This window comes from Armigeres subalbatus, chromosome 3 (genome assembly GCF_024139115.2).
Source record: "Armigeres subalbatus isolate Guangzhou_Male chromosome 3, GZ_Asu_2, whole genome shotgun sequence".
In the NCBI taxonomy this organism is placed as follows: domain Eukaryota; kingdom Metazoa; phylum Arthropoda; class Insecta; order Diptera; family Culicidae; genus Armigeres; species Armigeres subalbatus.
In genome coordinates, this window is record NC_085141.1 from 46369699 (window position 1) to 46441787 (window position 72089).

General features: G+C 39.3%; 1 protein-coding gene across 1 annotated transcript; it reads right to left on the bottom strand.

Annotated features, from left to right (window-relative positions):
* Positions 1-12953: 12953 nt before the first annotated feature.
* On the bottom strand, positions 12954-42786 carry LOC134227212 (cryptochrome-1-like). The gene is made up of 6 exons (XM_062708560.1): positions 42632-42786; positions 41751-42497; positions 33057-33339; positions 30147-30398; positions 29188-30085; positions 12954-14396 (listed from the first exon to the last, which is right to left on the bottom strand). Coding segments are annotated over exons 2-6 (2496 nt in total). The 5' UTR covers positions 41752-42497; positions 42632-42786; the 3' UTR covers positions 12954-13334.
* Positions 42787-72089: the final 29303 nt, after the last annotated feature.

Genomic DNA, 72089 nt, shown 5'->3' on the forward strand with positions numbered 1-72089 from the left:
ATCCACTCTTTTAGCAACGGTCAGCACATTGAGCTTACGCTTCTCCATTTTTTCAACTTGGTTTTCCATTCGTCTCGACGAGTTTTCAGTCGCTTTCAACGGAACACGATTCACACTTCTGATAATTCAAAAACATGAACATCGAGTCATAGAAACCAAACAACATCATAGTTACCTGGAGGGACCATCGAGCGAAGGAAAGAAAATTTCGCGTCGTTCAGGTATCGTGCTAAGCATTCTTTTCTTGTAAACAAACTAACTTATGGAAACATCTTCCCTAGGGACATATTTTATGGTGAATTGTCATCCCAATATGTTCAACACGAAGTAAAACTTTACCAAAAAAAAAACTGCGATTCTTTCTTTAAACAGATTTACCATACACAATAGGATTAATATTAATCCAGCTTTCCATTCTCACCATAATGGTGGATGTTATAAAAAGTGTAACAAGAACTGTTTCCAAACACTGAACTGAAATTTTCGTTTAAGCAGACGATCATTTTCACCGTTAACAACGATATTTATTGATTTTATTTATTTCTCTGTCAACAAATCTATTTACGCAAGAGTTCAAGTTTTCTTATTTGTTTTATACTATGCTTATTAACTTAACTTGGTGTCGTTGAATAATGAAATATGTATGTATCTGAGAACCAATTCAACTACAAATTAGTGCTTAGCATGGCCTTGCAACTCCCGGAACATATGATCCAAGACTAGGACCAAGAGAATGTGCTCATTCAGGAATTTTGAACACTCTTGACTAATCGCCTACTTTGCATGACAACGTCTATATGGTCGGGGTTCAGCCAAACCGCACCAAGCGGCTTCTGGACTGACTTTTAATATTTTGTTCACGGAGACGAGCCAGCCTAGGGCTGAAAGTCTCCTTAATAAAGACAAAAAAAAAAAAAAAACATTTTGTTCATACAAGGACAACGGAAATATAGTTTCATATAAATATAAGCGTACATTTGCAATAGGATATCCGCAGTTATGGCTTTGAGAGATATAATATATGATTTGCGATCAATTAAATCTGCTAAACGAAAGTTTGAGCAAAAAAATGGGTAATTTTTCGTTGGCGCTTGGTGCGATTTGGCTGAACCACGACCATATATCAAAATGAGTTTGCATTTGCTTTTAGGCAATATAATTCTCGCTTAACTTTTCAAAAGGACCTAAGTAACATTTTTTTCATGATTTAATTTGAATACTGCAATCAATAGCTTTCATGTTGTTCTGTTGATTGCGCTATTCAAATTAATTCATGAAAAAATGTTACTTAGGACCTTTTGAAAAGTTAAGCGAGAATTCACGGACGGCAATATATTTCGTCTTGGCAGTGTTCATATATATGAAGAACCGGAAAATTTTACTGGGAATGCCGGATAATCAAGAAATTGCAACGATTTGGTGTTATTTGTAAGTAAGAAGAGAGTTGAGGTTTCTGTTGTCTCGATTTAAGGTGGTTATACAACAAAGCCACAAATCGGACATCTTGGAAATCATGTGCTTTTTCTAGTTAGTTTTCAAGTGCACGAATTGAGAGAACTGCAACGCCCATGGGGATGAAACAATCGTAGATCTTTTGCTTACTCATGCTAAACAATCGACTTTAATTTCAGCATTTAACGAAATTTATTACGCTAGGTTTGAACCTATGATAATAGGAGTAGAAAACCGTGTGATGAGTTTTTAGTTCACCACATGGCTTAATTGTATAATCACCTAGCAGAAGGATATTCTCCAAATTGCAAACTTTTTTCATGGATTAATTCTTCCAGGGATCAGCAGTGTTTATATATCCATATGAAAACATGGAACGTTGCACTGCGAAATTCCAAAGTTGTTGCTAGCAACCTAATGATTTATTTAGTGAGAAAAACTAACCTGAGCAAGGTCGGGAACGATTGCCTTGTATTTATATATTTATTTATTTGTTAACAACTGAAAGTATTCAATAAAAGAACGATGAACTGTATTTGTCCTATTTGATCGCCGGTTTGCTATTTTGAATTGTTTTGGTTAACATTTTTGTTATGTTGACTGGTAATTGAACCAAAATAATAACAATTCTAGTTATCAATATAACTGGATAATAAAGTTTATTATTAATAAGTTATTCTGTTTTGCACTCTGTCCAGCCGAAATTTATTTACATATAATGGTCATGGCATCATGATTTGATTATAAATAGTCTTCAGTAAATGCAAGATTGTAGAAAGCGTAGTGCTTTTTTTCTGTTCCTCGAGAAAGCGTAATGAATTATTGGCAGTGGCTGATTTTCTACTCGCCGCTTCCACATCCAAGCGCTATCGTATATGCGCAAATAGCCAGCAAGAGTTAACCCGAGCAACACACATGTGGTAAAGAGGTTTGTGTAACTTATATTCAACTGAATCCCGTCACATTTGAGTTGCAGCAACCAAATCTATCCGAATTTTGCTGCTAGGGAACCGCCAGAAATTTGTATGGCGAAAGACATCTAACGCGGGTTTTCTCAAAATTAGGAACTTTTCATGAAAAACTATTTGGTACCGGTGTAGGAAGGTGTCCGCTACTACGCCTACCAAATATTTTTTCGATGAAGGGGCTTAATTTTAAGAAATCGAACCTTAGATGCCTTTCGCCATACTGATTTCAGAAAGTTAACTCCTAGTGTGCCGCTGTAATTACGCTCAAAGCAGGCGATTCATTAGATGAGTGCCAAGAGACGACGCCATACAATCACTCGATTCGAGTTCGAATCTAAATGAATGTCAATATTTTTTCCAATGCATAATGAAGTCGGCAAAGAAGATTTAACTATCTTGGTCGATAAATCAGTGATGGCTGATAACTAAATGATAACTAAATAAGTCATTTTGAGTAAATAGAATGTATAACAAAATGTGTTATCAACTTAGTATCAGTGATAACTTAATTTGTTTTCATTTAAATATTTCACGCACAAAATTCTGGTATCTTTTTTGTTATGTTGGCTGTTAATTCAGCCAAAATGATAACAAGTTCAGTTATCAAAATGTCCGATAACCGGATAATAGAATCTGTTATCAATTAGTTTTTCATCTTTGCTCGGGAGACTCACCATATTTGCAGCTGTTACGATAGGCCATTCCTCACTTTCGAAGAGTACAATTTTTCAGGACTTAATATGTATGCCGTTCACATCATCAACTCCATAGGAAGATCTCTTTTTTCGATGCGACTTTGTGTTCCTGGGTGAATATTGATCAAAGTACTTATTAAAAATACACCTTACTACTTTAGATACGTCGATCTCTACAACAACGGTTGTTACATTAACATTCCTGTGGGGAATAGAATGAACCTGAAAAAGCATTCGATTTGTTTGGTTACATTGTTTGATAAAGCTAAAAAAATAATGAAATAAATTTAAAAAAATTCAATTGACAATAATAAACAATGATACTTGATACTGACTTGATGGGCTACAGATTTCCGATGAACCTACGCCGAATGGAGTTTCCTTTTCCTTTTCCTGCCCTTCCCCGCAGCCTTATTGTTTTTCAGAACTTTAATAGCTTTTCTAACCTCATCTAGTGTAAACGACTCCACAGCTTGTCCATCGCTAATATTTATTCTGTTCACCGATGCACCGTCACCTCCACGCTATCTTTCTCCGCACACCATTGACAGACTCATAAAACCTCCGCATATCATTCTGCTCCATTTTTTCCTGCGCATCGCTAATCTCTTGTTCTTTATATTCTTTCTTCTTCCTGCGGTGGGTTCGTTTTTCGGCTGCTCTTGCTTCGTTGTACCGATCTCTATTCGATCAAGTACCCAACACCGACATCCAAGCTCTGCTTTTCTGCCGCGGCTGTGATAGATGTTATACTTGAATGCAGTGTTGGTCGTGAGGTCCACGGCTCGGAATTCACATTCACCGGATCTAGGCCCTCGGACTTCTTGAATTGCGGCCACGTTCACACCAACCTTCTGCAGTTTACGAGCCAGAAGGCTCAAGCCCCAAACGCAATACAACGGAACGGCGACGGAAACGGCAAATTTGACAGAAAATATATGGGCTAACTGTCAAATTTTCCGTTTCCGTCGCCGTTCCGTTGTATTGCGTTTGGGGCTTCACTCGTCCAGGTTCATTTAGGGTCCTGACACTCCAGGTACCGAGTTTCCACTCATAGTCCTTATTTTGTTGCCGGGTCGGTTGCCAAAACTAACGTTCTCTGTTTCTTCTATCTCAATTTATCGTGGTATTTGAGAGGCTTCAGTAAGCTACCTCACCGGGGTCGCGTTACCTATATCGCGCTGGTGGGACTGTTATTTACCTTAGGCGTCAGTGATACAGCATTTCATTACTCAACCTCTGGGTACCAGGCATACGCTGTTTGAGCCGTACCTCCTGATGAACAGACGCTCGAGACGTACCTTCTCACTCAAGCTGATGTCAGAAGGACAACAGTGCCCAGGCTGCACTACCAGCTATAAGTACACAACCCTTAATAGCTGGCGATCTTTTGTCATCGGAGATGGGATAGGAACTTGTGCGGACCAGAGCTCTGTTGGGCGCTCCTTCCTTGATGTTGTGGTAACTTCAACTTATACAGGCCGAATCTTTCGCCAGCTGAAACCCACCATACGTTGGTGCGTCCGTCGCTGTCGAAGTTCGTCCAAAGAAGAAAGATCATTGCTTTTTTACTTCCACATCCCACGGAACAAAACTCGTTCGTTCAATCTTCGGAGCTTTTCGCCCGCGGGCGAATAGTGCCACCTTATCAATTACACGTAAAACAAATGTAACTCAAATTTTGACATACATAATCCATCTTGTACTTTTTTTTCAAATTACTTTCTCTCCAACTCATACCTACCACATTCGCTCTCTTCTGTACTCTCCAGATATGATCTCTAAAATATTTTATCTTCATAGCTTCAAACCAAATACCTATTATCAATATTTGAAAAAAAAATGTTATTTAAACATCCAAGGAGAAATCCAAACTTATTCTCCGCTAAAAAAATTAAAACTCTATTAAACTACACTCTAAAATTATTCCAGAACCATTAAATTTCAATTAAAATCCGCGTTTAGATTTCATGCCAAACTAAATTTAAACAAAATTCAATCCGAACACTTCAATATACAATCGAAAGCCAATTTCAAATCAATGGTTATTGAATCTTAACCTAAGTAAAACTTATTTCTAATAAAAAATCGTATCCAAATGAACATCAATGTCAATCCATCAGATACAATCATCTAAAAAATAAAACTGCAGCCTCATTGTGTATCTCCTTTCGACAGCTCTTTAGTATGGCAGTTTGCATGAATTCCTCGAAAGGATCTGATGTTGAAATAATCCAAAAACACTAAGTACTTTTTCGGCTCCTAGACAGTTTCACCTTGATGGAAAAAATGGAGATTTGTTGCTCTAGCAACTATGCAGCAGTGTCATTTCACCTGAACACATGTCAGTCACTGTAAAACAAGACAATTATAAATATGGACCTGGCGCTCCAAAAACAGCCCTGCCGCCCGAGTTTATCTTTAAGAAATCCAAATGAGATGAATAGTCGGAAACCTATCGCTCCGGTAATCAAGAATTTAATCAAAATCCTTACCAAATCCTAATCTAATAAAAAAACAATATGAATTATGACAATATTCAAAAATAATGCTGACGTCATCAATAGTTTTTATCAATTTTCATCATCGGAATTGAACATAAATTAATATTATAATAGTATGGCACTAGTCCAATGCAAATCATATCCGAGTGTAGAAAAAATCCATATCAGTATAAACCCAGTTTCACTCTTTTTTAATAACGTGGGCCGGAAGCTTTCGGAATTATTTGAATCGTCGTATTTGAAAACCCAGTTGTGAAATAATCCAAAAACAAAGATGTTTCTTGGCTGTGCTTAATTTGACTTATTATTTTCACCTTAATTGACAAAAAATCTCGGGTACGTCACTCAAAAATGTGTCATTGATTTTTTTGCTATCATTCTGCCTATAACAAGTCACTACAAACCACAAGATCAGCCCTGTGGCCTGTCAAACAATAAATAAATAAAATCATTCTTTGGTGATGTATCACTCCGGCAATCATTTTTCCCACTCGGAAGACCTGTCGCTTCGGAAACCTGTCGCTCCGAAAATCCAACAAATTTTTCTTCTGGAGACTATTGAAATAATCCAAAAACAAAGATGTTTCTTGACTCTACTCGTTTTGGCTTCTGCACATTTTTTCCGTATTGAAAAGAAAACTCAAATGAGTCACTACAAAATGTTTCAATTCGCTCAAAACAAAAATAATGTCCCAATATCAGCCCTGCCGGGGCCAAACAAAAAACGAACAAAAACATTCCATTCTTCGGAGATCTGTCGCTCCGGCAATCATTTTTTTCCCACTCGGAAGACCTGTCGCTTCGGAGTTGTATTCATCGGAGACCTGCCGCTCACGAAATCTAAAACATTTTTTCTCCCGGAGACCTGTCGCTTCGGGGAAATTTCGTCTGGAGACCTGTCGCTCCAGCAATCTGTTTTTTTTTTCAACCGAAGACCTGTCGCTTCGGAGAAAATTTCTCTGGAGACCTGTCGCTCCAGCAATCTGTTTTTTTTTTCAACCGAAGACCTGTCGCTTCGGAGAAAATTTGTTTGGAGACCTGTCGCTCCACAAAATGTGTAACTAAAGTTATTACTACCAAAAGTTTTCTAAACCTGGTTCTTTATACTCACCGACTGCGTCATTGTGGTAACTTCAACTTATACAGGCCGAATCTTTCGCCAGCTGAAACCCACCATACGTTGGTGCGTCCGTCGCTGTCGAAGTTCGTCCAAAGAAGAAAGATCATTGCTCTTTTACTTCCGCATCCCACGGAACAAAACTCGTTCGTTCAATCTTCGGAGCTTTTCGCCCGCGGGCGAATAGTGCCACCTTATCAATTACACGTAAAACAAATGTAACTCAAATTTTGACATACATAATCCATCTTGTACTTTTTTTTCAAATTACTTTCTCTCCAACTCATACCTACCACAGATGTCAACCCACCATTTTGCAGCCCTAAGTGATACTTATTTAATCAAAAACATTAAATATCGGAAACCAACTTTTTTTCTGAATGCGCGGCATGCAATCATTGTCCTATTCTGTTGCAGTTTGGTACAAACGCTTGTTGCGAGTTGAGTTTGTCCCAACATTTACAAAAGAGGACAATGTTGTTGTCATCTGCAATCTTCTTGTCTTACATTCCCTCATTCATTTCATTTCATTTATTTAGTCTACATCTAAACAGATAACACTGAATTAACAATTTGACGCCACAATACACGGTTCGAGGCCGCATCATCCATCCTCGGATACGCCCCACGCTCGCCAAGTCATTTTTTCGGCTGTTCGGCCACATTGAGAGTTGACGTAACGTCAATGTCAACTTCTCTCCACGAACAGCCTAGATAGCCGTGTGGTGTCGGCAGCTGGTTATCTGGCAAAGAATAACATTACGGATTGCCTGTTCCAGTGGTAAAAGTACACCATACAGGTGACCACTAATTTTCGGTGTGATGCGGCTTTATGCTTACCGTGCCTACGAATGAATGGTTAGGGGGGTCTAATAAGAACCTAACCGCAAACGGAGCCTGTGAAGCATCAGGGCCCCTTTCACAGTATTTTAGCCCTCGCTGCGCTAACCGTAGCTATGGCGTAGTTGACTTTTTACTTCTCCGAGATAATCGGCTACTCTTATTCAACCTCATCGTGAGGTTAAATAAGAGTGGGGTTATGAATATGTGTTTTAATTAGTTTTCAACAAATTGTCACCTATATGGTTTCGCATTATGCGTTTTTTACAATGTGCTTTGTGTATGTTACCTATATGGATTCGCATTATGCATTTTTTTCACAGTGTACTATGTGTCTCGTCCTTGACGTTTGGCTTCGGCTACTCTTGTTCAATCTCAACGTGAGGTTAAATAAGAGTGGGGTTATGAATATGTGTTTTACTTAGTTTTCAACAAATTGTCACCTATATGGATTCGCATTATGCGTTTTTCTCAGTGTACTCTGTGTCTCGTCTTTGACGTTCGGCTTTGGCTACTCTTGTTCAATCTCAACGTGAGTGTGGGGTTATGAATATGTGTTTTACTTAGTTTTTTAACAAAATTCCACCTATATTGATTCGCATTATGCATTTTTTTACCATGTACTTTGTGTTTGTCACCTATATGGATTCGCATTATGCGCTTTTCACAGTGTACTCTGTGTTTCGTCTTTGACGTTCGGCTTCAGCTACTCTTGTTTAATCTCAACTTGAGGTTGAATAAGGGTGGGGTTATGAAAATGTTTTTTTTTACTTAGTTTTTTTTTTTCAACAAATTGTCACCTATATGGATTCGCATTATGCGTTTTTTTACAATGTACTTTGTGTATGTTACCTTTATGGATTCGCATTATGCGTTTTTCACAGTGTACTCTGTGTCTCGTCCTTGACGTTCGGCTTCGGCTACTCTTGTTCAATCTCAACGTGAGGTTAAATAAGAGTGGGGTTATGAATATGTATTTTACTTAGTTTTCAACAAATTGTCACCTATATGGATTCGCATTATGCGTTTTTTTACAATGTACTTTGTGTATGTTACCTATATGGATTCGCATTATGCGTTTTTCACAGTGTACTCTGTGTTTCGTTCTTGACGTTCGGGTTCGGCTACTCTTGTTCAATCTCAACGTGAGGTTCAATAAGAATGGGGAAGGATAAGGAGTGGGGTTATGGATATGTGTTTTACTTAGTTTTCAACAAATTGTCACCTATATGGATTCGCATTATGCGTTTTTTTTACAATGTACTTTGTGTATGTTACCTATATGGATTCGCATTATGCGTTTTTCACAGTGTACTCTGTGTCTCGTCCTTGACGTTCGGCTTCAGCTACTCTTGTTCAATCTCAACGTGAGGTTAAATAAGAGTGGGGTTATGAATATGTGTTTTACTTAGTTTTCAACAAATTGCCACCTATATGGATTCGCATTATGCGATTTTTACAATGTACTTTGTGATTGTCACCTATATGGATTCGCATTATGCGTTTTTCACAGTGCACTCTGTGTTTCGTCTAGCTGAATGCGTGTGAGTCTACATAATTGGCTTTCCTATAAATGGTTCCATTCTCCTTTCCAACTTCACTTCCTCTTCCTTTCCCCTTTTCACTTCCTTTTCCGTCAGGTAAATGATGAGAAAGGCCAGTGAAGGCAATGGCACAAATCTCCCAAATTGAGGGGAACGTGCCTCCTGAGCCGACGTTCTGATACCTGATACGATTGGTACAAACGCTTGTTGCGAGTTGAGTTTGTCCCAACATTTACAAAAGAGGACAATGTTGTTATCATCTGCAATCTTCTTGTTTTACATTCCCTCATTCATTTCATTTCATTTATTTAGTCTAAATCTAAACAGATAACACTGAATCAACAATTTGACGCCACAATACATGGTTCGAGGCCGCATCTCTCCACCCTCGGATATGCCCCACGCTCGCCAAGTCATTTTGCACCTGGTCTGCCCATCTCGCTCGCTGCGCTCCACGCCGTCTCGTACCTGCCGGATCGGAAGCGCAGGGTTGCTATCCGACATTCTTGCAACATGTCCTGCCCATTGTACCCTTCCGGCTTTAGCTACCTTCTGGATGCTGGGTTCGCCGTAGAGCTGGGCGAGCTCGTGGTTCATTCTTCGCCGCCACACACCGTCTTCTTGCACACCGCCAAAGATGGTCCTAATCACCCGTCTCTCGAATACTATGAGTGCTTGCAAGTCCTCCTCGAGCATTGTCCATGTTTCGTGTCCGTAGAGGACTACCGGTCTTATTAGTGTCTTGTACATGACACATTTGGTGTGGTGGCGAATCTTTTTTGACCCTAGTTTCTTCTGGAGCCCGTAGTAGGCCCGACTTCCACTGATGATGCGCCTTCGTATTTCACGACTGACATTGTTATCAGCCGTTAGCAAGGATCCGAGGTAGACGAATTCCTCGACCACCAAGAAGGTATCCCCGTCTATCGTAACACTGCTTCCCAGGCGGGCCCTGTCGCGCTCGATTCCGCCCACAAGCATGTACATTGTCTTTGACGCATTCACCACCAGTTCAACTTTTGTTGCTTCATGTGTCAGGCGGGTGTACAGTTCTGCCACCTTTGCAAATGTTCGGCCGACAATGTCCATGTCACCCGCGAAACAAATAAATTGACTGGATCTGTTGAAAATCGTACCCCGGCTGTTACACCCGGCTCTCCGCATGACATCTTCTAGCGCAATGTTGAACAACAGGCACGAAAGTCCATCCAGTCTTAGTCCCCGGCGCGATTCGAACGAACTGGAGTATTCGCCCGAAATCTTCACACAGTTTTTACCGTTGCACCGCACACCATCCACCGTTGCTTTGATCAGTCTGGTAAGCTTCCCAGGGAAGCTGTTCTCGTCCATAATTTGCCATAGCTCTACGCGGTCTATACTGTCGTATGCCGCCTTGAAATCAATAAACAGATGGTGCGTTGGGACCTGGTATTCACGGCAATTTTGAAGGATTTGACGTACAGTAAAGATCTGGTCCGTTGTCGAGCAGCCGTCAACGAACCCGGCTTGATAACCTCCCACGAGCTCATTCATTAACGGTGAAAGATGACGGAAGATGATCTGGGATATCACTTTGTAGGCGGCATTAAGGATAGTGATCGCTCTAAAGATCTCACACTCCAGCTTGTCGCCTTTCTTGTAGATGGGGCATATAACCCCTTCTTTCCACTCCTCCGGTAGCTGTTCGGTTTCCCAGATTCTGACTATCAATTTGTGCAGGCAAGTGGCTAGCTTTTCCGGGCCCATCTTGATGAGCTCAGCTCCGATACCATCCTTACCAGCTGATTTATTGGTCTTTAGCTGTTGGATGGCATCCTTAACTTCCCTCAAGGTGGGGGCTGGTTGGCTTCCATCGTCCGCTGAACTGACGCAGTCATCTCCTCCGCCGCCTTGACTTACACTGCCGGTACTCTCAGCGCCATTCAAATGTTCCTCGTAGTGCTGCTTCCACCTTTCGATCACCACACGTTCGTCCATCAAGATGCTCCCATCCATATCCCGGTATATTTCGGCTCGCGGCACGAAGCCTTTGCGGGATGCGTTGAGCTTCTGGTAGAACTTGCATTGTTTTACATTCCCTGCTTGTCCCAAATCCTCATGCATGCTAAATTGTTTTCTGCTTCGAAATTTCGATATTGAATAAAATCCTTATAGAAAAAGAAAAGAAGAAGTGCCGGAAAATGGACTCTCTAGTTGCAAGTCGCCCCGAATATCCACCACTTTGATATTATTTCCATATTTTTAATGTTGTTGTATATGTTTATATGACTGATCCCTAATATAAGGGCACATTAAAAATATCATATACTAGTAGGGTAAGTGTTATGGCCTCCTTAGTGCCTAATTTGGCCAATCCTGAAAAATGTATATTTTCCAAAAAATATCGATCAGTTTCAACAGAGAAGAAGGATAAGGGATATATCTCTTGTTAGAGCTAATAAAACCCTCAAAAAAGGTTATTTTTGGACTTATGCAAAAAACTGGCCAAATTGAGAAAATGGCGAAAACTGGTATAGTGAATAAATACTTTTATTTTATAATTAAGGACAGAGAAACCTGAAAAGTGGGATGTTTGACGGTACTGTACATGTCACTCCAAAATTAGTTTAAAAAACTTCTCTTCTCAGTAATTAGTTAGAAGTAAACGATCAGGTTTAGAATTATTGGCCTCAAGACCATTCTCCTCAGTTCATAACTGTTTACCAATCTACATTTTCGGAATAGCAGTTTGTGCAACAAGTTGCAAAAAGATGATTTTTTCAGCACGAGTTGTACGTTTATCCAACGAGGCTTGCCGAGAATACACTATTTGACCACTTACCCAAGCTATTGATATGAAATTTGTCCTTTTCGAAACATGGGCTGTGCATATGCCCAGCCAAGATATTTAGCAAAAAATGGTTCTCCTACGGCCGAGTTGCCGAATAATATGCAATTAATTATAAACCAGATATTATGACCAGAAATTGCAAAAAACGTATTTTAAGCTCTTTTTAGTGGAATGTATTCAACCATCTAAGGCGAGTTAAGAACTTTCCATTTAATTCCACTACGCTTTCCACTCGTACTTGACTCGACGTGTCTAGTGGGCACCGCTGTTTTCTGTTCCCAATTCGTTCGTGATAAATTTTCTTCTTCTTCTTCTTGGCATTACATCCCCACACTGGGACAGAGCCGCCTCGCAGCTTAGTGTTCATTAAGCACTGTGGAGTTATTAAGTGCGAGGTTTCTAAGCCAGGTTACCATTTTTGCATTCGTGAATCATGAGGCTAACACGATGATACTTTTATGCCCAATGAAGTCCAGACAATTTCCAAAGCGAAAATTGTCTAGATCGGCACCGGGAATCGAACCCAGACACCCTCAGCATGGTCTTGCTTTGTAGCCGCGCGTCTCACCGCACGGCTAAGGAGAACCCCACAAAATCGTGATAAATTACGTTCATCAATATTCAGTCTTCAAACCGGTCATAAAATTGATATCCAGCCAAGCGTTGAACTCCTCAATAATTATGAAAAGAATGATAGATGTTTCGAATCCTTCTTCGGGAGACACCACATAATTGCACTAAAGAAATACGTTATAAAAATTATTTAGAATACAACCCACTGTTTAGACTTTCGAGATGGAACCATTTATTAGGATGTCCGGATGAATAAAAGATGTTTCTGATATTCCAAGAACCTTCCCATGTATTAAAACAATGGTTTAACTCTCAAACTACTATTAGACGCCCGATTCTGTCCATTAAGTTTAAGATTCTTTTCGTTTCCAGCTTCCCGGAGGAAAATTTCGGATAAGAAATATATATATGCTTATCTAAAAATAGCGAACCAACTATATTTATTCTACGAAGTTTACGCCCTGCCGTTATCAAGACAACTTCCGCCCTTCTCTTAGCCTTCTACGCTTGAGAACATTCCCCACAGCCCATGTTTTGCCTGCACAACTACTCAGTTCTGTAAACACAGGGTGACTGGTTCTGGAATGAATTATTATCCTAATTTCAAATGTATAACAAGCGGACAAATTGGGTTCCACATTTTTGTTATTTACTTCGGTAGCGAACATGTCTTTTTGCAAATAACAAATAAAATGAAAGACACCCTAAATCGCGAGATACAGAACTCAGTTCTGCTAATTTATTAGGAAGCGGCACTTACTTTTTCACTTTCACACTCCAACCATCACAGCCAGTTTTTCGAAGACCGGTTCTAATCACCGGACGTTAGTTTTTCCTCGCTGGTTGGTGACTGTTGCATTGGTTGTTGCTGTTGTTGCTGCTGCTGCCTTCGGTGATTATCCGCTATGGCACTGCGGGCCTGATGGTGATGATTCAGGTGGTTGTGGTGATGGAGGTGCAACTGGTTCTCGCTCAGTTGCTTGGCCGGGTTTGGCAAGTTTGCCGGCTGAATCAGATGAGCGGATTTCATCGGCACCGACGACTGCTCCACCGATTCGTCCTCTCGTCCTCGTCCATAAAATTCAGCATTCCGCATGCCGTACCCGGAGTTGTAGTTGTCCGTGTATTCCACTTTGAACTGATTATTGTATAGATTTTCTTGATTTCGTTCATACTCAAAGCTGTTCGTTTCAATCTTGGAACCGCTGCTTCCTAACGGGATCATACTGTTGTTCATCTGGTCTTGCAATGTGTTGAACTGTGCATTCATGAGATCGCTGTTGTTGTTGCTAATGGTCATGCTAGGACTTTCCGGCTTGATTGTGACGTATGCGGAATTATGGAGGTTAGAGTACTGATCGCTGCTAGGAGTTTGATGACCTCCTGCATGCTGTTGTGATTGTTGCTGGTGGTGATGCGGGTGAAGGGGGCGTTGCTGCTGTGAATGCGACAAGTGCTGCTGCGTTTCGCGATTCTGATGGTAGGTTATGATTTTAGCATTGAGATTACTTTGTGCTGGTGGATATGTTCGACACATGTAATTTCCTGAACTGTTGAGATTGGTCATGATGGTCGTTGGACTAGGGCTGTCGTTCAGACTGGAAGCATTCATGTGATACACTTTGGCAGCAGTCATGACACCGGCAATTGCAGAACCGCCCTTCTCAGGAAACTCGCTATCGAAGCTACTGCTAGGGCTTCGATATTTTGCCAACTGCTGGTAGACCTGTTTGATGCGTTCCATATTGGCGCGACTTGCGATAGCGTGATTGACCATTGGTAGGGGATAATCCTTACCGATAATACACTTGGACGTGCGCTGCACAGACTCCGGAGCGTTCCATGGCTCGTGGATGTAACGTGTTGGATAGTTCTGTAAAGGAGCATGAAGAATTAATTAATTTACTGTTTTGTTTTAGCCCATTATGAGCTGCTTTGACCAGACTAAAAATGAAGAAGTCTATCGTATATCAGCGATAGAAAACGCCATAGGTTTAATGAAGCAACTTCTAACTGAAATTGTTGAAAATTCAGAAGCAAAAGGACCTGTTTCCATTCAACCTTTACCTTTCGGATCTTGACCGATGTGACCGGACTGATCCAGAATATATTGACAGATGAGAGTAGGTCTGTGCTACCCCTAAGTTCGATGTTACCAAGAAATACATTGATCAACAGTAAAATTGTATTCGTGATGCTCATGTACAGATTCATTAATGACCGACGATAGTTAATTAATTGGTGGAGGGAGATTAGGTTCATCGCTTGGGAAGTGTTGAAATCACTTGCGTGTTAACTTCTATGAGATAAATACTAACTTATTTCGACAATATGATATGTTTATGTCCTCATGAGTGTTTTCCAAGAGAACATTAGCCTCCCAGGCGGCAGGACAGGTAGGGATAATAAAAATGATTATGCAAATCGTATATAAAGCATACGAGCATATGGAGACGGATGGTACATTTTTGCATCGGTCCATCGCATCCACTAATGACAACTTGTTGGACATATCCTGTTAATTGGATAATTGTTCAAGTATGCTAGCATTTGTATGGTTTGTATAAGGCAGTGGTGCTCATCTAGCGGCCCGCGGGCCGCATGTGGCCCGTTGAGGTGGTAAATGCGGCCCGCGGAAGCATTTTATTTTAGTAATAAAAAAAATCATTATTCATAGGAAAACGTAAAGGTACCGAAAATTAGTGTCGGAGAGATTCTTCCAGTACCATTACATTGTGCACCAGGAGAACCTCTGCGCCCAAAACGTGGGATTCAAAGATGTCATCAAAATAGTTAATTCCATCCGATCACACGCATTGAACCATCGAGAATTTCAGACAGTTCTAGTAAACACGGATGGAGAATATGGTGATCTACCATATTATACTTAGGTACGTTGGCTGAGCAGGGGAAAGTTGTTACGACGCGTATTTGGTCTTCGGAAAGAAATCGTCGAATTCATGGAGAGAAAATGTAAACCAGCGAAGTGTTTCAATAATACGGAGTGGATGGCAGATCTGGCTTTCTTGACTGACATAACAACGCACCTGAACTATTTAAATTTAAATCTCCAGGGTAAAGGTAAATTGGTGCACAGCATGCTTAATCAAATCAGTACGTTTGAAAACAAGATCTTGTTGTGGGAGAAACAGATGGAAATTCTGCATTTCGCCCATTCCCCAACTCTCGGAAATTGCATCGTGTCGTCGACAAAAAAAAATACGTTGAAGCGCTCCAAACAATGAAAAATGATTTTGCTCGGAGATTTGGAGATTTCATGACAAAATTCTAAAACTTTTCTCTGCTTCATTCAGTGTTGATGTCGAGCAAGCTCCAGATAATTTCCCAATGGAACTCATTGAATTACAGTGCGATACGGAACTGCGAGAAAAATTTAATCGCCATGATCTTCTGAAATTCTATGCCATATTTATTCTGGAAGAGCGCTTCCCAGAGCTGCGAAAACATGCTCTTTTCGTAGCTTCTTTGCTTAGATCCACATACATTTGTGAACAACTGTTTTCCGCAATGAAGCAAGTACACCCGATTCTTTTTTTACACGGATTATTTTCACACGGCTTTTTTTTCACGGATTCTTGAAATAACACGGATTTTTTTGCACGGTTTCTCGAAATAGCACGGATTTTTTTTTTACACGGATTTATTTTTACACGGAACGCATCCCCCATATTAACAAAGACCCGGTGACTTTTTTTACACGGATATTTTTTGCACGGCTTTTTTTACACGGTTTCTCGAAATAACACGGATTTTTTTCACACGGCACGCATCCTCCGAGTAAAAAAAGAATCGGGTGTAAAGTCAAAAGCTAGAAATAAGATAACTGATGAACATTTGGACAATTCCTTGCGTATTTCGACCTCTAATCTGAAGGCTGATCTTGATAAGCTTGCTCATGAAAACTGTAAGTGAACTATGTATATTGTATTGAAATGCGACAAGTTTTTTTTCTTTCTATTGTTTTTCAAATACATTTATTGTGATATAAATCTACATTTTGTTGTTTGTATATTTGATTCATTTTGGAAGAAAAAGCATTGCTTAACATTTCAGGAACATCTACTAGTAACGAGTTCTCAGAATAAGCTGTTATATAAATTTAAAAACCTCATTGCGGCCCGTGGCATTGGCGCATAATTTCATTTTGGCCCGCAGCAAGCGTGTACCTGAGCACCACTGGTATAAGGTGTAACCTGAACCTAATTACATGTTGAGAAGTACGTGTTAACACGACAAATACCGCGATCAAGAAATCGTTAGAAATCAGGCGTCTTCTAAGCGACTCTCGCGATTCTTACGCGATTATCATATCCATCTCATCTAGCTACATCTATCTAGTTTGTTATGTTTCTAGGGCTGGTCACTTTTTGCTAGATAGACAGATTTAATTTTTTTATATAAATTTACTATTTTTTTTCGAGGCGTGTGTAACACTTTACGGAGCCAATAGCTTGTATTTTATAATAACAAATTTTAATCTAAATCTAATTGGTTTTTAACTAACTTGAAACTCATCATGAAAAATATCAATTGTTTCCACTGCAATGTTATATGCGGCTGCAATCCTCTGTTTGTCATCCTCTATTATGAGTTTACGTTCGCGTTCATCTTCTATCCATTCGTAAGTTGGGACACTAAAACGTCGTCTCTCGAGATTAAATTCGGACGATATCGGTGCTAGGGTGTCCCAAAAACACGATGTTCGAAAAGTTGTTGTGTTCAAGGCTCAAATGACAGGAAATCGCATCTGGAGCATTTCTCTAGAACATTCCAAAATTCCAAAAAATAGTTTAGAAGCTCCGACAGATCATTTTTTGAAAAATGAGCTTTTTTTTACTAAATTGTCAAATGTTGGCTATTATCAAATACTTCTTGTGAGTTTTTCATTCTTTTAGAGTTTTTTTTATTTTTCTACACACTGTGGCCAAAGTTCTACAGGCAAATTTGACTCGAAAAATGCGTTTACGCGACCTACATAGCTATTTAATATTTGAAGAAATGTTATTTTTCAGATCTATTTTTCAAGAAAACTCGATGGCACGAAGAAAAAAAAAAATTTCACGAAGAAAAAAAAAAATTCTCAAATTAAGCTCGGTGGTATTGAAGAATATCTAATTATTCAAAAATGATCTGCTGTCGTTTACATTACAATATTTACATTACAATATGTCTAGCCAGACTCAAGAAAACTTCAACCACTTTGGTGAAACAGCTTCAACGAAGTGCTCTTCGAATGTTTGGAGAAGAGATAGAAGCAGATGAGATAGAAAACATAAATCCGGATGAATATTCTGAAGATCCAGATTACCTAACCCAAGAGCGGAGGAAGGCAGCAAGGCGCGTAAATATTATGGACAATATTATCGTATCAATGATATGAGTGTTTTACTTCTACGTGAAGTTAAACGATTTCCATTGATATGGAAATGCTAATATCATCATCCAAACTTAGACGTACATGTTCATGATAGAAATAGAGGCGAAAGTATAGATTTGATAGTTCCGTTAGGATACGGCAGATATAAAGAATGTTTCTTACGACCTTTCTTCTGCCAAGCTCCCGTATGATGAGGGAGGGAAGAGTATCAGTGTGGAAGCTGAGAGTGTCCAGTTGAGAAATATCAGATCTAAGTTTGGAAGATTATATTAGCATTTCCATATCATTGCATTTTTACCGGAGTACTGTCCAACATTCTGGCTACGTTCCCGGCCCACCGCAGTCGTCCGATTTTCACGGTGTGAACAATGGATGGTTCTCCCAACATCTGATGCAACTCGTGGTTGATTCGCCTCCTCCAAGTACCGTACGCCCTCTGGACCCAACCATACATGGTACGCAGCACTTTCCTTGTGTGCGCGTTCTTCCTCCACGAGCATCGTCCAGGTCTCGTGTCCGTAGAGAACTAGTGGTATAATAAGCGTTTTGTAGATACTGCGGTCCACCACGTTCTGATTGATGGACGGCACTTCTCCGACATTATCGACGTCAGGACATATCGTGGCGCTTACATCGACTCTGACCGCTATCTAGTGATGGTTAAACTGCGCCCAAAACTATCCGTCATCAACAATGTTCGGTACCGACAACAACCGCGGTAGGACCTAGAGCGACTGAAGCAACCTGATGTCGCCACTGCATACGCGAAGCATCTCGAGGCATCGTTGCCGGAAGAGAGTGAGATCAACGGTGCCCCTCTTGAGGACTGCTGGGATACAGTCAAAGCAGCCATTAACGACGCAGCGGAGAACAACGTCGGATATGTGGGACGAAGTCGACAGAACAATTGGTTCGATGAAGAATGCAGACATATTTTGAAGGAGAAAGACGCAGCGCGGGCGGTCGCGCTGCAGCAAGATACCTGGCAGAACGTGAAACGTTATAGACGGAAGCGGAGTCAGCAGAGCCGTCATTTTCAGGAGAAGAAACGCTGCCTGGAAGCAGCGGAGTGCGAGGACATGGAACAGCTGTGCCGTTTTCAAGGAACACTTAAGTTCTATCAGAAGCTAAACGAATCCCTCAAAGGCTTCGTGCCGCGATCCGAAATATGCAGGGAAGCAGCACTACGAGGAACATTTGAATGGCGCTGAGAGTACAGGCAATAAAAGTCAAAGCAGTGGAGGAGATGACTACATCATTTCAGCGGACGATGGAAGCCAACCAGCCCCCACCTGGAGGGAAGTTAAGGCTTCCAACAGCTAAAGACCAATAAACCATCTGGTAAGGATGGTATCGGGCTGAGCTCATCAAGATGGACCCGGAAAAGCTGGCCACTTGCCTGCACAAACTGATAGTCAAAATCTGGGAAACTGAACCGCTACCGGAGGAGTGGAAGGAAGGGGTTATATTCCCCATTTACAAGAAAGGCCACAAGCTGGAGTGAGAGAACTTTCGAGCGATCACCATCCTTAATGACGCCTACAAAGTGATATCCCAGATCATCTTCCGACGTCTGTCACGATTATTTTTTTAGAAAAATAAAAAACTTATTGTATTTGGGTTATAATGGTGACAAGCAAAAACTTTTTCGTGTTTGAAAAAACATTTTTAAGGAAAATTATTCCGAGTTGTATTTTTGTCAATAATAATGATATGTGACTTCATTATAACATTCACCACAACAAATAATGTGAATGTTTTATTTATGGCACGGCAAATGCTGGGTAAAGCGTACCATTGGTACTTCGCGTACCTGAAGGAATAAAATAGACCCCATCTCGCGGTCCTTAGCCTCTTACCCAGCTACTCCTATCCCTTACTCCCCATGGTGCTGGCCGGGATACGAGCAACCTTAGGGAAGATCGGGTAACCAACCCCGGTGGGAACTATGGTCGTATGCTGACAGGGAAGGTGGGGTTTGCTCCTCTCCGGAGGTGCAAATCTTATTGAGCGTCTGTTCTCCATGCCAGGATCGGCTCACAACAGCATCTGTTCTCCATGTTAGGGGCGGCTGATCATCGTCCGAGTGCCAGCGAAGGACTCTAAGTGAAACTGTGCACCATGGTCCACCGGGAATAAGGAGGAATGGTCCTCCGGAAATTTAGGGGGTTTGGTGTCAGGGCCTGCAATCCAGCCTTTAAAAAATCATAAGCAACGAACAATCAACAAGAGAGTACGGACCGGAACCATCGGCGAAGACCACTGCGACGAAAAGGGACTAGCGATTGGAAATTCGGTTCGTGGAACTGCAAATCTCTCAACTTCATCGGGAGCACACGCATACTCGCCGATGTGCTCAAGGACCGTGGATTCGGCATCGTAGCGCTGCAGGAGGTTTGTTGGAAGGGATCAATGGTACGAACGTTTAGAGGTAATCATACCATCTACCAGAGCTGCGGCAACACACACGAGCTGGGAAAAGCACTCATAGTGATGGGCGATATGCAAAGGCGCGTGATCGGATGGTGGCCGATCAATGAAAGAATGTGCAGGTTGAGGATCAAAGGCCGGTTCTTCAACTTCAGCATAATCAACGTCCATAGCCCACAAGTCGTGGTTGATTCGGAAGACAATTTGATTCAAACTCTAGGACAATTTGGAGATCCTACAATATCTCATACGCCAGGACTTGAGACGCAAATGAAAGACAAATGCTCGGAGGACATGATTGGGTTGATACAGCGGTTTGGGACATCATGGAAGTCGAGGTTGCGGTAGACCATTTAATTCATATTGCAGGACAATCCGGTGATCTTAGAACATCATAGCTTATTATCATACATGTTTCCATTGATTTATACAGCCAGTCTAAGCTATGCTTAGCTACATGTTTCCTGTATAGATTACATTCAATCTAACAAGTTCACAGAATATAACATGCTTTTGAATATTTTCTGTAGATTTATACACCCTATAATACAAGGCAGTTTCATCAGTCACCGAATTATCACCGCATGCATAATAGGGATGCTCAAAATATGTTCTTATATTCCAGGTGATGTCTTCAATATGTTACAGCAACAGTTCGCTAACTGGGCGCCTTTTAACTGGACTGTTTTTAATAGGGATCCTACATTCAGAGATATGCGAAAGCGGCCATCTTGAGCCAATTGAGCAATGAGAGCTGTCAGAATCTGAGCCAAATGAACATTGTTATTGTTGCGGATTGAAAGGTATTGCGATTGTAATGAAAAAGATTTTACGAAAAGTTTTGTCGAATAAACAATTTGTTTTACATTGGCAAGTCAAAGTAGTCTAGTTTATGCATGGTACTTTGTTCATTTGTATTGCACTTTTATTGTAGTGATAATGCACTGTTGGACGTTAGATAACGAAATCTGAAAATGCCATTATGCGCCAAGTCATGTTCAAGCTCCAACATTTTGTCCCACGGCAAGTGCTGGCAGCGTTTGTTTACGAAAGTAACAGCGTTGCTAAATCGTCTGGAAAAGTATTCGCACATCTCTTAATATAGGATCCCTAGTTTTTAACTGGGCGTTCGCTAACTGGGCCAAAGACCAGTTAAAAAGCAGTTAACCGTCAAAAAACAACAACAAAGACTCGATGACGAGGGGATTCTGAATGGTATATTATTTAAGCTTCATGTAAAACACGATCACAACAATGCATTGCAAATTCCCTCGTCAGCCCAGTTAAAAAGCGGCGTTCGGTAACTGGGCTGGTGTTTTAGCCCAGTTAGCGAACGGTTGCTGTATGTCAATATTTCCATCATCACTAAATGGATAAATATCCATTTGCGGTAATAAAATATGAGTATATTAAGAGGTAAGCCAGCCTAGGGCTGAAAACCTCTCAAATAAAGACAAAAAAAGTAGGTATGTCACCTAAAATGCATTTTTCAGAATTCCGTTGCATTACTGCCCAGAAACTACAAGTGATGGCTAAGAGATTGGTGTAAAACCTGAGAAAATCGGGTAAAAAAGACTGAGTTATAGTCATTTGAACATTTAGTTACAACGATTTTCTGAACGAATGAATCCTAGTGTTAATTAATTGTTTCAGTGGTTTCAAATGCTAAAAACTGCATTAGAAGATGGGTGTCTGAAATTTAAAGTGGATAGGCTTTACCAACCTCCACCGTGGTTAGCTCTTTTTTTTCCAAATTAAACATCTTTCGGATGCTTTTTTTATATAGGAATGAGGGCAAATCTGCAAACAGACACCTGAAATTATCACTCAGGGAGTAGAGTTGACGGAGCGCCGGACCCACTAAACCCACCCAAGCAACGGAAGGTTACTTGAGTTACCCTCTCTACTAATACCCTGGTTTCCCCAGGAACTGCCACCCAGCATTACTTCTGGGGGATAGGCAGTACTTAATGTACTCGCTCATTCACGCTCACACAGGCACTCATCCCGTATGAGTCTAACTTGGGTGCTCACCTTTTACGCACCATGTGAGACTAACTTGGATGCTCACCCTACCACCTGATTCACGCTCTAGCACACCAATCTGAGACTTATTTGGGTGCTCACTGTAGCACACCCTGCCACTCCTCCTAACACGCGCATCTTTCGGAAGCTTGATTTGTCCAATCGTCATATATGCTTTTACTGTTGTCAGTGCCGTAGCGTGCGGTTGGCCAGGGCCTTCAGGGGGCGCTAAAATGAATGGTCGCTCTATAAGAAATTGTTTATTTCTTTATTTCCACATCATTGCGGATTTTCCTGTTTTCTTCTAATTATGTTTCAATCAAATCTAGAATTGGATTTTTTGCCTATTTCGTACACTAAGGCTATATATTCGCTCCAAAACCAATTTTTTTACCCTTCTGCTTCCAATGGCGTTTTTGACGATTGATTAAACCACATCAGAGATGCATTTGGTTGACTCAACTATGTGCATAAGTGCCTCCAAACCACCAACAGACCCAATCCCAGAGTTGGATTTTCCGTGATCCGAATAGATCCGATGGTGATTTCATCCACCAACTAACCAATCCACTTGATCCAACAAGGTCTAATAGCCATTTCGATTCCAGATTTGGTTTAATTGACCCAAAAAAGTCCGTTTGTTCCGTCAAACCACTGACCTAGCCACGCCAGATTTTGATTTTTTTTCTATCAGAATACATCCGATTGCGATTCCGAACCTTCATCTTACTCAAGATTTGCATTTCATTAAACAAACTACGTCCAGTGGGATCTTTAAACCTTTAAACGATTCCGGGTTTGAACCAACCCACTTCAAAGCAGGATTCTTATGATTAAGACTAGGTCCAATAGCAATTCTGGCAATCAACCTACTCACCCCAGAGCACAGTGGCTAAAATCGTGTTTTTAGTGCGTTTAATTAATAGTACCTTTATTATGCGATTTAGCGTAATAATGTCTTCTAGACATTTTATCAGTAAGTTGATGCGCTTCTCAAAAGCGAAGATCACATTATCAAGAAGACTGGCAACACAGCCTGAAATCAGGCGACACTGTTAGCAGCGCTGTCGGTGAGCCGAGGTGGTACTATGTTTGTTTGTGTGAGTGTATTGACACTGTATGCTCAGTTACACGTTCATTCCAAATATATTAAAACCACATTTAAATTATGCTTTGAAAAAACTCTCGAGAAGTACACTGAGAATAAATGTATTTCAAATTTGTGAGATCAGCATAACTTTAAGCCGAATAATATTTGGAATTTGGTCTTGAGTTGATGATTGAAGTGCCGTTCTCTATATTAATTTCCGTATGGACCTGTTAATTTCCTTCACATCTCGACTGAAGACTATTTTCATGATTTGATTTAAAACAAGTTACTCTCTAGATTTTTCTTAATTTTTATTATTACCTTGCCTAAAAACCCAAAAGTTCGAAAAGGTTATAGACATAGTACACTCAGAAATATAATAAATCCAAGAAAGGTTTGGAATTAAGCTGTTTAATAATTTTTGAATGTTATGTTCCCTCAGTTTAAAAAGTATACTATCTAAAGAATTTGATTTAAACTAAACTAGAATAACGTAAGGATATTTTCCCTTAGCATTCTGTCTTGAGGAAAGAAAAATATTTTCTCACCACGCGTGTTTAATCGAGTGACGCTAGTTTCAATAATTTGCTAATTTAAAATAGTTATATGTTTAAAAAAAACTATATTTATGGATTACCAGCAAAGGTGAGAAAGTGAAAAGCTTGGACTAAAACATGGAGATATTTATTTAGATTATTTCGTTTTATGTACCTAGATCTGCCATTTCGTAGCATGCATAAGTGAAGTGTTATATAACAAGTATAATATTATACACTTGGACACAAGTTCAAAATAAGAAATTACCAGAAAAAAAGGAAATCAAGCTTTATCGAAGGATATTCCACGTCAGCGTCTAAACCACAGAAGAGGCACGAGGACGTTCACCGGGGCATGTTTTATTCTTCGCCATCAATATCGGCAATGCTTTACTGAAGGGCGGTAACTTTCTGAAAACTTTCCATTACCATCAGAGAAAACATCTGGGCATGATGAAAAGTAGTCAATTTATGTACGGTACGTAGATTCTATTTCTTTTTGGTAGATAATTTCAATTGTTTCTATTTTATATTAGCTGAACTTTTGCTTGTGTGCCACATGCTAACCGAATGCAAAAGCATTAACCGGGAGTCCACATCGACTTTTTCGTTTTTCCATCGCTAACATCTTTTGCGAACCTTGAGAAAGTTATCGAACAGCAGCATAATGGTTTTAAATAATATATTTTATTGATTGTTATAATTTGGAAATAAATATGTATTTTAAAATAGAATCTGATTTGTTTATTTAGTTTTTTTGACAGGCTGAATATAACAAAAACAGAGCAATGCTACATTTCTTGCAAAGTATTCTATGTTCAATATTTCAAAGTTATACTTTACGTAGTATAAACAAAAGTTATACTATGCTCGTATTGTTGCCAGTTAAACAAGCTTTTAATCATTTAAACATTTAATCTATTTAGTATTAATATATTTCTGAGTGTAGACATAGTAGAAAATGAATCATCCACTTTGTGCGTGCTTACAGCGGCACACTAGGAGTTAACTTATTACTAAAATCAGTATGGAAAAAGGCATCTAAGGTTCGATTTCTCAAAATAAACACCATCAACGAAAAAAAAGTGGTACACACCCGTTACAAATCACTCAGAGACTGAATGAAATTGTATTGCCGTCTCTTTTTTTCTCACGGAAATCTTACTCAATTTTCGTAAACAGTGAAACTACTCAAAATTCCACTTTTCCAAAATTCCAAAGTTCCACTTTTTACGAAAAATGAGTAAGATTTCCGTGAGAAAAAATGAGACGGCAATACAATTTCACTCAGTCTCTGAGTGATTTGAAACGGGTGTGTAGGCTTAGTAGTAGACATCTTCCTACACGCCCGTTTCAAATTACTCAGAGACTGAGTGAAATTGTATTGCCATCTCTTTTTATCTCACGAAAATCTTACTAATTTTTCGTAAAAAGTGGAATTACAGTAGCCGTTTGAAAACTGCAACATGTTCCCGCATAAATCCAAACGATAGCCGAACCATTATTGGAACGGTATACGTTCCAGGTTGAACCATAATTATAATGGTACTTAACCATAACCGTACTGTAGTCTGATAACGTTTTGACCATAGTGACTATGGTTTTCGTAGACCGGACTGTATGAGCAACGGGTTGTTAAGAATGTTAACCGTAAGAGAAAACGATTTTCTTCATACATTTTTGGAGGAAAGATTGTATCAGTACTATATTGATTATGGTTCGAAGACCGTAAACTTCATTTATTAAGGTTGAGATGATTGTTTTACCATAAATATGTATTGTTCGAAGAACTTAATGGTAATGGGTAACGATATCAACTATGTCCATGATATATTTGTAACTGTACGAAGAACGGTAAATTTGTATGCGGGTTTTCTTTTCAGTTAACGAAGTACCAAATAGTTTTTCTTGAAAAGTTCCTAACTTTGAGAAAACCCGTGCTAGATGTTTTTCGCCGTAAACATTTTCAGCGGGTAACTCATGCTGGCTGTTTGCACATATATGTTAGTGCCTGGATACTGGCAGCGGCGAGTAGGAAACCAGCCATTGCTAATAATTCATTGAGAAAATTCAGATGATAGATAACCAAAATAGATGTTAATATATAGAAGGAACGGCAAATATTGAGAATGTTGGTTCACTAGCCATGATTATGTCATATTGGAGCAAGCCAGAATTTTGACAGATTAATAATTTTTCGAAGCAAAAAAAAACTCATTTTATCGCTTTTCAGTTTTTGATGTTCCAACCGTTCCAATAGGCTAAAATTCGTTTTTTAATTACAACACTTTATTTTGTAGACAAACGGATAAGAACACAAAAAAGACCCCAAAGAAATAAGTTCAAAGCGTATAAAACTAAGTAAACAGCCTCAATTTTTAACTTACGCTCAGATAGTTTTCTGACTCTCTTTCTCTCTTGCCCATGCGAGATTTTCAAACAAATAATAATTCCGAATTAGTCCCTTGTGTTTTTTTCTGGATTTCCATGAAAAACTCTTTTTGTTTCAAACTCATTTTCACCTGGGTGGTGCGTATAGAATCGATTTGGTTGTCAAACTGAAGCCAAAATTTTCTATTGTGTCGGAGCCAAACATTGAAGATTGTGGTTATGTTCGTTTTAGATCTTATATTCAGACGCGATGTGCTTCAGTAAAGGTGTGGGCCAAAGTCCTCTATGTCTGTAGTAGTCGAAAAATTAACGTAAACATTGCCACCCACAGTAAGTGGGCGGAATGAAACGTCACGTCTGTTATAAAAATTGTACTGAATATACCAGACGTGACGTCACATTCTGTCGCCTTCGGCCATCTTCGGCAGCCCAGCTGAGAGTTTCTCTCTCGAAAGAGCGAATTTTCGTTAAACAAATACTACTTTGGGGTTTGGCCCACACCTGTAGTAAAGCACATCGATTCAGACGTATTATTATTATTTGGGGAAAAATAAAAATAAACTTAGTTTGAGTTTTGCATTATTTGTAACAAATATATTCACATTATATTTCGGGTGGATAATTAGTAGGAATGCAAATTAAAAGCACTCGTTACGAGATTTCACGAGATTCAGCAGCTGATGTGAGCAGGGATGTATGTAATTCATCGTAAAGTCATGTAGAGTCATGGAAAGAGAAATTCGAAGAGCATGAAATATTTGACAGCCGAGTAACTGCAAAATAATTTTGCTTATGGGATTGATTTCAAAATATCCCGCAGCACCCAGATTTTCACGAGAAATTTTCCTGCCTGTACAAAATTGAACTGGTTTGTGGTTCCGTGTGGTTTGTTTTGTGAATTGACAGCTATATTCCATTCCATTCCATAGGTGGGCCTTAACATCATGCCAGGTTGTTTTGATCATAAATTCATGCAAATATGCTCTCACTGGTATGCAGAATATTAAGGGCCCCATACACGCTCCGACATGTTGTACAACTTTGACTCCGCCCCCAGGAAATTTGGCTCGGTCGGAGTAAAGTCGAACCATCTATGGGCAAGTTGTACGACTGTTGGACAGTACAACATGCCCACAGACGGTCCGACTCTACTCCGACCGAACCAAATTTCCTGGGGGCGGAGTCAAAGTTGTACAACATGTCGGAGCGTGTTTGGGGGCCCTTATAAACCTTTAATTTTTGCACAATAAGTTTAGTTCCAAGGAGTTGATGAAATAATGCACCATGCGTCTCCATATGCCTTTTATGCCATTATGACCATGTTCAGGGCCCTCCTTAGCCGTGAGGTAAGACGCGCGGCTACAAAGCAAGACCATGCTGAGGGTGGCTGGGATCGATTCCCGGTGCCGGTCTAGGCAATTTACGGATTGGAAATTATCTCGACTCCCTGGGTATAAAAGAATCATCATGTTAGCCTCATTATATACGAATGCAAAAATGGTAACCTGGCTTAGAAACCTCGCAGTTAACAACTGTGGAAGTGCTTAATGAACACTAAGCTGCGAGGCGGCTCTGTCCCAGTGTGGGGATGTAATGCCAAGAAGAAGAAGAAGAAGAAGACCATGTTCAAAACTTGTAGGCATTTTTTTTACATCTCACTTTTAGGGGGATCGATCATTAAACTGCATATCTAATAAGAAGCGTATCAATTCACTGATGAAATATCTGGAAGACATCATTAGGCTAAATCGTATAATAAAAGTAGTAGTGAATAAACGCGCTAAAAAACGATTTTCGCCACTCGCAGAGTGGGATTTCATGAATCCAGCCAGGTTCAGTGGTGGTTCGAAATCACCGTCAGACCCATTATAGGGGTAGAGGGGTAGCACGTGGGTTCTGAAAAAGATCTTTTTTTTTTTATTTGCGTACGTTTTTTTTTTCGACAAAATTTTCAGTATTTTTCAAATAAAACAAGCAATCCTTATCGCTTTAATCGTTTTTAATAATAGATTATAAAATCTTTTAAGAAAAAAACATAGGAAATATTCATTTATTACACTACGTAAAAAATAGTGATTCTGAACTCCCATCTTATTTTACTTATTTTTGGTGAGATTCAAATTGTTCTTCAAATATTATCGATATTAGAGGAGGGGCGTCCAATAAAAGGTTCGCCAAGGGCGCTGTGAGCTCATGCTACGGCTCTGACTGTTGTATTTCCACAGTCAAGCAAGCCCACATTGTTTATTATCGAGAACTTCACACTCTATTCCCGCAGCAACGGGCTGGGCGTATTTATATAGAGTGTGAATCAATCACACTCTGCTATGCCAAAGACTTGCTTGGCTAAAGCATTTGATGAGTGTTACTGTTCTACGCAGCAATTTCAGATTTTCAGATTTGGAGCAGCAAGGAGCAAATCACCACAATAACCACCGGAAAGTGAACAAAAAAAAAGATTTTAATACATGCACCAGATCGTTACTATTCGAAAACTTCCCGAAAAAAGTTTATTCAATTTTTTTTGCCATACAAATTTGTTAGGAAAAGCCTTGGCCATAGTCCCTGCTGCCCGCGATGTGCTCTCCCGATGGACAGAAAAATGTTTATATTATGCAGTAATAATGTAAACATCGCTGGAAGCTCCCCTGTTGGTTAGGGGTCCACTATTGGTCATTATACCCTATTTACCTCACTAAGTCGAATTTAACAGATGGTATTGAGAAAGGCTTCATTACCACTGACTGGGGGATAAATCAATAAAACAATCAATAAATCAACAACAGTTACTCACCTTCAACACAGGCAAATACCGCCGAATGTAATCTCCATTTGGATCCGCTTTCCTTCCAAACTTCACCGGACAATAGCAGTGGAAAAACTGCTGAAAGAACGACGAACACGACAACCACATCCACATCCCGGCATTCACCGACCAGTCAGCATCCAGCAACAGCTCCTCGAACACTTTCATTCCCTCCTCCCAGGAAATCCACAGGTCACCACGTGTTAGAAAGCATGCCACCGCGTGACGCGCCAGGTGGTGAATCCAGCCTTCCTCTCGCAACTGCGTCATAATGGCATCTATCCACGGGAAGCCCGTTTGTCCGCTTGCCCACTTGGCCAGAGCCTCCGCATTTCGATCCCATGGGATCTGAACGCAGATAGGATTACCAGCCATCTTGTCAAAATTGGGATTCTTTGTTGCGGCACAGTAGAAGAACTCCCGCCAAAGAAGTTGACCATGAAGCGACAATGGTGGGCACGCTTTCTTGATTTTCTTGTAGAGGTCTGTCAACTGGTAGTAGAAAAGTCTTGTGCTGAGACAACCAAACCGTAGATAAGGCGACAGACCCGTTTGACTCGCGAGAAGTGATTGTGGAGTCATCTTCGGTCGCCCGAAGGAAGCAACCCATGCTTTACGCTCCAGGTGTCGTTCGAGACGGGCCAAAGCTTCCGTTTCGCCCCCCACCCAAATGGGTGGTTTCAGACCTTCCGTTTCGAAGCCCAATTCCTCCAAGGTTGGAACTCCGTACTTGTCGTCATGATCTTCACACTGTGGCGTTGAAGTATTAGCGATTATGTCCAGCGTAATGGCTGGTTCCGGCTGAGGAGGAGCATCCATCGAGGCGATGATAGCTTGGAACTGGTGATAGGTGAGTGGCGCTCGTCCACCATTTTTATCGATTATCCTAAAAAAGAATTTTGAAACTTGACAAATCGAGTATATTCGATTTCAGTATACGAACATACCTCTCCAATTGGTACAAAGTATGCGACACAGCCGAAATGACTTCTATGCCGAGTTCTTTACACATCTCAGAGATATTATGGTCTCGGACTTTACCGAACGGTTCTGGATCTTCCTCGAAAGTGAGACAAGTAGTGCCCCATTCCTTGAAAAGCTTCGGAAGTGCATCGGCCGGTTGGCCTCTGATGACGAACAGACGTGCATTCAACTTCCTCAGATTGCGGTCCAAATCCTCCAAACACTGGAGTAAGAATCTGGAATGGATGAAAACGGACGATTAAAATAAATTAATATTTGCACTTTTCACACTGCCTCACAAATAGAATAAGATAAAATGAAACACAATGCAAATGCTACATCTGCAAAAAGTAGGAATTATCAAAACATGACTCTATTTTCTCCACTCTTTTTGTGTCATTCTGTTACATCGGTTCACAGTCACATTGATTCCCACGTGACTCCAGCTCCTGAATGAATAGTCGCTGCTCTCTGGTCGCAATGTAAGATAGGGGGGGAGGCCAACAGACGGCAATGATGATGAAATATGATGCCGTGAAGGGTGAAATTTTAGCTAAAGGGCACGAATACGACATGAAGTTTCAGTCACTATACATAATTGTCGACAAATCTAATTTCCGCTTTTCGGGGTGAAGCAAACGATTAAAATCAACGATTTGAATCTCTTCTTTTTTGCCTTTCTCGTATACTAAGTATACGTGAAGGCTATATGATCGCTCAAGTTGCATTCGACGTAGGGTACTCTACCATTGTTTCCTATTGAAAATTGGTCAGATCGGACTATGGGCTCGGAAGTAATGGACAAAATACCACTTTTTTATAGAAAAATTGAGCAAAAAAATGTCACTCATTTTTCAGGAACTTATCCTTAACCGATTTACTCGCAACAAGTTGCATTCTCCCATTGTTTCCTATTGAAAATTGGCCAGATCGGACTATGGGCTCAAGAGTAATGGCCAAAATACTATTTTTATAATACACGAGAAAGGCACCATCACCGCTAGGTGGATTAATCAGGGTTTTTTCTTCCCTTCTTCCTTTGTTGGTAATGTTCATTGAGTCAATTTAGCTTTTCTTGCATTCGTATCTCAAGCTCATGAGGTCAGGTTATTTCGTCGAATGTCGTTTGGTCGAACGGGTTAGGGTAAGATGGTATAATGCGCCCCACCTGGCCAAAACGCCCCACTTTGATTTCTAGAAAACTGTAATTACCTAAGAGCCAAAATCAGTTGGTACCTATAAATATTTGTAAAACTATCATACTATGTGAATATGGAAGTATTTTTGTATTACATAATGAAAATAATAGCAAAATACAAAAAGTTACAGTTTTGATGTAACTTTCAATGTTTGTTTGCTCAACATTATGGAGCGACGCTAGCATACTGTCCGCAAAACCTGCACTGGAACACTCAGTTGGGCAACAAAATAACTTTTCTCAGTGGTTAATATGATATAAAATTGCTTCCATCTTCAAAAATGTAACGTTTTTCAAAAATATGTTTTACTGGACAAAACGCCCCAGTGTAGGCAGGGCGATATGCCCTTACCAACTGGACACAAGCGCGGCGAGCTTGCGGCAGTTGCTTCCAAATTATATGGAAATTATTGAAATGTAATTCAAACCTGCTTAAATGGACTTATGTTGGTTTTTCAATGTCAAGCACATAAGGATTTGTAACCTTTTTATTATGGGATTGATAAAATACTAATAAAGGGCTATGAAACGTATTTGGTTAAGGTGGGGCGTATTGCCCAGGCACTTTTTGAAATCCATTTTTTCACGACTTTTCAAAAAAGCTTTATTACGTGTTCCTTGTAATATTTTTATATGACTACTCACGGGCAATGCATTTGCGACTTCCTGGACTACCGAATAACACAAACTTTGCAAAAATACCGTTGAAAAGTAAAAAGTTATCAAGGAGTTGCCTTAGGTTGCATATTATACCGGCTTACCCTATTTGGCTGAATGCCGTTTGGTTGAATAGTTAAAATATTTTACCTCAAATAACGAGAAGTAAGAGGGGAGAATTGAGAAGTGAGAAGTGAAAAGCGAAAAGTAAGAAATGAGAAACGGGAAATGTGAAGTAAGAAGTGAAAAGTGAAAAGAAGTCAAAAGTTAAAAATTAAAAATTAAAGGCGAAAAGTGCATTGTGTACCGAAAACTGGAAACTAGAGAAATAAGAGGTGAGAAATGAGAAGTGAGAACAAAGAAGCGAGAAATGAGAAATGCAAAGTATGAACTGAGAAGTGAGAAGAGGGATAAGAAATAAGAGAAGCGAGATTTCTTCTATATTCCTTAGTTCATCTACTTCCATCTTCTTTCCTGCTTCTTCATCCTTCTTCCTTCTTCATTTTCACTTCTTCCTCCTAACTTCTTCTTTCTTCCTTCTTCGTTTTTCCTTTTTCTTTCTTCTTGCTTCTTTTTAAAGTTTGGATGTGCTACATGAATCCCCAAACACTACTATAATGGTACTGAATAATGTGTTCTGGTAACACTATATCTGATAAATGTCAAATGTAACTTGTTTTCTCTAAGTCTAGCGTGCTACTTTGGATTATGTATCCCTTTTCGGCTGGTTTCGGCCACGAGTTGTGTTCTCTGTTGCATCCAAACCTCAAAAAAAACCAAGACATAGACTCAACTTCATTAAGTTTGATAAATAAAATTATTTTAAAAATAAAATTAAAAATAAAATTAAAAAATCCTCACTTATCTCAATTGAAAAATATGTTCCATTAGCCTTTCTGCTAGAGAGTACGTACACGAATATTACACTCGCACTTTTATTAGTTTGTTTTCAACCACGAGCCGTGCTTTCGTGCTCGTAGCAATATCGGCGAGATCATAATTTCAACCATTGTTTGTTGCCATTCTATAAGTTCATTACCTCCACTTGTTGATGCCAACGTTAGAGCTCCCAGCGAACCAAGGATCGATGACGAACACGCACCGAAAGGTGGCGGCATCTTTGAGACCTTCACGCAATGCCGGATTGTCGTGCAAGCGTAGGCCCTTGCGAAACCAATGCACGGTGTGCTTCTGCTGATGATGCTGATGCTTGTGGGATACGGTTGTTCCGGCCCCGGAATCACCGCCCCTGTTAAGTCCTGTTGTAGCCTTGCCGGCGGATTTCTGCTGGTGACCCAAGCTCTGCTGTTTGGTCATTCCCACTGTAAGTAGAAATGCGAAGAATTGTTTAGTAAGGTATGGATTATACAATTATGGAACAACGATTATTTCATCAACACTGGATCTTACTTCATGATGAAACCAAAAATAAACCAAGGTTTGAGGTCTCTAGTAGCCCCTGGTGAAAGAATAAAAAAATGGAACGCGGATACAAAATTCAAGGGTGTAATTTGTATGAAAAACTAGAGACATTTAAGCCAAGAGAAATATCAAACGTTGCTAGTTGAAAATTAATTGCCTAATCTAATAGTTCATTTACTTCACTGGATCTTGACTCAAGACTGTAAATTTTGAGTCTCTAATGATAGGTAAAGGAAAGTTTTTGAAAAAAAAATGGAACGCGTCTCTACAATCCAAACCAACGTATGTATGGAGTTCTAGATATGTTCAGTCCAGAAGAAGTTGATCAGTATCGAAAATTTCGAATCAATTACTGCAATGTATCGTGCTTCAAGATATAGCAGAGTTTGGGGCTCCAATTCAAATCCACTCCACAAATCAACTCCAATCCAAAAAATGCGAAAGAAGGCATTTCTGCAGCGTTTTAAAAATAGTTGTAAAAATATAAAGATTTGTTTTTGCTATGGGCAAGACGACCACCTAGATAATAACAAAGAATTTAAAAGGGAAAAATTAATATTTCAGCAGGTATGGCACTGGTGCACGCTAGGGATAACTAAATGGAAGCAAGTACTGAATTTTGAATGAATAGTTTTATAGTTTTGACTCAATTAATTTCATTACATAACATTGACGTGATCTGCGTCAAAGGATCGAAGGTCAAAGGTCAAAAGGTCGAAAGGACAAAAGGTCGAAAAGACAAAAGGTCAAATGTCCAAAAGGTCAAAAAGGTCGATAAAATGCAGAGGTAGCACTTTTTTCCGTAACATTTAAACTCTCAATAAATTTATTGTCATTCTAATCCAAATATATATTTGTATTATGTGCATTTGTTGTACGTTTTGTACAAATTAGAAGATTATGTATAATATGTTCGATTTTTTTATAGGCGGCATGCGATATGCATATGAGGCAACCGAAATGCTGCGGTGGAGGCGCGTTATATTTTACATATTGTTCAACACGTACACTTTCAGCCGAGAACGCTTTGTCATGCATCATACACGAAATATTTTGCTCTAACCGCTATCGGCAATGTATAGGTAGGTAGTCAAAACGTTCTTCGTTGGCAGTGCAGGGTTTGGCGCCGATGTACAGGGGATGGACAGAATAATTAGGATAGGCAAATTTTGAGTAAAATTAGATGTGTTGTAACTATCTTAATTATCATCCGATTTTGACAATTCAGGCATGCCCGAACTAGAAAATTAATGCAGTTTGACGGTATGTCCATGGAACCGCCTATGGCCACCGGATTCCGGAAATATTCCGGGTTTTTCGGAGGTAGGTTAAAAACCGTTTATTTGAGGTAGATATTAGGAAAAGTCGTGGTTAAAAATAGAATAATATTAGTAACCACAAATGAAGTAGGGTTCTTGCTGATTGGAACCATATATTGATATTTAGCATCGGACCAGAATCAAGTGAGATATGGCCATTTCTTTATAATCGGTTCCGATCGATACTTATCAAAGGGGTCAGGCCACAACTTCATTTGAATCTCGCTTTTTGATAGATCGTCCACTATGATTTTAATCTAGAAGGCTTCTAATGTGTCAAGAATGAAAAATCAATTGAATAAACGGAACCTGGAGTCACTAGGATGTCCCCGGGGAACCTGTGGGGGGACATTTAAGTTTTAGCACCAAAACCAGTCGTTCGACGGCACTTTTTTCATGGTTTTCGATCAGGATGCGAAGTATGAATATAAAATGGTCCATTGACGGCTTTAACCGCTTCCAGGATCCACGGATTGGCCCCGGGGAACCTGTGGAAGGGGACATTTTAGTTTTACCACCAAAACCAGACGTTCGACGGTTCTTTTTTCATGGTTTCTGATCAGGAAGCGAAGTATGAATATAAAATTGTCCATTGACGGCTCTGACCGCTTCCAGGATCTAAGGATTGGCCCCGGGGAACCTGTGAATGGGGACATTTAAGTTTTAGCACCAAAATCAGTCATTCGACGGCTCTTTTTTCATGGTTTTCGATCAGGAAGCGAAGTATGAATATAAAATGGTCCATTGACGGCTCTGACCGCTTCTAGGATCTACGGATTGGCCCCGGGGAACCTGTGGAAGGGGACATTTTAGTTTTAGCACCAAAACCAGTCGTTCGACGGCACTTTTTTCATGGTTTTCGATCAGGATGCAAAGTATGAATATAAAATGGTCCATTGACAGCTTTGACCGCTTCCAGGATCTACGGATTGGCCCCGGGGAACCTGTGGAAGGGGACATTTTAGTTTTACCACCAAAACCAGACGTTCGGCTCTGACCGCTTCCAGGACCCACGAATACGACGGCTCTTTTTATAGGGTTTTGATCAGGAAGGAAAGTATAAATATAAAAGGACCATTGACAGCTTTTACCGCTTCCAGGACCTACTGGTTGCCCCCGAGGAACCTGTGGAAATGTCCCCTTTAGTTAGGAGAACCATCCATCGTTCACACCGCGAAAATCAGAAGACTGCGGTGGGCAGGGCACGTAGCCAGAATGTTGGAAGTAATCCGGTGAAAATGGTTCTCGACAACGATCCGACGGGAACAGGTGCACGAGGTGCACAGCGGGCAAGGTGGATCGATCAGGTGGAGGACGATTTGCGGACCCTCCGCAGACTGCGTGGTTGGCGAAGTGCAGCCATGGACCGAGCTGAATGAAGAAGACTTTTATATGCAGCACAGGCCACTGCGGCCTTAGTCTGATAATAAATAAATAAAAAAAATAAACTTTGAACATTATTGCACAGACCCCATTTTTCTGATAAGAAATGCTAATTCTTCTTCTTTATTGGCATTACATCCCCACACTGGGACAGAGCCGCCTCGCAACTTAGTGTTCATTAAGCACTTGCACAGTTATTGACTGCGAGGTTTCTAAGCCAAGTTACTATTTTTGCATTCGTATATCATGAGGCCAACACGATGATACTTTTATGCCCAGGGAAGTCGAGACAATTTCCAATCCGAAAATTGCCTAGACCGGCACCGGGAATCGAACCCAGCCACCCTCAGCATGGTCTTGCTTTGTAGCCGCGCATCTTACCGCACGGCTAAGGAGGGCCCTAATGCTAATTACACGGAGAAATGCTAATTACAAACGTGAATTAGTTATCTAATCATGCTTAAAATAATTCAATTTTCTGGTGAACGTCTCATTTTACGAAAGAACTCTAGTTAAAATTAAAAGTGGCCGTATCCATTGAATTAATAGATAGATGTCTTATGTTTCATATAAAAAAGCATAACGTTTCTCAGTATGGTATTTTTTTTATTTTGCGCACTGTAACTTCAAAGTTTAGTTTGAGCTCAATCATATAAAGGTGACGTGGATGGATAATGGCAAACTAATGAGAAACACGCTTGAAGGTGAATTATTTATGTGGGACGTGTCATTTCAGGTCCTTTTTATACGCATTTCTTTCCAAATATTTAATTTTAATCAAACAATGCACAGGTTGAAGAATTGATCACGCGATGCCTCTGATAAAATGAAAAAAAGGTTGAAGGAAAGGGAGGTTGTAAAAAATAACCGAGTAAAAAGGTCGAAAGAACAAAAGATCGAAAAAACAAAACAAATTGTCGAATAGACAGAATTGAAGATTTTATTCTATTAATCATAGGCCATTCTTACGAGTTATGCTTTATCTTCTTCTTCTATATAATAAAAATGAAATGGTCTGTGTTCGTATCCGCATAACTCGAAAACGGCTGGATGGATTTTTTCAGTTCTTCAGCAGATATGTTCGTTTTCGTTTCCGACGGGTTTATATGATATTTCCTTATGATAAAATCACGAGTTAGGTTGAGTAAATTGTGAGAAACTAGAACAAAGATTCGTATGGGAATTCCGCATGGGCATTTTCGCCTACTATGCAGGACAACGTCTGCCGGGTTGACTAGTATTTCAATAAAACGCTATTCTTTAGAGTTTATTTAACACCTAACACTCAAATTTTTGCATTATAAAATAAAATTTGAGCACATAATAATAAAATTATCACTAGAAGATGGTATGTTAAGCCAAAAAGGATATACATATTCCGAATAATCATTTTGATGAAACAAGTTTCAGGAATTAAAATTTAAGTAAATAAAACCTAGCACCACTGTGATGAAAATATGGATTTGACAATATACCTCTGAAGAAAACCCTATGATTGAACAAAGGAAAAATCCCACAAAAAAATATTATCAGGTCAAATACAAATAAATATAAATATGCGAAACTCGAAAGGAAAGCATATGATTAAAATAAGAAAAAAATCAACAATAAAATATAATCACGTGAAACACAAATAAATATAAATCAACAAAAATACATATGAGCAGGGAATGTAAAATAACAACATTGCCAATGACAACATCATTATCCTTTCTTGTAAATGTTGGGACAAACTCAACTCGCAATTTAAGCGTTTGTCCCAAACTGCAACAGAATAGGACAATGATCGCATGCCGCGCATTTTGAGAAGAAGTCAATTTTCGATGATGTTTTTGGTTAAATAAGTATCAATTATCAATGTTTAGACATAAATTTAACCATCTGTTATCATGATTTGTGTTTTACTTCTGAAATATACAAGTTATCGCAGTTTGAAAAGTTCACAACAATAACCTATCCATGTTTGTTGCAAATAAAATGGAACGCAATATTGTCTTTATCCTCTGCAGATGAGGACAAAGAGTTATCACTATTCTCTTTTGTTGCTTTTTTGCATTTTTCAGCGACAATTACATTCCTTGGTGAGAAGTGAAACGTCTCACATCTCACTAATCATTTCTCAAGAAAAAAGTGAGAAGTGTGAAATGAGTAGTGAGAAGTCTAGCTCCTCATTTTGCACTACTCACTTCTCACTGTGAAAAGTGGGAAGAGCGAAGTAAGAAGAGAGACGCCTCTTTTCTCACTCATCATTTCTAACTTCTCATTTCTCACTTTTCGCAGTGAGAAGAGAGAAATGGTGATTGAGAAGTGAGACGTCAAATGATCTATTTGGTCAAATGACATTCGGCCGAATGATTTGTTCGGCCAAATGACCAATTTGGCCAAATGACCAATTCGGCCAAATGACCTATTTGGTTCAACGACCTGTTCGGCCAAATGACTTATTCTGCTGTATGACACTTTCAGCCAAATGATCATCGGCCTAATGGTCTGTTCGGCCAAATGGTATGTTCATGGTGTTCGGCCGAATGGTTTTCGCCCAAACGGCAAGTACAATGGGTACACTATGCCCAGAGAGTCAAGATTGTTTCCCACCCGAAAACATCCTAGACCGGACCGAGGAAAATCGAGCTCGCCATATCCGAAATGGCAATCCCACCCCTTTCCTCGCAAAGCTAATTGAATACCCTCCAAGAATATTATAAAACTATTCGCTACTTGGGATGTTTCCCGTGAAGAAAAGACATATTGCTACTCAAAATACGGTCTTCTACGACTGACGTAACCAGCACAAATATGACACAGTTGTGCTTGTAGCTGCATCTTAGTTTCCATAACATGCAGATTGAAATGAAATTCGCTCGGCATAAAATCTTAGTTAATCAGATAGCCTATTATGGACATGAAGCGTGAAAATTGAAAGTGGCATGCTAGGAAGCTTTTGCAGTTTTCATGCTAAACGTATACATGCACAATTCTCGATGGTTGTTTAATAAGAACAACAAAAAATCTCGGTGGGATGCTTAAATATGGTGTGTGCCACAGAACCATGTGTTCAAAAAGGAAAATATTATGAATATTATAAAATATGACGACTGACAATGGGCTGGTCATCCATTGCGATAGCTAGAAGAAAGAATTATGGATACAATATTCAACATAAAACCAGAAGCATTATAAAACGCAAAAATAATTTGTTCTTCTACATAAGAAACGTTTCAAATATGTATGTTTTAAATTTTGATGGTATCATATCATGATTTGTACATTGTTCGGTTATCAATAAACTGTTTATCCGGTATACTGCAGAAAAAAACTTTTTTTGAAAAAATCTCCAATGAAACACCCCAATATTTTTCGCTAACTTTCTGTGAAGAAAATCAGAGGTCATAAAACTTCGATAATAGTCCATTTTTTTACAGCGCTTCACCCGTAGGTTTCTGAGCTGTTTTAGTTCAGTTCGATTCGAGGACAGAAACTACGATAAACCGGTCATAATATAGTACGCCAGCAAAAGTTTATCCACAACGAAGGGCGATACTGCCAAACCGAAAAGGAAGCTTAAGTGATCATTTGGAGCGTCAAGAAATTTCAACAGTACCGCATTGGAAGAGAGTTTGAGCTGGAGACGGACCATCAACCACTGACGGCAATTTTCAAATCCACTTAACAAACAACCAGCGGGTCGGATCGAAATATGAGTGCTTAGGCTTAGGCAACCATTTAAATTTCGCATTATTCACAAGTCCAGGAAAGAAAAAAAAAATTATCTGATTTATTATCGCGCCTTTCCAGTTCAAACAATGATTATGACGTAGATAATTCGTACATTGCGACGATCACGGAATCGGTTGCCATTGACGTATCTGAAATAAAGAACGAATTAGACAAGGATTCGGAACTACTTCTAGTTGTTTGTTGTCTTTATTTAAGAGACATGCAGCCCTGGCCCTGCAGGCTGGCTCGTCTCTACTTCTCATTGAAAATGCCATATCAACATCAGATTGGAACAATGAAACGATTAGAACAGGTGCGAAGATTACCATTCCAAAAGGATCTCAGTTTACTGAAAGGATGTGTCTTCCGTGAATGTCGATTGGTAATACCAAAACGTGGTCGTAATACCAAAACGTGCTAGTGGTCGTAGACTAATACGCTAATATAGTCGCTACAGAGAATTCTGCATAACGAAAAGATTACATCAGAAGAAACCATCAAATGACTGGAACCAATTTTCGTATAGCAATGATATCCTAGGACAATAACGCTAGACAAAGGACGAAAATTCATAAGCAAAGATTTCGAGGATTACTGTTTCACAGGAAACATTATCCTTGACCATACAGCTCCTTACTGACTTCAAGCTAATGGGGAAGTAGAGCTTCAAAACAGTACATTACCTAGGCGTCTTAAGATCAGCCACTCACTCAATCATGATTGAAAACAGATCTGTCGCAGTACCTGTTGATGAACAACACCAGTCCACATTCTGTGACAGGCAAAGCCTCCAACTGTACTCCTTCACAATGACCTCGAGAGAGTGCCGCCATCTAACTCAAGCGTTCATGAAAAAGACATTATTTTAAAGCATAAGGATAAAGAAAGCGAAGATCAAAGATGCTAAGGCTACAGACATTTAAATCGTTGATTGCTGCAGAATCAATTTTGATAGAAAAATTAACATTCGACAAAACGCTTTACGAAGTAGTAATGTAAATGATCCAATAGTGAAGGAACTAATCACGTTCCAACACTAGTCATTTTTCCAGATTTTTTCAAATACTCATTTCACTTACCTAGGATATATATTCGATAGTTTTCCCCATCTATATTTTAATGGAAAATGCTTCCGTCGCATGCATTCCATGTAAGGTATTTTGTAAATATTTACCAGTTTATCAAGACAATCAATGCTGTTTTCACTTGATTTGTATTTTGACATATCAATTTATTATTGGGCGTAGTGGGTTGCTGCGTTTGATTCTTAGATTTTCCGCATACTGTGCTACCACAACTTTAGGAACACCCACGACTATTATATCATTTGCCCTAGTACTATAGATAGTGGAATAGATTCTACTATCTATACCTAGAACCAGTTGGAAATCGACTAAAAATTAGTGACATATTCCGGGAAGAATCGTCGAACGAACTGTAGCCCACGTGAAGAAAGTTACAGTCGCAGAAGAAGTTACCCCACAAACAGAAGAACATCCTGCAGACAACGAATCATTAAATATTCAACTTCATGTTCCAGGAACAGGATTATCAATTACTAATCGTCCAAGTCGTCATGTTCGTCAACTTTCTTGCCAACATGACTGGAAAAATTTGGATATTGACGTATTTTTTTTGTTGGATTTTCTTCAAAGACTTCTTAGAAATATTTATGGGAACTTATTCCAAACGTTTTTTTTTTACATTTTCATTCATTTGCATGAATGCATGAATGATCAACGGTACGACGGTTAAGATATTTTTTTAATCTTAGGTAGAAATATTTTCCAAATGAAAAAAAAAAACACTTAAACTGGACGATTTTATCTGAATGCTTTTTTAAACAAATCTGGACATAAAGCAGGATAGGATGGATTCTACATTCTACTTACTTGTAACAGCTATTTATCGTCCACTTCAATCGTCCGGATCCTGACAGTACTCAATTTTCCAGTATTTTCAAAACTCGTTTCACGTTTATACGTTTCACAGAGCTGGTGCAAAAAATGATCTCACGTCGGATCGGTCAGCAAACACATATTCGCTAGTTTCCCTATTTATGCACAAACATTCGCCTCACTATTAGTATAGTTTCAAATACGCAACCAAACGGCCTTAATATTGCATCTACCGCACAAGGTTTTGTTTAGTTACTGCAAACGTGTATTTACTTTCACCGTAACTTTCAGTCACTTTAGCACACTTCAATATTTCCCAGTGAGTCGTACCGCAACGGTGTAACAGTTATCAGTTGCATCACAATCAGCGTATATAGTTCTGCTTCACCGTCAAACGACAATCCGCGTTATATATTGCAAAATTGCACTAAACCAGAACACATGCTCTCGGAGCGATTATAACTATAGCACTAACTGTGGAGGTACGAGCTGACTGGCGTATGTCTGTATGTTCGTTCTACCACTGTTCCACGGCTGGAATATCATTCACTACAGTTGATGAGTAACGAGAAGTATGAATCGAGATCGTCTACTCGGTTCGACGGCACTTGCGAACAAACACAATACACCGACAAATGCAACTGTCGGGGTACTATCACTTCCAGTTAGATTGGAGTCTTTCACGAATGCAAGCTCCGATTACCTAACCATCCAGCATAAATACTTCCAACGTTCGTAAGTCTGTGGAATAAGCAAGGGAGAATAATGTATTAGACATATTGGTTCTGTTTTGAAAGCGTGGATATGGTTGATGAGATTTGCAATCAGCAATGATGTACGGCAGGAGAGAAAACTTGTAGAACAAATCTGTTCACACTATGATATAATATCACCGATGTGGTTCAGTTCGACCGATATTACGAGCAGGAATTACGAGAAGCCTTATTTACACGACAACACGCTTGCCACTAACTGCTTCGGTACGAATGGTCTTTCTTCCGTTGTCCTCGAACGGCAAAACACATTGGTTTTGTACGGTTTCCGCTCAATGCGGCTGTTGCACCATACGAGGAATACTTTTACATAAACCCAATAGGGGCCAATAGTATAATACGCACTAGTTGTTTCATTTTGAAAGAAATATTTTCCCGATCAGGCAGGCGAAGACAGTTCAATATATGGATAGGAAAAGATGGGACAATCAAAAAATGCCGTGGCAAAATGCCTTTGAATTCTACATTAATATTGTTTTTAATTACTTAAATTACTTATGATATGATATTTTTATCACGTAAGGCCGTTCATGTATCGCCATCATAAAGACAAAAATTAAACATTTTTAATAAACAAATAAACACAATTATGCTCCAAGATGACCTCAAAAAGATTAAATCAGTAATGGAATAGTAGTTTGTGCAACTATCTCCAAATTGTTCTGGAATTCAGTTAAATTGATCTAACAGGTCAACCACCTTTGGCATCAAACCGAGATCAACCCAGCATGTCCATACAAGTCCTTAGATCCCGTGCGTAATATATGCAATGCAAATTAGTTTAATGCAGATGTTCTACGCTCTCCAATTTTTCTGGAGTACAGATCAAATGGTATACCTCGTCAACCGCCCTTGGTATCAAACCGAAATCAACCCAGCATCTCCATACAAGTCCCCAAGACCCTTGCGTATTATTGTAGTACAAATAAGTTCAATGCAATAGTTCTGGAGTACAGATCAAATGGACTACCAGGTCAATCGCTCTTGGAATCGAACCGAAATCAACCTAGCATGCCCATACAAGTCCCCAGAGCCCTTGTGTATAAAAACTATTATACACATTAAAATATTATAAAAATAATTATTTAGAAATGTTCTCACGTGAGAGTAGTGTTCATCCTCGATTATTTGAAAATTTGATTTTTCCCATCCCTGCGAATCCTTAGTACAGAAGTGCATGTCGAATTACTCCATTACTAAATACTGAGAAGCAATGCAGTATCGGTTTCGACAGTTCTTGTTTTGTTTTCTCAAAATAGATAGAAGTGCGTGACAAGTTCAAACCTGAGATGTTGAAACAACGAATCAAAACGTCACCCTCGCAACTAAAAGTAATATTTTTTACATACATTCGGAAAACATGAATTTATAAAAAGGTCAAACTTCTGGAAATATATTTAATAAATATTTGCCTGACATGAATGCCAGCGTTTTATCCAATCGAACAGTTTATGAGAGATACGCTGGTTAATTAATGTGAATTTATGAAGAAGCCACAACCGAAATAATCAAGCGCACAATTCAAGTGAATCAAATAATGAACCATCCTGAAAATTAATCAGAGTGGTTACCAGTAGGAGGTAATCAATCTGATGAATGTTCAGCGTAGCGCGTTCTCTAGATTTTGATCTTTTAAAATTACGAACATCATTCAGAAATTTTCTTTACGAATTCTTTTAGGAATTTCTTCATAAATTCTTTCAGAAAATCCTTCGGAAGTTTCTTCAGGAATACATACGGAAATTGTTTAAGGAATACCTTCGGAAATTTCTTTAGGAGAAATCCTTCTGAAGTTTCTTTAGGATTACCTTTGGAAATTCCTTCAGGAATTTCTTCAGATTTCCAGGAATTCTTTCGAAAATTATTATAGGAATTTCTTCGGTCATTCCTCCAGATTTTTTTCAGTAAGTTTTCTAGAAAATCCTCTAGACCTTCGGAGATACATTTTCAAATTTCATTCTTTCGCGAATCTCTTTGGAAATTCTTTGAGGGATCCTTTGGAATTTTATCGAGAAATTTGGAACGGAATATTACCTTGTTTTACTGGAGATATTTATAAAGGTCTTTCGGGAGGTTTTACGAAACAATCTCTGGAGAAATATTCAAATAAACTACGGGGGGAAATTTATAAATTATTCCCGGATGAGTTCTCGAATGAAATTTTCCTGGACATCCCTGGAGAAATTTAGAAAAAATTCCTGCAGAAATTTCCGAATTTATTTCAGGTACAATTTCCGAATGAATTCTTAAAGAAATTTCCAAAGAACAACCTGAATAGATTTTCGAAATTATCTACTCAAATAATTTCTGAAGGAATTTATTTAAGAACTATTAAAGGGACCCAATGGAATTTTTACACAAATACTACTGGAATTTTCATATAAACATCTGGATTTCTACAAAAAAAATCATTCGCAAATTACTTCAAACTCCTGAAAGAACTCTGCCAAGGACATCTGAAGAAATTCCTGCGTAAACTCGAACAGTAGTAAACAAAACCCTGTTTTGAAGCTGGAATTAAGACTTCATGCCAAAAATTAAAAACCAAAAATATCAGGTTTGGAGTCGATCCATCATCATACATCAAAAGAAGTATCTTTAAAAATCCTTCGCAAATAAATCTAGGAAAACCATTGAAAAATTTCTTCCAAAATTTGTCTAAGAATTCTTTTAGAAAATCCCCCGGAATTTCCTTCACGAATTCCCCTTAGCAATACACTCAAAAATGATTTCAGGCATTCCATTCCTCCCGTAATTCCACCGGAAATCCAAAGTAACTTGATTTTTTTGAATTTCTCTGTACGTTCTTCCAAGAATACTTTCGGAATTTCCTCCAAGGATTCTTTAGGCAAATTCTCAGGAAATTACTTCGAAGATAGATACAGAAATTGTTTTATGAATTCATGAAGAAATTTCTTCAAAAATTAAAGGAAGAAATAGGGGAACGGTTCGCCACTTCATCTCATAGCTCCTATTTCCATCCCATCAAAAACAAAGCAATGGAAAGGAACTTGGCTTGTTTATTATTTTCTTGATTTTTTTCAGCAGTGAGCACGCATGTTGACAAAAATCAGAAGGGTTATATACAAGATACGACCGCCCGACGTAAACTACGTAAAACAGATCATAAGATAATTATTTTGGTTAGAGCCTAGAGTGATTGAAATTTTGACTTTTGCGCTCCCTTATGCTTGAACGATTTTATAATATAACTGAGTACGAGCAGTTTGAAGTTTGAATGGAAATTACTATAGAAATCACCCTGTATGTGAGAGATCGTTTCGTGAGGCGGATCACTAACTATTTAGGGGGAGATCTCCCAGCGCCGGACACCTCCCAATACCGGACACTTCTTAAAACGACACTACTTGCAGAGGTCCATCTTATTAAGTACAAAAGGAAACTATTGAAAAGGCTTCTAACGGCAAGGAATATCAGATCTTCATGTCAAGTACGAGACACTGAAGACGGCCTTACTGTTGAGGTCAAAATACGTATCTGTCAGGATACAATTAAGTGGTGGAATTCAATGGGATTGTTTAAACTCGTCTTATGACAGGTGAAAACATTCCACTAAAAAGCTCAAAATAATTTTCTTATCGTTTTTTTTTTGTTAAATGGCTTATGTGTTCGGCACTTGGAGATCTCCCCCTAAATATAATCAACCCGAAACTTCGTAGAATATTCCTAAATCTGTAAGACGATTGTTGTTGCGAACCGATCGGATTTTCGTAAGCAAAGTTATAAAGAAAATAAAAATGCTTATCATTGATATGCTATTCTTGTACGTGCTCAATTGAATTTCCCACAATTTAGTATTGATGTTCCAGAGAAAACTTTTCTCTTTCCGGTCGAATATTCAAACTACCGCGGCTGTTACTTCATACTTTTAATCTGTTGTTTGGCATGGCACTCTACGAGGACAACGCCAAATACCAGGTTTTTGTTCCAGTGTGTCGAAGATCTGCAGGCTTGCGGTAGAACTTTGACAGCTGCGGAAGAACTTTGCGGAATCCGTAAAATTTGAATTTCTTTAATATCGCAATACGTACCAACGTGCCAACGTACTCATATATTTTTAGATATTAATGACCAACGTTGCAAAACGGTTTTCCGAAAAATTTACTGTTTTCATAGTAATTCTCATACAAACTTCAAACCGGGCGTGCGTGCTTAGTCAAACCACAACCATTGGGATGTTGGATATATGGGGTCGGGAGGTAGCGAGGTTTGTTTTGGTAAACGTTTTGCCGCGTGTAATGTGTAGTTTTTCCGCAAATCATGTTCGATCGCACGCCAATCCATTTATGTTTCGAACAAAATTGGCGTAACTCACTATATATGAAAATAGTTGGATATGTCAATTTAAAATGTGAAGTGTTATTTTAAAGGGATGCTGCCTAAATAGTAGGATACACGCCAACTTTCACCTACTCTGTGACTGAGTAAAATTGCATTGCTCTCTCTTTCTATCCCACAGGAATTTTACTCAATTTCCGTCAAAAAAGTTAGAGTGTAACTTTGTTTAAAACTGATAATCAATTTTAATATTCAGCTCTTGCTTACATGAACATGTCCAGCATCTGTAGCACTTTTTCATAAACACTACTTTTTTGCTCCGACCGCGGTCATTGCTCTGGTTCTATTTTGTACTTTTTGTGCGAATCATCGCACAAAAGTAGAGCGCAAGAACCAACCGCAGACGGCGGCCGTAACCGGTCGTAACGTAGGTCGTAACGAAACTGTGAAATTTTACTGGGTTGGTAAAGATTTGAAATTTTTAATGTTTTTACGTTGATAATCAATTGTTCCAATAGGCCTACAAACTTGCTGGAGAGCTGCCGATTCGATTGATAATAAAATCTCGAAAATCCATTGAAAGATAAAGGAGCTATTAGCGTTTGAAATCTATCCTAATTTCGTGACGGTCTCGAATTTGGAAATTTCCGTTTTACACCCTGTATCAGAGTCTTCCCCTTAGACGTAGTTTACGTCAAAAGAAGCGACGAATTTGGTGCCGTATTTCTTTGTTTAGCGATGAGATGGATATATGTACAGTGAGATGGAGATCGGAACAGTTCCCCTACTAGGAATTCCTTTAGAATTTTCCTAAGGAATTCTTGAAAAATTCGATTTATTTTAAGGATTTTTTTAAGAATTACTTCGGAAACTCCTTTGTATATTTGGTAGGAATTTCTACAGAGAATTCTTCGGAAATACCTAAGGAATTTATATTAGGGAAATCGCCTTTAGGAAATCCTGCTTAAGGAATTCCTGCGGAAAATTGGTTAAGGAATTCCTTCAAACTTTTTAAAGAAATTGCTTCAGCAATTATTTCAGGAATTTCCTAAAGAAATTCTTCCAGAGATCTATCTAGGTACAAATTCTTGGAATTCCTTCAGAGTCTCTTCTGGACTTCATTCAGGAATTCTGTCGATTAGGAATCCCTTCGGAAATTCCTCCGGATATTCAATAAGATATTCCTTGAGACCTACGGAAATTCTTTTAGGAATCATTCGGAAATTACTTTGAGAGTTCTTTCCGAAATTTAGTCTGGATATTCCTTTGGAAATTCCGTTAGAAACTCTTCGGAATATTCCTTTAGTATTTCCTATTTTATTCTTTAATTAATTTTCGGAAAAAATCTTCCAACGAAATTTCTGAAATAATTCCTGCAGGAATTTCAGAAGAAATTCCGTATGGTTTTACAAAAATCCGCAGGGTTTCTTGGAGGAAGTTTCTAAAGAATTTCCGGATAAATTGACAAAGATCTTTCCAGAGAATTTTCTGAAGAATCTCTAGAAGAATGTCAAAAAGAATTCCTGACGAAGAAATTCCTAAATCAATTTCCGAAAGAAATTTTCCAATGAAATTTCGGAAGGATTTCTCCTAAATTAGTTTTCGAAGGTACCCTAGTAGCACAAGTCACATTGATTTGGTTGCTGCAACTTAAATGTGACCAAATTTGGTTGCATAACAGTCACTGTAACTACTCTACAACATGTGTGTTACTCGGGTATTCCTAAAACAATTTCAACAATTCTTGAAGGAATATCCGGGTATTTCTCTAAAAAATGTAATGGAATTTCAGAAGAATTCCTAAAGGTGTTTCCAAAAGATTTTCTGAAGAAATTCCTAAAAGAACTCGTAATGGAACCAACGAAAAATTATTTGAATTTTTCTTCTTTGAAATTTCAAAGGAATCTCTTGAGAAATTTCTGGATTTATCTTGGTTTTGACTCTGATATTGCTTGCTAGAAACCCCCTTAAATTGTCGCAATTACAGTCTACTCATTATCACACAGGAATTGAAAGTTTTTGAAAAATATCCCAAAAAAATTCTAGCCGATGAAAACATTTATAATGCATATTGGAAGAAGTTATGGAATCTATCGGTTAAGTTGAAGAAGATTTTATTATTGATGATGATATATGTACAGCGCTGTAGAGTGTAGTTTGTCAGGTTGGCCCCCGCCAAGAGCGCCAGGCCTTTAGGAGGCGCCGAAATCCAGAATTGAACTATAGGAAATGATGACAAATCTTTGACGCGGTTTGATGGATAACACTTGAATTTTCTTCGATTTTTTGTTAATTCATTGTTTTATTGAGGTGAGGGCCTCGAAACCTTGATATATTCTCAAATTTATCGGTTCAAAGTGTTTCAGATTCAAGCTTTTAATAGACGTTTCCCTCGGGGACTACATCCACAATCAACCGTTTGACTAATTTTCGAAAGGCTTTTTTCCGTTAATAACTGATACCGATACAGGTAACAGAACGTAGACTCAGGAAGCATCTTCACTGACTATTTTTTATCATTTACCTGATGAAAAAGGAAGTGAAAATAAAAAGGAACAGGAATTGTAAATGAAAAGAAGATTGGAACATGTTTCTGGGGAAGAAGCTGTAGATGAGGACTTCAACACGCCAAAGGCAAAACACAGAGTAAGCTTTAAAAAACTCGTATAATGTTTGTTCGTGACTAAGATATCTAAGCCGTTTCCAAATAATAGATACACGAACGTAGTGATAGGGAGTTTGTTTTAATTGTGTGTGTGCTTCATCCTCTATCCCTCACCCAGCTGGGGGTGTTGCTCAAGTAGTATCACAAATAATTTGATCAGATCTCATGCTCCATAATTTTGCCCTTTTTGTTACGAAGAATAGTAGTACAAAAAGGTTTCACTTCTGAAGCTAGAAAGGTTTCTTCAGAAGTGTAGGGAATTGGATGTACTAGTTGTTCATAACATGTACAGCAAAACTTCACAAGGACGCCCTTATTCGTAGTAACTACTCAGGGAATAGAATGTCGAGGAGAGCCACCGGTGTTAACTAAAGCGTGAACCAGATAAGGTACCCCGGGGCAAGTGGGACCTAAAAAAACGCTAGTTCAGCAAAATTGTAAACGCATACTTAGAAAACAGGGTATTTCAGGACATTAACCACGGATACATCATTATATGCTTCCGTTGTTGAAGTGTAGACGTGTTGTAAGCCATTTATTCAGCTACAAAAAATTTCGGTAGTGATATAAATAAATTTACCTGTGGGACCCACTTACCCCTTCAAACGGGGCAAGTGGGACCTATACTGCTTTAAACTGTCGAACGAAACTAATTTGAAGAATGTAGATATAATGTTCATGTAATTTCTGAATCGTAGTATTTCAGATCATGGATGGAGGTTTATTGCTTGTCAGACTTTTGTTTTTGCGAAAAGAAAGGGATTTCAAGGTTAGCAGATATAAAAACAAGACAACATCCGGTTTACTGTTTAATTGGTTGTTGTCTGGCTTTCCATTCGCTTACTTTCTTACGAAATGTGTTTGATAGAAAGGAATAGCAAATCTTTGTTCACTTTTCGAATGAATGTTTGTCTGTTTAGAACACAAATTATTACATAAATTAGAACTTTAAAGGGAACGTTTTTATTCAGGCTATGCGCAGTGTTGTAAATTTTTAAAAGATCGAAATGGCCAATTTATGTCTTAAGAACTTTATTTATCTGAAAATCTGTCAATCTGATGCAAAGTTTAAAAATAACAAAACACAAGACAAAACCTGTTAATCTATTGTTAAATGAATATATTGTTTGCACTGTAAACGGAAAATTTCGCATAGTTATAACCATTGCTCTTTTCCATGGGGGAGATAATTTTCAGAAAGTAAATTACACATTTGGTAAATCAACTGTATACTACTTCTAAACAACGAAACCAACGATATCAACTGCATTTGATTCAGATCCATATAATATATGAGTGTCGAAGTTATTTTTCACTAGTCAACAATCTAAAAACAGGTAAACTGGCTCTATCGAAAATGTTGTTCAAATATGTCCCACTTGCCCCATGTATGTTAAAACTCAAGGGCAAGTGAAAATTGCAGATTTTGGTTTTAATCAAAACTTTTAAATCGTTTTCGGTGTCACACAATTATTTCATTGCTCAAAGTATTCGCTTTCCACATCAATGATTAAATTGAAAACGACTATTTAGTTGGGAATCCATTGAATGAAAATAAAAGTAATAGCTTTTGCCGGTAGTTTAAAGTCATGATTAAACAATACCATTAGTATGGTGCCGCAAATGGTTTTGATTTCAAATATTTTTGTGTCAGGCGAATTCGTTAATAGTTCTGCTTCATCTTTCTAGAACATTGTTACCATTAAAAACGTTCACCGATTAATCGGCAGCCATAGTACCCACTTACCCCGTATTTTCACTTGCCCCGGGGTACCTTACCTGGGACTCCCACAATATCCGCGGAAATAGCTGCAAACGATGCCCTGTACGTATTTAGTGTTGAATTTTACAACATTTTATATTGGTGAAGTAATGAGGCGATGGAAAGTAAATAACTAGAACGTGCTCACCAAATTAGTTCATCCAGAGTTTTGTACTTCTTATCCTCCTTGCTTTCATTGAAGTGACCGATTTGGCGGCTGAGAAAGTTCTCGTGGGGTCAATGACTGTTGAAGTTCCAGTAGCTGTAACTGTCATGGCGGCTGCTGCATTATAATTGGTTGTAGTGCGTTCAATATCTCAGAAATTGGGAAGTGTTTGAATATTAATAAATCTTGAATTGTCCATTGACACTACTCATCTGGTCATTCGCAGTAGCTGGAACTGCACTCTCTTCCGCAAACATTATCGATGGGCTGATTGAACCAACGAACACGAAGACTTGTAATTTTTCCATTTTTCATGATGAGATGAGATACTTTGGCCGCAAAAGAAAATTTCATGATAGGGAGATTGATTTATTTTGAGAAAAAATCGGACCATAACTATAGCATTTGATCCTGTGAAATTTTCGATTCCTTTAAATCAGACAATTGTATAAGGGTGAAAAAACATACAAATGCGTTCAATATTCGATGATATTTAAAATTTGATTTTTCTTTTGGGTCCATATAATCTGGTAATGCTTTAAACGAAGCACTTCTCATAAGACATGATGAATATGAGAATCCGCATCGAGGGATTTCAGTAATGATGTCAGCTGATCTATTTCAAAGTTAAAATTTATTGGCCTAACCAATTCAATCAATGCCACCAAGCTACCGATAGGCTAACTCTAGTAATTGATATATTTTTATCCGAATAGGCCCGGAGTTGTGTTTTTTTATACGACGTGTTCAAATCGCAATTCTTATCTTCTGCTAATTCTCTCTAAGTTGAATTTCATTTAAAGTCTAGTAGTTTTATTCGGAGGATGGCTTTCTCAGTCTGAAGATTCAGGACGATGTTTTTTTACCTGTCCGAAGTTGCAGCTGTTGTATGTTAGAAAACAAACCCAATCTTAAAATTACTTTTCCAAAATTTGACAACAAGCAAGCATGAAAGCACCCTCTCCACCACTGATCGAATGTGGTTTACAATTATTTACGATAGACGACAGACTATACTAACATTCAAAAAGGCTACAACTCATCGGCCGAAACGTCGGGCAAGTAAAAAAAACATCGTCCTGATTCTTTAGACTGAGAAAGCCAACTTCCGAGTATTACATCTTATCCAGTCGAAAAATACCCTACCCTAACACCGTAAGTCCAGTAGTTCTTTCAAACCACCGACCAAGGTCTAATGGCGATTCCGAAGGTCATTCAATCCACTCTAAAGTAGGGTTCTTGTTGTTGCGACTACGTCCAAAAGTGATCCAACCACTGACCGCCACAATTCAGAGATGGATTTTATTGGCCTAGCTAGATCCACTTATTCACAGTCTGGATTGTGAGAAAATCGTTTTGAAATTTCTATAAAAGGGATTTTTAGAAATGTTCTGCCCTTTTTTTGAATCCTTACACTTATTGGGACACATGCAAGTTATAGAGGCTTAAGGAATTCATAGCATAGCAAAGCACCACACAAAAAAATGTTGATAATGAAAAAACCAGCTCGTTTCTGTCTCAAACCAGCTCTTTACTCAATTTTCTTAATTTTTTTTCTGAAAATAAAAAAAATGCAAAAAAATCTTTACACCATACTCTTCCGCCTACTTTTCCCCTTTTTTCTTGTTCCAATAAGGTTTTATTAAGGTTTTATAAGACGTTTACATTTAATGTTTTGTTTAGGTATGATTTTGCATGAACATTTCGTTAGGCCCGAACACAGAATGATGTTTGTAACATTTTACTTTTTATTTATGTTTTCTTCAGAATGCAACGGTATGAATAATCTAGGGACACGTATTGAAAATCGTATGACAAACTTTGTTCTAAAGCCCTAGTTACCAAAAAGTAAAAGAAGTAGAATTGATGATACGACCCATTGGAATATTCAGCGCGAAATAATCAAACAAACGGGATCCCAAATTGTCTGACTCGATCTGTCTCATAAAATGTCTCATTGGTTGTATCCTTAGTAAGAATTATCTTTAAGATTTATTATCTGAAATTGCGTTTCTAGGCAAACCTTTTTTGAAATTTGTTTGGACTCCTAGTGAATTAACGTTGCGAATCATCAAACACGATTTCTATACAAAATGTTTTGATGATCATAACCATAGAAGAATATAAAAAGAATAAAAATATTTTTGTTCGCCTGCTTGTATGGAGATTTCCCATAATGCACTGCAAAGCACAAAATTTTAATAAAAGGCTTATAGTGAAATATAATAGAAACTCGGGGCATCAGAAAACATTCTAAGCTGTTTTTCCAAATGACCATATGCCGACCGATTCTGTTATTTCGATCTTATTTATTTATACTCGAGGTTTATTGTGCACTATAACTTGTCGTAGAAAATAACGAAGGGTTTCTAAGAAAAAAACATATTGAGATTGTGAGCAGAACTCGAACGTTATAAACAAAATCCATTCGGAATTTTAAACAGAATCCGTTTGGGATTCGAAAGAGAATGATCTAATCTGTTTGCGATTCTGAAAAGAATTCATATGGTATTATAGACAGAATCCATATAGTCATCGTATGTTTTGGAGGTAATAATCCAGCAAAACTTCAGTTCAATTTCGCCAAAACTTGACAACATTAGTTTCACCTATGGTTGAAGTTATGTTCCTTTAAATTTGCTTTATAATTTGTATAACTCCATCCAAATTTGCCACTCTTCATAATATACTTTGCTAACATCGAAGTACACTGATCCCACATATATGGGTCACTTTGTAACAATTATTAGTCACTCAATTTTGCATGTTGATCAAATGGAAATGACCCATATTAGTGTGTGACCCATGATTGTGGGGTCAGTGTACATTCATACATAATAACTATGTATGAAGTTATGAATTTCATGAATAAAACTATTAAGGATATATAAATCGTGCTTAAACATAATAATGATGTGAACTTGACAGACTCCCGAGTACACCGAAATGTTGGAAATGATAAAAAGTTTTTCTTGTCATATAATGTTTATCAATGGGCCACATGTAGTGTATTCTCAGAAATCCTTTGCGGGCCGCAGGAAAAGGCTTGGATGTCCGCATGCGGCCCGCGGGTCCCACTTTGGGGATCACTTTACTAGCCCATTCATGCTGAAAAAATCATCCACCACCAGAGCTTAGATTGGAAAGATTTGCCAGTACATTTCGCTTAAGACTTTTGGTGACTTAAATAACAGATTGTGCACAATTATTGTTGTTTTCGACTACTAGGCATAATAACCGAAAGTAAGCAGCCGTCTGGTGGCATGATTTCGGTCAGAGCTTCAATATATATAGATTTTCAACGATAAATGTGCTCAGCTGCTGTATATTAGGCCTAAATTTTAGTCAAATACCCTACTGATTTTTTTGAATACGCTGTTCCATCTGGTTTATATACCTTATGCTTAAATAATGTGTTCTTTCTAACATTGTCCCGATATATGGGTAGCCAATTTGGTAGGGTTGTCGATATAAAACGCATTCCATAATTGCAATCTCATGATTCAGGATTCCAATTTCATATTTCACTTTTAATTTGTTGATCTTGACAATATCCTTCGGAACAATGCCGACTAGATGAGCTTCAATGTTTTATACCTCTTGAATGTCAAATTGAATGAAACTCACGCCGCCATTACCGTGCGCAAAATGCTGGATACCAGCTGGATACCATTCATCTAGATATAGTTATGCTACGTTTTGACAGGGCAAGTGAATTGAACAACTCAGTTGAATTCAATTGACTTGCCAAAAGTTGAACATGTTCAACTTTCTTTTCGTTCAAGTGAATTGAATGAAGGTGTTTACACTTTCAGTTCGCGTTCGATTCAAGCGACTTGCTCAATTCACTTGCCCTGTCAAAACGTAGCATTAGGTTGTTCCAAATGCCTAGGCTATTGTATAAAAAGTTCAAATCCAACTGAACACGTTGGTACGCCATGTGGTTGGGCTACAAGTATACAGCATTGTGAACTGCAACAATGAAGTCTTACTACTTGTGGGTGCTACAGCTACATATATACCTGGGTAGGGAACACCGAACTCGAACCGACTCGCAGATCACTCTGACTGCCACGTGCCTGGGCTTGACAAGACACGCGGTCTCGGTGGCGAATATTTTTATACACTTGCACGAAACCGTAGGCTTGTGCTGGTTTCACGAAAGCACTTCGTTTTCATCATCATCACAACTGTCATCGGCATTCAGGCTGGAATGATGCATTCATAGGGTCGGGTGGATGGATCATAAGTTGTTTTCCTCATCATTGCGCGTGTTTGGAGAGATTGGATAATGAAATTATCATTTTTGCAATTCCAGATCGTAATGAAGGAACGATTCAACGGTCAGAAATACTTTATATCGAGCAAAACAAAGCGCTAATTTTCCGTTTTTATAAGCTTTCAATGCATACCACGTACTAAAATAATACAAAAATGACAAACAATCCATCTTTTTTTTTCAATTGATTCATATAGGACGTACACCCCCAGACATAAGTATAACGTCAGTACTGACTTTTATTCAAAGTGGTCATATTTGTGGTCAGTAGACTGGCCCAGGAAACCAAAGGTTGTCGGATTCTACGGGGCACCCCCCGTGCCTTTGGGTAAGAAAATCAATCTCTGAAAATTTCAGCTCAATTGCTTGTTTCATAAGCTGGCGCATTTGATTTGAAGTTTGTATGGTGTTTTCAGCCAAAATGCATAGGAAAATACACCTCCGTTACTCTTTCGTTCAGGAAACTGGTTCGGCATGCCCGATTGAGCTCAGAATTGCAACAAAGGCAGTTGAAATGTTGAAGATCAATTCCATAGAACATATTATACGATAATTTAATGAACTTTTCTATAGTTTTCGGTCAATGTATTAGGGGTTATGTTGTGCACTTTGGATTTCATACAACGTAGAATTCGACAACTTTTTTTTTCCCCATACAAGTCTGGCCCAATCTAGTGGTCAGTCTATAAAATAAACCTTTGGCCAAGCAACATTTCATAGAATATTGTAAAAACGAAAAGCAATTTAAGTGCCGTAGAAATCCTAATAATACAAATTATAGAGAGTTATTGTTACACGTATCCAGAAAGTTGGACTTGGCAAAAAAAACAGGCTAAAAAAAGGTATTACGAGAATTTATTGAATAATTATAATAGTTATATATAATTTATTATTAATGGTGAAGATACTACAAACAGTAAACAGATTTGTGAGGCGTTCAATAAACACTTTTCAACTATTGGTTCAAAGCTGGCTGAGAGAATTCCTGCTACGAATGAAAATCCTTTACGTTGCATTAATCCGATACCGGAATCGTTGTAGGGGAACGGTTCGGCACTTCATCCCATAGCTCTTATTTCCATCCCATCAAAAACAAAGCAATGAACAGGAATTTGGTTTGTTTCTTATTTTTGTGATTTTTTTCAGCAGTGAGCACGCATGTTAGCTAAAAGAAGCGACGAGATTGGTGCTGTATTTCTTTGTATTGCGATGAGATGAATATATGTTCAGTGAGATGGAAAATGGAACAGTTCCCCTATATCTACCCGGCTTCAGTTAATGAAGTGATTTTAATAATAAATGAATTAAATATGATCAAAAGTGCTGGCCCAGATTGCGTTCCAACTAAAATAGTAAGAAATAATGTTCTTTCATTTTCAAGAATTCTCACCGACCGTTTCAACATAATCATCCAAACTGGATTATACCCTGATTGCCTAAAAACCGCAAAAGTAGTGTTTTTAGGTGCTGAGTTGGGTGCGTTTCAACTCACGCTTGATTTGAATCATCCATAAGTTTTGAGATTTTGAGTTTTTACCAACACTGATGACCACTATAAGAGTAAGATATGTCCAAATGGCCCTCTCTAGATTACCACTATAAACCTCTTATAAGAGTATATAAAAATCCGTTTCAAGCCGCCCGCAAAAAGGGAATTTGGCTGCGGCAGCTGTCAAAAATGTTGCTTTGAAAAAAGAGAAACAAAATCTTGCAAACAAATAATAACAAACTAAAGTGTTGATGAAAATCATGACGAGGATGACTACAAAATAATACTTTTTCAAGTTTTTTTTTCAATGTACTTTCATGGAAATGAGGTGCGCGCTCGATTTCATGGTGAAAGTTAGTGCAAAAATGAGATAAAGCATTACGCGCCCGCAAAATGATATAGTTTTGGGCACTGAATTTAAAATTATTATTACATCAATAACGTAAATCTTCACTAAGTTAATTGATATTACACCCAAATATGTTTGTTTTTTATATCTTTTACCAAAAACGTGTCTTTTGCGGCGAAAACACCGTCTAATCATAAATTCCAGTGATAAATTTCACTGACTTGGAGATGGTTCTCCATTTCCAATATGGCCATCATAGATTTCGATCAGAAAAATGTTGCTCTTATTAAACACCGTTATAAACCCTTTGCAATGTAAAAATTCTTATTGGGATTATTCGTTTGACCACATTACGACCCAAAATTATGGCTTTGATCAAGCTTTGAAAATTGGACTTATCAAGCTCTTCGTTACAACTAAAGAGCTGCTAACAAGACCAGTCGGCATTTGACGTTTGAAGCTTTTCGACAGCAATAAGATCGCCAATAAATCTGAGCAACTAGCCATGGTGACTGCTGTCATAAATCCGCTATAAGAATTAAATAAATCTAACAAGCATGAAAACTGTTACTTGGGCTAGGTCTTATATCACTAGACAGGCTTTTCTTCTCACACAACCTCGTGCGTATTCTAATTTTGGGCAAAAACGTTTTTCCTTCATCGGACCTGCCAGATTTAATATTCTCCCTAGAAATCTTCAGCAAGTAACAAACTGCTCTTCTTTCAAAACTAAAGTAAAATCTTATTTAAAACACCAAATGTCAAATTTATTATTCTAATCTTCAGCATGTTTTTTGTCTTCCTTTTTTGTAAACCGACATCAAACAATTAGACTTTTTTTCCTGATCTAAATTTAATTTTATAGTCATATTTATTAATTATTGATAGTAGTAAAATAAATGCTTCTTTAAAAGGATATTCGATCCACTAGAAGCATTTCTAAGATATTTTTTTCTTGTTCGTATTTCTCCTTATTTGTTGTTTATTTAATTATTTATTCTGAGCCACGTAGTAGTTTGTTAAGGTCACTTCTGACGGAATCCAAGTTTCAAAGTGCTCGCGTTTTCGAGGGCACACCACTCGATACGTAGGCGACGCACAACTGTCATTTCTGTTGATTTAGCTTTGCTCCTGTTTCCGAATGTAACCATAGTGTGTGACCATGCGTCTCCATGCATGTTTATTGTACGTACATATTGTGGAAGGTGTTCGTATGGCGAATCAAAGGCTAAATTTTAAAAAAGACGTAAAATAAACTTACAAAAATATTGCCTTAAGGCTCTCCTAGACCTAAGCGACATCATCGCCGCGATTCTATCGTTGGGTCACTGCAGGCAATGTTCCATTTACGCTTTCATACTAACGCGTCGCGATTGTCGCGTTTCGTGTGTTTGGGGAACCTTTAGTCTATTGGTGTTCCTCACACTCACAGTGTTGAACTTTTTGATATGGGATGTTCTAACTAGGAAAGCACTTAACGTGAAACCAACAGAATACAATTATATTACAGTCGCCTCTCCACATCTCGATATTGAAGGAACCATCGAGATAGGGAAAGATCGAGGAATGGAAGGAAAATTGAAATGGGTACTAGATTCAAAAAAGCTCGTTGCTATGAAAAACGACAACAAAACCAAAGGTCGTTTCATTTTGAAGGTCTGTTGTTGATGTGTTTGTTATTGTCCAAAGATGGTCTAGTAGCCAAAAAATTTGACCATATCGACATAAGGAGAGAAAATCCTGAACAAAATATGATCAGAACCCATCGACCTAGAGAGATATCGAGATAGGGAGATTATCGAGATGTAGAAAGCCCAAATATATGTAGATTGAAAGGACTGAGGAAACCATCGACATAGGGAGAGATATCGAGATACAGATCATCGAGATGTGGAGAGTCGACTGTACTTCAAAAGTTCTGACCAAAGTCTAACATTTATGCGTATACGTAAAAATATGAATTTTAGCTATACTGATCACATTATCACAAATAGCATTCCCAGCCAACAAACTGAATCAATGGATTTTTTGATCTTGCAGTTTTCTATAATAAGTGTGTTACTACAGTAGTTAGTGCTTTGTTGAAATAAAAAGAAATACAGATAATACACTAGCGCTATTGTGAAATGAGAAACAAATTTAACCAGCTCAACATTTGTATGTATAAAATGCACTTCAATGTTCACCATGTAAAATACACAATCTTAAAAGTTCCTATTATTACAGCATCCCAGCTATTGATTCCATAAAGCTATTTGAAATTATATTAAACTTGTTACCTGATCATGGGTTGTTACGAGACGTCTCCACGTCCTAATTATTCACTTATTATACAACGCCTAATGGCAATCGCCACATCCAGCATAGACGCACAAATGGTTCATTTGAACAATGTCCAGAACATTCACTACATGTTTTTCCACAAATCACCATAAAACATCTTTATTCAGTCCTGTTACCAAACACAAACTGTCATTGTCGCAGACAAACGGCTTTCGATATTATGTTTTGCATTGCAAATGTACTCAAAAATTTACACAAACTTACGCAACCTGCCGTAGATATAGGAACAATTTGATGATTCAACAAATGAGCATTACATAAATGCCACGATTTAATCAGAACAATTTTTGAATACATTACATGTTGTGAACCCAATTTTTGAAATTAAAATGCTAAAAATGTTCTATATTCAATCTACTAAAAACTTTTGATAATTTACTTTGGATTATTCACTCAGAAAGAATTAGGTATATAACACGCCTTGAAAAATCGAAACATTATTGTAAGTAACCAAATCATTCAATTAATTTTAATTGGCGACAATAATAAAATTTTATTTAAAAAAAACTCTTCTGCTGCCCACCTTAATATCCTTAATATCTCCTTCACCAACTATCTTTAACAAACACCTTTCACGTCCGAACCGGATCAGATTCTAACCGATACTGACTGCCCTTTGAAACCCGGTGTTGTCGGCCTGGCAATTCGTCCCCGTCGTCGAGTCATCGCCGTCATCATTTCCATCATTGTGCCCGTTGTTGTTCTTATTGCTGCTGTTTGAATTCAAAACAGACGCGCATTATTTCCCTGCGATCTCCTGCCCGCACGCTGACGGAAGTGTGGTGGGTGGAAAATGGGTGAACAGGGCAGTGAAAAGCACCAGCGAACGCCATGAAACACGACGAATTCAACGTGACTGGCAGCGAGCGACTACGCGACAGGGATAATATTGATGATGAGACCGATGCCGATGGCCATGTGTGCTCGCACGTTCAGATGGTCGACGACGGTGCGGCGCGGCGGCGATGGGTTAGGTCATAACAGATTAAGGGAAAACGGTGGAAAATGCACGAGTTGAAGGTATTGACATATGTGAGTCTTTTGATGATTCTCTGTGTTTTACCATGGTATTATTGACATCTTCTGAAAGTAGTCATCCTCTATAATAGTAAATTTTGGGTTACGTATGATTAACATGCACGTGCGCTGGACACGGCAAATGCTGGGTGAAGCGTACCATTAGTACTTCGCGTACCTGAAGGAATAAATTAGACCCCATTTCGCGGTCCTTAGCCTCTTACCCAGAAACTCCTATCCCTACCTTCTCATGGCGCTGACCAGGATACAAGCAACCTTAGGGAAGATCGGGTAATCAACCCCGGTGGTAACTATGGCCGTATTCTAACTGCGAAGGAGGGACTTGCTTCTTTCCGGAGGTGCAAATCTGATCGAGCGTCTGTTCTCCATGTTAGGAGCGGCTCACAATAGCGCAACCCTGTTAAGGTAGCCTATCGAAGATTCTACAGTTACCAAAAAAGGCAAAAGTGGAGCAAACGGATTGATTCAACAGACCCGGCAACAAATAAAAGACAACGATTGGAAGGTCGGATCCTGCAACATGAGAACTTTGAATGAACCGGCACGTGTTGGGCTCCTGGCTCGTGAGCTGCAGAAGGTCGGCGTGAGTGTGGCAGCAATCCAGGAAATACAGAGGTGGCCCAGACCTGGAGAACGTGAATTGCGGGCGGTGGGTCCCACAGCAAACATTTCATTCAAGGCAGAACGAGGAGTTAGCTTCATGGTGATCGGGAAGCAGATGAAGCGTGTTATCCAGTGAAAGCCGATAAGCGACCGCATTTGCGTGTTGACAACTATAGCTGATCTTCAACTATAGCCTGATCAGCATCTATGCCCCAACGAACGATAAGTCTGATGACGCGAAGGATGAGTTCTATGAGAGCCTTGATAAGGCCTACGAAGAGAGCCCAACACACGATGTAAAGATTGTCATCGGGGATGCAAATGCGCAAATCGGAAGAGAAAGTTTTTTTCGCCCTGTCATTGGTACGGAAAGTCTTTATTCCGCTACCAACGATAATGGTCTGCGACTTGTAACCTTTGCTGCTGCTAGAGGGATGGCAATCAGCAGTACCTACTTCACACGTAAGAATATCCGCAAACACACCTGGCAACATCCGAGTGGAGACACTTGCTCGCAGATAGACCACGTGCTGGTCGACGGACGACATTTCTCGGATGTTATAGATGTAAGGTCCTTCAGAGGTCCGAACATCGACTTGGATCACTATTGTAGTTGCAAAAATTCGGGCGCGACTTTCCAGCGTCACGAATTCACGAAACAACAGAACGATGCGTTTCAATATCCAACGCTTGTCAGTTGAAGGAGTTGCTGAACAGTACCACCAGACGCTGGACGAGCGGATAGGAGATGCCACCGGATCTGGCGACGTCAACAGAGTGTGGGAAAATGTCCACGAAGCTGTGACTACAACAGTGCAGGAAGTGTTAGGCACTCCACAGCGACGCCAACGAAATGGTTGGTTTGATGAGGAGTACCAGCGAGTGACGGACGAGAAAAATGTTGCTAGGAGTCGAATGCTAGTGGCTTGTACCCGTTCCAACAGAGAGCGGTAGAGTGTAGCAAGAACAGAAGAGAAACGAATCCACCGCAGATAAAAGGAAACAGGAAGAGAGTATGATAGCTGAAGCGCACTAGAACATGGATAGAAACGATATGCGGAGGTTTTACGCAACTATCAATGGCGCGCGGCATAAGACTGTGCCAATGCTCACCATGTGCAATGACCGTGAGGGGAATTTGCTGATAAACAAGACTATGGTGGCAGCCAGGTGGTAGGAGCACTTCGATGATTTGTCAAACGGGTGAAAATGAAGGTGCATTAAAGAGCAGGATGGGCATAGTCGGCGACGGTCAAGCTGTGAAACCACCAACGCTGGACGAGGTTAAGAAGGCTCTAAACGAGCTGAAAACAGTAAAGCTCCTGGGAAGGACGAGATCCCGGTTGAGCTTCTCAAACACGGAAGTGAGCAGCTGCATCAATCAATCCACCACATTATCCAGAAAATATGGGAGGATGAAGAACTGCCTTCCGGCTGGTTGGATGGCCTCATATGCCCAATCTATAAGAAAGGGCACAGACCAGAGTGTGCCAATTACAGAGGGATCACCCTTCTGAACTCGGCGTACAAAATCCTGTCGCGTATCCTGTTTAACAGACTGAGACCGCTTGAGAAGTCCTTCGTCGGTGAATATCAGGCAGGTTTTCGTGAGAGCCAATCAACGACGGATCAAATGTTTAGCCTGCGGATGATCCTTGATAAATTGCGGGAGTACAACTTGCAGACTCACCATCTGTTAATTGATTTCAAAGCAGCGTATGATTCAGTGAAAAGAAATGAGCTGTGGCAGATAATGTCTGAACATGGTTTTCCGGCGAAACTGATTAGACTGATACGTGCAACGCTAGATGGCTCGAAAACAAATATTCGGATTCCAGACGATGTCTCAACCTTGTTTCTGATTGAAGCAGGGTGATGCACTTTCGAATTTATTGTTCAACATTGCACTCGAGGGCGCTATTAGGAGATTTGGCGTGCAGAGGAACGGTACTATCATCACACGGTCGCATATACTCCTAGGCTTTGCGAACGACATCGACATTGGAATCTATTGCAGAGCAGTAGTGGAGGCTTTTGTCCCAATGAACAGGGAAACGGCGAGTATAGGCTTAACCATTAACTCTACCAAGACAAAGTACATGGTGCCAGGTAGAGATAGAGGAAGACCTAGTGGCCTTGGTGCTGAGGTAGTGCTTGATGGGAATGTGTTTGAAGTTGTTGAAGAATTTGTTTACCTTGGAACGCTTGTGACATGTGACAATGACGTTTCCCGTTAAGTGAAAAGACGTTTTGCTGCTGCGAATATGGCCTTTACCGGATTACTTAACCAGCTGAGGTCCCGCAACATCCAGACTGAAACGAAATTTGCTCTATACAAAACATGAAGCATGGCAATAAAAGAGGCGGAACGGAAAGCTTTCAGGGTTTTCGAGCGAAAAGTGCTGCGTACAATACTCGGAGGGAAACTAGACAATTGTGTGTGGTGCAGATGCATGAATCATGAGCTGCATCAAGGGGTCCACAACGTTAGGCATAAGTACGTTGAGCATAAGGACGCTAGACATAATGGACGTTTGGCATAATTCTGCCTTTATGTCATGGGCTGTTCTTTGGATCATTTTATGCTTAACGTCCATTATGCCTAACGTACTTTTGCCTATCGTCCTTATGTCAGACGTATTTATACCTAACGAGGTATACCCGCATCAAGTATACAAAGAAGAAAATATTGTGAATTGTATAAAATATGGCAGACTTCAGTGGGCTGATCACTTGGTGCGAATGTCGGAAGAAAGAATAGCGAAAACAATATTCAACAGAGAATCATATAGGGGCCGGCGACTTCGTGGAAAGCCACGAACACGCTGGCTGCACGCGGTGGAATCGGACCTGAGGACCCTGAACGTTCGCGGAAACTGGAGGAACATCGCCCAAGACCGACGATTATGGAGCTCTACAATACGCCAATACGGCATAGGTGTATCGACGCTGAGGCCTACCAGGTATCCAGGTAGGTACGCTGATATCTGGATAAACTGGCACAGTTGGTCAATGCGATGATGGGATGGATCGAATGATGTACGTAATGCCTGTAGTATCGTGTGTCAGCTGAGATTGTAGAAGTATATTTTTACATGTTATATATTGTAACACATAAGATGTATGCTGTACTTGCTTAACGACTGTATGATATTTAGCTTTATGGTTTTTCTTTCAGCCTTGGCAGTCTGTAAAAGCAGCGAAAACGAGTTTGCCTTTACATCCGACGGTTTCGGTTTTATATTAAACCTTTTTCAAGGAATTTAAAAAAAAATATTTCAAATAATAACTTTTGTCGGCTCAGCACCCTAATTACTACTACTTACAGAGGCTCGCTTTTTTGTTAAAACATGGACATGTTCCATATACGTTCGTCTGGTTAATCAAAAATGGCGCCCACCCCAGCTTTAAAGATAGTTTAATTTTAGTTTTTTCTATGAAAAATTGCTATCTCCTACTATTCTACTCACTGCTGCTGTGTCGATAACTGTAGACAACCTGGAATATACCTACCGTTCCATCCCGTACATACCACACTTGTCAGACACGAGCTGGGGTGGGCGCCATTTTGATTAACCAGACGAACGTATATGGAACATGTCCATGTTTTAACAAAAAAGCGAGCCTCTGTAAGTAGTAGAATTAGGGTGCTGAGCCGACAAAAGTTATTATTTGAAATTTTTTTTTTTTAGATTCCTTGAAAAAGGTTTAATATAAAACCGAAACCGTCGGATGTAAAGGCAAACTCGTTTTCGCTGCTTTTACAGACTGCCAAGGCTGAAAGAAAAACCATAAAACATAAGATGTATGTATTAAAATAATTATGATCACAGTAGGCATAATATTTAAAAACAGTTTTGTGAACGACTACAAAGTTTCCATTTACGTCCTCCGATACCACATTTTGGCGACGAGGAGCAAATTATTGTGAATAAGGATAAGTCTTTGTAGCCGCGCATCATACCGCACAGGCCTTCCTTGGCCGTCATGCAAGATGCACGGCTACAAAGTAAGACCATGCTGAAGTTGGCTGGATTCGATTCCCGGTCCGGTCTAGGAAATTTTCGAAGTCCTTCATTGGACTTTCAAAGGAATATATGGAGTTTCCCAAGAATTTTCTGGATTTATTTCTCAAAAAAAATCAAATTTTCCATGAAGGATGAATGTCCAAAGGAGTTCTTGAAGAAATTCCCTGGGAATTGATGAAATAATTTTTAAACTAGTCGACCCGGCAGACGTTGTCCTGCATAGTAGGCGAAAATGTGCGATGAACTGCCCATGCAAAATTTCCATACGAATATTAGTTTTAGTTTTTCACGATTTACTCAACTTAACTAATAATTTTAGGCTGGGGAAATATCATATAAACCCGTCGGAAACTATAACGAATGTTTGTGCTGAAGAAATGAAAAAAATCCATCCAGCCGTTTCCGAGTTATGCGGATACGAACACAGACCATTTCATTTTTATATATAAGAAAGAAGAGAAGATGAAGTACCGTAGGAGTTTCTGAAAATATTTCTAAAGGAATTTGTGGAAGATTTCCCTTAAGAATCCTTTGAACAATTTCTGAACGAATTTCCCGAAGAATTCCTTACGGAACTTACTCAGCTTTTCCTCTAGAAATTTCCGAAAGAATTTGTCAGAAGTTAAAGAAATTCGATAGAAACTCCATGAATAAAATACTTCAAATAATAAATTACGTCACTGCACGAATAAATTACGTCAAAATTGCTGGTGAACCAACATTACCACAACTCTGGCACCACCAGTGCTAATTTACAATGGTTCAGATGACCTCCTAAGTGATAAAAACTTAATAATTTGCCTAAACTCAAGAGAGACCTGCATGAATGTGAGCAAACTAAACTACCAGTGACATTACCCAACTGGATTCTCTCCAACAGGACAATTATAGCGTTGGAAAGCGTTGGAAACAGTTGCTGTCAAAAATATGTATAGTAACTGCCATTATGACGAGTATAGAAAACTGATTTTTTTTATATAGGGATGAAGACAAATCTGCAGACACCTGAAATTATCACTCTGGGAGTGGGGTTAACAGAAAGCCGACCCACTAAACCCACCCAAGTAGCGGAAGGTTACTTAAGTTAAGAGCGAAGCAGAATGGATACGTTCTGCTCAGCTCTTTACCCTCTCTACTAATACCCTGATCCCCCTCTGACACACCCTGACACTCTCTCTGACGCACCATATGAGTCTTACTTGGATGCTCACCACTAACATACCATGTGAGTCTAACTTGGGTGCTCACCCTTCACGCACCATGTGACACTAACTTGGATGCTCATCCTGCCATCTGATTCACGCTCTAGCAGACCAATTTGAGACTTATTTGGGTGCTCACTCTAGCACACCCTGTCACTCCTCCTGACACACGCTGTGACACACCATCTGGGACTTACTTAGGTTTTCACTTCTGACATGCCATGCGAGTCTGACTTGGTTGCTCACTACACTCTCCTCTGCCATGCCTCGAGATGTCGATAGCGATAGGTACCAACAGTTCTACGCTACGACCTTCCTACCTCGGCATGTGCAGTCCATACTGACACCTATGCGCTCACTCTTCTGTCATGCCTCGAGGTGGTGACTATGGTTGCCACCCGCTTCGACACTCTTACCTCGACATGTGCAAACCTTTCATTTACTTCCCCGCGCTCAGCCTGCTCAAGCTGCAGGCAATCTGCGTGGTTGCAGTCGGAAATGCGTGCCACTTCACCACCGCTTGGCACATCCTGTGAATAAGGGTATCCGGGGTTGTATCCCGACCGCAAACGTCTAGCATAGCTCTACAGTTTCATCAACACATGAGCAGTCAGGGCAGATGGGGCCCTTCTCGTGCCCAAACCTGTGGAGGTACTGCCGGAATCAGCCATGGCCTGATAGGAATTGTGTCAGATGGAAGTGAACTTCCACATGGGGTCTACCCATCCAGCTCGATATGTCAGGTATCAGCCGGTGGGTCCACCTACCTTTAGAAGAGTTATCCCACTCGCGCATCTGGCAACCGAAGTCACCCTGATGTGTTCGCGGGTTCTTCTGGTGCCACTTAGCTCGAAACACTCCTCGTCTTCCCGGTTGACTAGCTCAACTGGCATCATGCTCGCTATCACGCAGGCAAGAAACTGTATAGGGCACTGTGCCTATGAATTTCTTTCTTTAGGATATAACGCGGACAATATCTCCATAAAGGTGGGGAAATCTAAACTCATGGATGAGTACCTCCGGCGTTTGGAGAGCGATGGTGAAGTCAGAGAAGGCGATGCGGTCATCCGTAGGTAAGGATGGAAAAAAGGAAACAAGAATTTTCCATTTCTGCAAAATGCCGGGCCACTTGTGCCGGAACTGCAGAAAGTTAGCTGAGTCGCAAAAGGTGAAGAGTTCCAAAAAGGAAGTACCGAAGGCAAAGACTGCCCAAGTTGGCGGAGGAGAGGTAGCATTTACGTTGGGGGATGAAACTGAATTCGCAGCTTGGGTCATCAACAGTGGTCATGACATGACCGGTGCCAAGTCGTTCTTCGATAAGCTGTAAGAATTCACTAGAGGTTGAATTCTTCTTCTTCGTCTTCTTCTTCTTATTGGCATTACATCCGCATTACAAACGCAGCAAGATGGACAGCTATGCTAGAAAATTAGTGTTTGTTGAGTATTCCATGGAACACAAGAGATATCGTTTCCTGGATCGTTATACGGACCGCGTCATCGTCAGCCGAGAGGCCCGATGCGTTGAGTTGGGTAATGGATCATCGTCCTTTGAGATTCCCAGTGCTGTTTCGTGCAAAACGACCCGTTAATTAAGAGAAGAGGCAAAAAGTGATGACGAAGATACTTGATACGATTCGTTTAGTGACAATTCCGAAGAAAGAGTGCAAACGCCAGTTCTTCAGTCTTCTCGAAAGAATCGTGGTGCAATCCTCAAACATATGAATGATTTTATATTGAACTTCTCTGGGGCATTGCTGCGTGTGCGGTCGAAGAATATACGGACATAAGTGAAGCGAAACAGAAGCGTGAGTGTAGAGAGGTAATAAACGATGAACTATGTTGTAGAATAAAGATAATGTTACGAATGAAATAAAGAAAATAAACTGATTTGTCGCTTAAGAATAATAAACATATTATTAGTAATGAATCAATTGAAATTAATCACAAAAGTTGGTAATTGGTTTGATGTCTCACCCTATACCGTTGATAATTTAATTAGGGTGTGGCCTTAAATCGAGATCCTACTAGCTGTCTTCTGATTGGTCGTGAGTAAACGGGCCTTCACTATAAAAGCAAAGAGAGAAAGACGAGCCAGCTCATTTCCTACTCGGACTCGACGACGAACACATTGCAGCAGTAGTCACCCTGAGGTACAATGAACACAGATAAAACTATGGCCACCAGTAACGACAATAGCGCAGTCGGTGGCGCAAAGCTTCTCGAGAAAAGGTGAGTTAAGATAAGTGACAGCAAGGCGCTTGTTTTGTTTGAACTTTTAATGGAAGAAACGAATTTATTGGTAGAGGAATGAAGAATTATCTGCCGTAATCTGGAAAAGTGACGTAACAGCATTTTTTTTAAAGTTTATTAAAGACTTTTTAAATTCGAGTCTTGGTTGTTCAATTTACAGAGTTTGAGTAACTTAGGATCTAGATAATGTATATTTCATTCGCTGGTGTCATCCGGTCCGCTGGCAGAACATCCATCCTATTATGATAAGATTTGACGCCTTGGGGACTGGTACCTAGTTCTCGATTACGGTGGCCTGCCGATCGTCAATGTGCTTAACGCTGTCTTCCTTTGATTAGAAGTATCTTATTTTCAGTGAGGTGGTTACTGGTAAAACTGGTGGAACTTGATGAACTAAATTTTTCAACACTTCTACTGTTTTATATTAGGTTTTCCGTTGGGTAGTTGTGTGTCATATTCCATCTATCAGCGCGATTTCTTTAAGGAACGATAGCACTTTTTTTGATTGGCGGCTGTCGGCGGCCAATGCCTCTCTCATGTTTGGTTGGAGCCCAATTTTTTCCCGAGCATCATCATATCCTGGACAGTTGACTATAATGTGTTTGACAGTAAGGATTTGGTTACATTTTGTGCAATTGGGTGGATCTGTTTTTTCTAGTAGATAGGCATGCGTTAATTGCGTATGGCCAATTCGTAGTCTGGTTAGTATAACGTCCTCTCTGCGATTTCCTGTTGCCTCTCTAAATGGTGTAGTGGTATTTTTGCATTCTCTTAATTTGTTATTTCTGGTTGATTCCCATTCCAATTGCCATTTGTTAATCATATTTCTTTTAATGATGGTTTTAATCTCCTTGTGATCAACTATTTTTTGCATAATGGTGTTAAGCTCGAGGGCTCGTTTGGCTTCAGTATCGGCCTTTTCATTCCCAGGAATGCCGATGTGGCTTGGGATCCAACAGAAATGGATGTTCCCTTATCGGATATGTCATTGTACAGTGTGGTCATTTCATCTTTGAGGGAAGATTTTATCTTTCTCTTTTTGATAGTTGTTATCACACTCCGAGAGTCGGTGCATATGATAAAAGCACCTACTCTATCTTGGTTTGATATCCACTTCAGAGCTTCAATCAATTACCGCCATGGTTTCGACGCTGTAGATGCTAATTAAGTTATGGGTTCTTTTACGTATTACGTTTCCTTCCACAATTACACTAAAGCCGGTTCTGGAGTCTGTTTTTGATCCGTATAAAACTGTATGGAATCTGTATTTAGTACGCATTCGTTGAGCAAATAGTTGTCTTAAATCCAAATGATTGTTTCCGGTCTGGCTCGCGTGTAGAACTGTATTATCGACAAGTATTTGTTTTCTTTTCCATGGTGGAGTAGATGGTATGTAGAAAGGTTTACTTGCTGGGATGTTAGTTGCTAGTTCTGATTCGGCTACTTCTAGTTTTTATGGTGTTTGGTTCAGTAGTTGGTCCTTGATTCCAAAGTTCCCCTGAACTGTTGCTGCTGAGTTCTTCTGTTTCGCTGTTTGATGGTTGACGAGCATTGTTGGCTACCTTTGCTGCAAATATCGCTAGTTTTTGGTTCAAAAGAAATCTGATGTTTGGGATGCCTGCTTCGGCCTGGATGCTTATTATTGGGCTGGTATGGAATGCTCCTATGATAATTCGTAGAGCGCTGTTGTGCAAACTTTCGAACCGTTTGATTACCGTGTCGCTAATTGAAGATATGATCGGGGCTGCATATAGTATTTTTTCAAGTACGGTTGCTTTATAGATTTTTATCAGGGATTGGCGGTCTCCACCCCATGATCTAGATGCGATGGATCTTATAAACTGGACTCTCTGGGAGCATACTACTCTTGTTTCCTCGATGTGTGTTTTGTAGGGGAGGTATTGATCTAATGTTACTCCTAGGCATTTGTGGCATGATTTTTCTGGTATAGGGACATTGTTCAATATAAGTCTTTGACTTGTTTGTTTTCTAGATCTCGGGTGTTTGAACGCTATAGTTACACATTTTTCGGTAGAGATTTTGAAGCCGGTGCGTTGTTCCCATGATTCAACCGATTTAAGCGCTGGTTGTAATTTTTTTGTCAGATTTTTCCTGTTACCATCGGAGGCGAAAAGAACTACATCGTCGGCAAAGAGGAGTGCATTAACTTCGGCAGGAAGCTCTGCGCATATGGTGTCGATTGCAATTAGGAATAGCGTAACACTTATCACTGATCCTTGACATAGGCCATTTTCCATTATTGTTTCCTGTGACAGAGTATTAATACAATTGTTGGCTTTAACTTTGAAGGTCCTTCGTTCCAGGATTTTTTGGATGTATTTAACAAGATTGCCTCCTATTTTCCACTCACAGATTTTGTTTAGTACCAGCCTACGCCAAGTGGTGTCGTAAGCCTTTCTAATGTCGAGAAAGATTGCTTGTGTAAAGATCTTTTTGTGCATAGCTTCTCTAACTGCGGTGTCAAAGTGTGCTAGATAGGGTAAGGGAGGTATTTTGGACCACTTTAGGAGATGGCCAAACAATTTTTCGAATAAAAGTTGGATTTTGTAATAATACTTGATCAATCCCCTAAGCAACTAAACAGTGGTGAATGCTAGGTAGGATTTGTAGGTAAAAATGTTGTAAATCCCACCGAAAGAACCAAACTATCATAAATTCTGAAGATATGTAAGATTTAATTTTGGACCACCTGTTTTTATTTTGGACCACCTGTTGAACATATTTTGGACCACTCGAACAATTTTGTATTGCTTGCAAGGTTATCTTACTGTTAGATCAAGCTAGTGATCTCCACAATTTTCGGCGTTTATCCTGAAAGTCCTTGTTAAGCAATACATTTTTATAACCACTTTAAAGCTTAGAACAATATCTACCAGCTAAGGGTATTGAAGCTATTATCAATTTCAGTACCATTCGGTGCAGCATCATCAAAGCAAAACAAGCGTTCTGTCCATGGCCGTGATGTATGCACCTGGTTACTCCTACCCTGCCATATTTTTTTTGTTTTGTTCCATTTATGTTATTGATAGTAGTGGGTTGCCCAGTTCTTAATTGCTCCTTGCACGT

Coding starts and splice junctions, on each gene's coding strand:
- LOC134227212 (XM_062708560.1), bottom strand. Junction 30,399..33,056: donor GTTGGCATCAACAAGTGGAG/GTAATGAACTTA, acceptor CATCCATTCCAG/ATTCTTACTCCAGTGTTTGG. Junction 14,397..29,187: donor GGTATTTGCCTGTGTTGAAG/GTGAGTAACTGT, acceptor GCTCCTTTACAG/AACTATCCAACACGTTACAT.